A 72,089-nucleotide genomic window follows, 5' to 3' on the forward strand; every position below is an offset into this window, starting at 1 on the left:
TCCCTCTACGATTTTTACCCTCCACGCTGCCCTCCAATGCTAAATTTGTGATCCATTGATGCCTCAGAACATGTCCTACCAACCGGTCCCTTCTTCTTGTCAAGTTGTGCCACAAACTACTCTTCTCCCCAATTCTATTCAATACCTCATTAGTTATGTGATCTACCCATCTAATCTTCAGCATTCATCTGTAGCACCACATTTCGAAAGCTTCTATTGTCTTCTTGTCCAAACTATTTATCGTCCATGTTTCACTTCCATACATGGCTACACTCCATACAAATACTTTCAGATACGACTTCCTGACACTTAAATCTATACTCGATGTTAACAAATTTCTCTTCTTCAGAAACGCTTTCCTTGCCATTGCCAGTCTACATTTTATATCCTCTCTACTTCGACCATCATCAGTTATTTTGCTCCCCAAATAGCAAAACTCCTTTACTCCTTAATTGGACTACATTGCATGATCCTCCTTTCAAGACACTGTCCATTCCGTTCAACTGCTTTTCCAAGTCCTCTGCTGTCTCTGACAGAATTACAATGTCATCGGCGAACCTCAAAGTTTTTATTTCTTCTCCGTGGATTTTAATTCCTACTCCGATTTTTTTTTTGTTTCCTTTACTGCTTGCTCAATATACAGATTGAATAACATCGCGGAGAGGCTACAACCCTGTCTGACTCCCTTCCCAACCACTGCTTCCCTTTCATGCCCCTCGACTCTTATAACTGCCAGCTGATTTCTGTACAAATTGTAAATAGCCGTTCGTTCCCTGTATTTTACCCCTGCCACCTTTAGAATTTGAAAGAGAGTATTCCAGTCAACATTGTCAAAAGCTTTCTCTAAGTCCACAAATGCTAGAAACGTAGGTTTGCCTTTCCTTAAACTTTCTTCTAAGATAAGGCGTAAGGTCAGTATTGCCTCACGTGTTCCAACATTTCTACGGATCACACAATTATTTAGGAGTTACGAATGGTCACTGCTAAGGTGGAAGGAAGGAAACTGAGGTTGGCGAACTCTATTTTTCATCTTAATTTGGGCGCTTTCAAGCGCTACAAGCCGATGAAGGCGTGTTATGTAGACGAAGGCAGCAGATCAGATACTTTCTAGTTTTATTGTATACTGTGAATGAATTGTTATGTTTTTAATTTATTACTGTTATCATAATTTCTTTCCTCTTTTATTATTTCAAGAAAGGGCATACAAATCTTTATAATCTTTTAAAGCAAATTAAGCACGTAAAACTTAACAGTTCACTCATAGTTTACAATAAAAACAGAGACCAGCTAACCTGCTGACTGTGTCTACATAATGTGCCTTTATCCCTTCTGGTCCTTTAAAACCGAAAAATTAACACTAAAAACAGAGTTCGTCAACCTCACTTTTCACCATTTAGCACTGACTATTTGTAATGTCCAAATAGTGGTATGAAGCCATGATTTTTGGGCAAAGTTTCAAATCAGTGGGAGAACACAGGTGACTTTTTTGTAGTGGTCAGCCACGTATCAGTCAACTTATCAGTTTCCGAAAAAAGTAGCGAACGGTGGACGTACTAAGTTTTCTTTTATTTGCTTATTTAATTTAATATATCGATTTTATGTATAACATATAACACATCAGCCTCAGTTGCAAATAGAAACCAATCTCTACTTAGGTTTCAGCCAAAATAATTTGGCCTTCTTCAGAAGCTATTAATACTAAACTATTGCATGCCAACTATGTCAACTATAAAACCGTAGCACTGTAGTACCCAGTCATAAATCTACATTACTTAGCTGAAGAGACACAGCAGAGTCCACTGCGCGGACGAGGTCGGTAGGCCGCGAGAGCTGCGCCGGAACTAATCGCAGGGAGCAGCTATGTACCGAGCATCGCTGATGATCATGCGCATGCGCGCGTGGAAATATAGGTACTTAACAGTAGCTACCTTTACATTAGGAATTGGATTAATTTAAGCATTAAAACTGTTAATGGCGTAATATGCAACCGAACTTTCTTCTGAGAACGAGAACCCTATAACCGTATTCGGAGCCCACAAGAAAGACTACTTATTACTCGGCAAAATTATTCCTCAATTTTGAATACATTGGTATTCGACTAAAGAAAGTGGAGTCAGGAATGGGTGACTGCAAAGGCAACATAACACAGGACCGGGGAAGCAAAGGTTGAAGACCTTCAAAAGAGTTCTTATTTCTCAGTTGTACGTGGTCATTAAGTAGGTTTTCGTTATCAAGCAACAGGTGTTTAAAGATTTTCAACTCCTCAACGATGTCAAGTCTAGTGCCTTTAACCTCGCAATTTAATAGCTCTGTGTTATTTGGTGGGTTGGGAGCATGAGCCTACTGAACAAGGTGCTCGGCAAAAGTCGAGCCACGCGTGCCATCACCACTTTTCGTGGGTATATGTTCTTTATATCTAGGTGAGAGGGCTCTCCCTGTCTGGCCGATGTAATAACTCGAGCAATCACTACAGGTGATGTTGTACACCCCAGAACGAGTGAACCAAATTCTTTCTGAGGCTGTTATTCGTAGAATATGCAATCTTAAAGCCGTGGCTCTTTAAGAGTTGCCCTATTTTATAAGATGCTTTGCCTATGAAAGGAATAGAAATTAAGCTAGTGGAGTTATCCTCTGTTGCGACACCTAGTGTAGATGAGGTCGAAGTTTTGTTACTTGTTTTCTTGTATTTGTCTCACAAAAAAATGGTTCAAATGGGACTCAACTGCTGTGGTCATCAGTCCCCTAGAACTTACAACTACTTAAACCTAACTAACCTAAGGACATCACACACGTCCATGCCCGAGGCAGGATTCGAACCTGCGACCGTAGCAATCGCACGGTTCCGGACTGCGCGCCTAGAACCGCGAGACCACCGCGGCCGGCATTTGTCTCACAATTTCTGCTTTATATCCGTTATTATGGGCGATACGTTCTATGGTTTGTAACTCGTTCTCCGTTGCGTTTGCTGAAAGAGGAATGGCGAGCGCTCGGTGTATGCAAGAATGGAAGAAGTCCATTTTGTGGGCTTGGGGGTGTGTAGAGTCGGCTGCGATGATATTATCGGAAAAGGTATTTTTCTGAAAAATGTTAAACCTAATACGGTTGTCCTCTGTCGCCAAACTTAGGTCTAGATAATTCAAAGATCTATTTGGAGATTCATTTTCCAGCGTAAAGCTTATTTTCTCGTGGAGTTTATTAAAAGATGTGAAAATTTGATCATGCCAAACTTTGGCATGCAATAGTTCAGTGTTAAAAGCTTCTGAAGAAGGCCAAATTATTTTGACTGAAACCTAGGTAAAGACTGGTTTCTATTTGCAACTGAGGCTGACGTGTTATATGTTTAATTATCACAGTTGCTGACGGGGCTGCATGATGTTAAAAATTCTTAGATTCTATGTATCTTGACCTGAGGGAGTCAAATTTTGTTTAGTCTTTGTTTGATTTGTACTTGTAGTAATAGGAATACAAAAACTGAAACTCGGTTATTTCAGAAACGGGTTATTTCGAGCGGTTTTAATACTCCGGTTAAGCCGGAGTTGAAGAAAACAGATATAACCGGAAATCCGTTGATTCAGCGATGACCGCCGTTACCAGCTTGCATATTGCACGCACACGTGCATCTAAAGTGAGGATACATGGCGATAGGGACATTATTGTCTCAGGAATGCTGTACCTTTTCTTATGACATGTGTCAAATTTTACAAACAAAAACTACTCCTTTTAAAAAAAAATGCCTTATTTAAAACGAGAAATTGTAGCACTACTGCTGTGGGTAATTGACAATTTTTTTTTATTCGATTACTAGTAAAAAAAAAACATCTTTTATAACCGAGACCAAAGAAACAGCGAAAAATACCGGTTACTCGGAACTAAAATACCGGTATCGGTTGAATCGATCGGTTTTTTCATCCGTTTTTTCCATCCCTAGTTATTCGTCGCTGTGAGTGGAGTTTTTCCCCGCGATCGTCTCGTAGATTACGAGCACTTGTTTGATCCCGGGACACGTAAACAGCGAGACGGGGACAGCAGTGCCTGTTGCGGCCCGTGGCAGATAGCGGGCGCCGGGATCGGCCAAGGCCGCGCGGTGCCCGCTTAGCTTCCTGGGCAGGCGGGGCGGTGTCGCCGCGAGCGCGGCAGCGGCAGTAGCGGCCGCAATAAATATTTCCCCCGGCGGCCGTGTCCCCCGTCCAGCCGCTATTTGCGTCCGGCGTTAGTCAGCCTTGGCGCGGCTCCGCGTGGGATATCTGCTGCTGCTTCTGCTTCTGCACCCGCCTCACGGCGCGACTCCGCTCCCGACTGACCGAATGCACTGCCCCTGTCCGCGCGAGTTCATCATTTTTCTACTGTGGGAATGTAAACACTGACACGTAGATCACCGTTATTCTGATTGGGGAGGAAAGATTTCTCACTACAGTTCATATATTAAGCAGGCACGTTGGAGTAAAATCTAACATTAGTGTGTGCCTCAAACATATTTATTATGTGGCTATGAGGAACCATGGAATCTACATTTACACCTATCCACACCCTTTACTCAAGAAAGGAAATAGAAGTGGACGCAGATAACAGCCAATGAATTAGCACGATAGTAAATAAAGACCACATTTTATTTACTCTTAAAGATCACTTATCTTTTGTACCTCCCCAATATGCTGTGGCTGGAATACAGGCCGATTCAGCTGCCCCTACGTATGGGTTTTATGTAATCCGCAATACCTGCAAATACCACAGTCGAAATTTTCATATTCTCTCGCTCGCTGCGTGCAGACTATTAGTTCTACAGAAAAACATGAGCAGCACATTTTTGTAGGAAATTTATTGTAATTAAATTTTGCACTTGGGTACGTTTTTCCTGGATGCCACGGTTTTCGAGGTATTCGAGAGAAGCGCGTTTGAAAGGCACTTTTTGTACATTTTCATTGAAAAATTCATGAATTACAGCTTCTATCGAGAACTTATCCCAGTACAAAATTCAACTACGTTACTTTCCCTACAAAAAGGTTCTGTTTATTTTTTTCTATAGGTCTAATAGTTTGCCCGTAGCGAGTAAGAGAATATGAAAATTTGCGGTTGGTATTTGAATGCGGTTCGGGTTGCATAAAACCCACAGGCAGAAGCAGCTGAATCACCCTATATATGAGCATTATGGGATTAGACAACTCTTATGCTGTCATAATTACACAAAGAAGCACCCGAAATACTGCGCTGTGTGATTTTCAAAACCTGAACTACTTGAACTCTGAATTCTATGCACTAGTACTACAAGGGGTGTTCAGTAAGTAATGCAACACGTTTTTTCAACGTAATCTCCGTTCAATACGACGGTCTTATGCCACCTTACTGGGAGGGACTGTATGCCCTCATGATACCACTCTACTGGTCGACGTCGAAGGCAACATCTTGCTGCATCAATAACTTCCCTGTCGTCCACATACTGCTTCCTGGACAGTGCATAATTCATTGGGCCAGACAGATGGAAGTCATAACATGGGACATTGGGGCTGTGCGATTGATGAAGTTTTGTAAGTTCCTTTCAGGTTCGCAGACTTGTGTTTGGCTATGCGTTGTCATGTAGAAGTTCGTTTCTTCAATTTCCTATAACACACTTCACACTTGATCGTGCCGGCCGGGGTGGCCGAGCGGTTATAGGCGCTACAGTCTGGAAGCGCGAGACCGCTACGGTCGCAGGTTCGAATCCTGCCTCGGGCATGGATGTGTGTGATGTCTTTAGGTTAGTTAGGTTTAAGTAGTTCTAAGTTCTAGGGGACTGAGGACCTCAGAAGTTAAGTCCCATAGTGCTCAGAGCCATTTGAACACTTGATCGTTGCACCATGACACAATACTTCAAGCAAAATAAGCTCTTCAGAGTCCCAGAAGGCCGTCGCCGCGACTCTAACGGCTTAGATCGCGGGTTTGAACTCTCTTCGGAGGAAAGGTGGTGTGACACCGCTCCTGGTTTGCCGTTTTGTTTCGTGTGGTGGACGAGAATATCAGCACTACCCACAGAGACTTCCAGTTAAACAACGAGGAGTTTGATCGTGATCCATCAGTCACCTCGAATGACAGTGTCCGCACGTTCCAGTATTGCTGGAGTTCCAGTTGTGTGTGGACTGCCGACACTTGGGAGATTGGACAGGTTCGCACGAGCTTGTTGCGGAGATGACAGACGCCTCACCCAACGACTCACCTTGCTTTTGTTCACTGCGAGGCTTTTGTAGACGCTCTGCAAGCATCTATGAATACCTTCGATGCTCTGGTTTCCCGCCAAAAGAGATTCAGCGACATCTCTCTGCTTGGAAGTTGGAACACCATTAAAGACGCCATTTTGAAGGCTACGTATAGCGCCGCTATCTCTCGGAACGTCACGAAACTGTACGGGCTGAAGCAGGAATATTCCACGATGAACCACAACTAATTCCTCATTTTTTCAACCTAAATTTGCGAAAAAAGTGTTCGTTACTTACTGAACACTCGTACTTGGCACTAGTCCGTAGGACAAATCAGTACTCAGAAAAGCGAAGGCAGTTCGGCAGTATGAGGACTTGACGGCTCAAGACACAAGCAACTAGAAGCAGAATAGAATCAGAACTGAACCGTGAGTGTGTGTGTGTGTGTGTGTGTGTGTGTGTGTGTGTGTCTATTGTTGACAACGGCCTTAATGGTCGAAAGCTTTAATTGTGAGAATCTTTTTGTTGTGCCTATCTGCGACTCAGCATCTCCGCTATATGGTGAGTAGCAACTTTCCTTCTCATAATAGCGTTCTGTCTATGCTTACAAATTATCACTCCCTTTCTTATATTTTCACGCAAACGCAACTCATACATACGGCTGCTGTCTCTGAAACCACACTGTGTGTGTGTGTGTGTGTGTGTGTGTGTGTGTGTGTGTGTCTATTGTTTCTATTGTTAACGAAGACCTTAATGGTCGAAAGCTTTAATTGTGAGAATCTTTCTGTTGTGCCTATCTGCGACTCAGCATCTCCGCTATATGGTAAGTAGCAACTTTCCTTCCCATAATATTGTTACATTCCATCCTGGATTTTCCATTGTTTGATAGAAAGAACACTGAATGGCTAAAATAAAACTTTGTATGAAATTATGTTCGTACTGGAGCAGAACGGATTGCAAGACTGCAGGAATCGTGATTTACAGAGTTTTCACACTCGTAGGCCGACTACCGACGGGTGTCTTGTGCTTACGACGTCCAAACTGCCGTCAGCCTTCGCAGGGACGTCTTCGGCAACAAATAGTATTTGGCTGGCGATCCCAGTGTTAACTGAGCGGAACGTGAGCTCAAATGATGCAAGGTTACTGCTGCCAGTATCAATGTCCGTAACTAATCATAGCGCTGGGAACCATTAATAAACATTTCAGCGGCGGACGTGACCGGAGAGACATCGCGAAAGCATTCGACGCCCGGGCTGACAGCCGCAGATACGGCACAACAAACACGGCCGTATTGCGACAGCAGGCCACTTCACCCATATGACCTCATTTTGTAACCGCGGATCGGTAATACACTGTGTGGCAATCTGAGGAATTTTTAAAGTGCACATTCATGAGTGACTAATAACGAGAGTTGCTGATAATCTGGGATCACCTCGCCATTTCCCTCTTCAAGGTACATCTTGGCTTCAGCTAGTAATGACGGCAAAAATTTTCAACACCGTTCAGTCCTGATTAGCGTTAATTGTTTATTACTTCCATTACATCAGAGATGTAATGGAAGACAGATTCCGAACATAAAGAAATATGAGCGACACGTAGGCTGAAATTTTCATCGAAAATTGGCCTTCATAAAGGAACTTTCAAATCACCTAGTTCACTTCATTCTGGCAAATTTTGGTTGCGAACAGAGGAGGTGATGTTCGTAATCAGTAGCCTTCTTAATGGTTTATTTGCCTCCCCTGTTTCCTGAATGGGGTCGAAAGCAAGACACCAGCTAATACCCAAACTCTCTGAGTACTAGAGGTATACTGGATAGTTTAATACACAAAGTGTTTTAGGGAGTGGTACGGTGAAGCAAGGAGAATACGCAAAACATAAAATGTGTACGTACATGGACCAACATGACAGGAAAAAAAATGGAAGGCAAAGAGAAAAGTCCTCGCGTTGAAAAGGAAGTAAAACAGGGATATGCTGTCTTCTTCCTCTATTGTTCAGCCTGTACATCTAAGAAACAATGAAGAAGGGGGGGTGAAATGGTATCAATGACAAGATACGCTGATAAAATTACTTTCTTCCGTAAAAGTGAGAAAGAATCACAGCCACTGTTGAATGGAATGATCGGTCTACTAAGCACAGAATACGGATTGGCAATTAACAAAAGGAAGATGAAAGTATTCAGGAGCAACAGAAAAGGGATAAACGACAAACTGAATTTAAAAGACGAAATCTTCTATGTCTGAATGAAAATAATAATTGCAGGAGCTGCTGAATGGCATGAATGGTCTGTTGAGCATAAAATGAGGATTAAGAGTTAACCAAAGTAAGACAAAAGTAGTGAAGAGTAGCAGAAATGAATTTGGCGACAAGGTTAACATAAAAATTGAGAATTACATATTAGAAGAATTGAAGGAATTTTGCTACCTTTGAAGCAAAAAGCACATTATGGACGATGCCAAGAAGATACAAGAAGCAGAGTAGCACAGAAAAAGACAGCATTTCCCGGCAAACGCATCGTCTGCTAGCAAACATAAGTCTTAATTAGAGAAAAATGCGCTGTAGAATGTACGTCTGGAACACACCATTGTGAATAACTACCAAGGTATAAGATGAACTTGTTGCAGGTATAAATTAAGTGGAAAGACAGAGATTGGAATGTATCTCATGAGTCAGGAGGAAGATATATGCTTTGAACGGTAGTATTATTGCTCATTCTGAACAAAAAGGCTTAATATTGACGTATGCCCTAATCCGAATGGTTTCCGGGGTAGAAGACGTTTAGTGTATATTTTTACTTATTTTCTACATTGTTTAGTACAGTGTCATTCTTTACAACGTGCGACAGTAGTATAGAGGAATTTGAGACGAACAGTTTGCTATAGGACAGTTGTCTATCAAGACGGGTAACTACCTCAATTTGGCCTATGAAGAATACCCAAGCTACAGTAAATGGGCGTCGCGCTATGTTTTCAATATACTCCCGCTCTCTTGGCGCAAACAGTTAGCGCTAGAGAGCAAATTAATGGGATCTTTTTTGTGGGAAATTTAATGTAGTTTAATTTTGTCCTGTGACACGTTTTCGCTGTAGGCCACTGTTTCCAGTTATTGAAGGAAAACATATAAAACTGACATTAAATGTGCTCCATCTCGGAAACCATTGAGAATAGAGTATTTGTCCGTATGAAGTTTTTTCTTCAAAATCACTAATAGTGTCACCCCTCAAAGCATGTTCCTTTCCTCCGGACTGCACATCATAAATATCTGAGGACTTTGAGTGTAAGTGCTACTCTGATGTGAAGAGGTTGGTACAGGAGACGAAATCCTGACGATAGCATCAAACCCGTCAGAAAACTGATGACAAAGAATAAAAAATTGTATGAACTACTCCGTGAATTGAAACAGGTGTATATTTATGAATTTCGAGTTGCATCTCATTGAAGCCCAAGGCATTTGGCGTGTTTAACATTGGAACGTGTAATCACTTACGCAGAGATAAGTACATCTCTCAGGCAGAGGGACGGAGTAATATGCTTTGCCGCTATCTCTCGCCTGAACGAGAGAGGTTGATCAGTTTAGCGGCGGATTTCGATTTTCTGCGTTGTAAAGCCACGCGTACACATGTGGCGTGAGACGAAATGATGTATGACTACGGTCGTAAAAATGGAAAGACGAGGAGAGCTTATCGTCGAAAATAGCAATGTTAGTTTCTTCAACGAGTAATTCTCCGCGGAGCAGCGTTTACGATTGGTCTTCGACATACTGCGTGAATACGGTTATCTCCCCACTTGTATCTGAACAGCAGAGCCAACTAGGTATGAAGGAGGCGGAGAACAGCTTGTTGGTGAGATTGAAGACAACAGACGGAAGTCGAAATAATACTCATGCTATACATTCAAAAAAAGGCCTAGTGCGTCTTTCGTATTCAAAGGACATTACATCAGTATGTTCTGCAGAAAAGATTAGCATTTGAATCATTCAGCCCACGGGTTCAAGGTCAACACAATACCGCGACCCAACAACACCTACCGGTAAAATGTGCCTGTGGCTCTTGTTGACGCTATAAACCGATCGTGAGGAACGAAGTGTTTCGGCAGTGCAACGGTGTGTGCAGAATGGTTCACGGAAGGCCGTAGAACACGGCGAGATGGGTCAGGTCACGCCAACCAGGCCAACCACCGTGAAGATCGACGTCTCATCAGAATGGGATTGCAGGACAGATCTGCGTTCTCCTCAGCTCTGGCGCAACAGTGGAACAGTGGAACACATATACACTCTCAGGGGTTACGTGCGCGTCGTCCACTACTCGGCCTACCTTTAACGAACATGCGGCCGAGCGGTTCTAGGCGCTCAGTCCGGAACCGCGCGACTACTGCGGTTGCAGGTTCGAATCCTGCCTCGGGCATGGATGTGTGTGATGTCCTTAGGTTAGTTAGGTTTAAGTAGTTCTAAGTTCTAGGGGACTGATGACCACAGATGTTAAGTCCCATAGTGTTCAGAGCCATTTGAACCATTTTTTAACGAACATGCGAAAATATGCTAGATGGAAATTGGGTGCAGAACGACGTTATTGGGGACAGGAATGGCATCAGATAGTGTTTTCGGACGAATCCAGGTTCTGTTTGTTTGAAAATGATGGCTGCATTTTGGTTCGCTGCCGACAGGGGGAGCGACATCACAGTATTCACACAAGACATACAGTGCCAGCTGAAGGCTTTCTACATCTACATCGTTAGTCTGCAATTCACATTTAAGTGCCTGGCAGAGGGTTCATCGAACCAGTTTCATACAACTTCTCTACCATTCCACTCTCGAATGGCGCGTGGGAAAAAGAAACATCTAAATCTTTCCGTTCGAGATCTGATTTCCCTTATTTTATTATGATGATCATTTCTCCCTACGTAGGTGGGTGTCAACAAAATATTTTCGCATTCTTAAGAGAAAGTTGGTGATTGAAATTTCGTAAATAGTTCTCGCCGCAAAGAAAACCGCCTTTGTTTCAGTGAATGACACCCCAACTCGCTTATCATATCAGTGACACTCTCACCCCTATTGCGCGATAACACTAAACGAGCTGTCCTTTTTTACACTTTTTCGATGTCCTCCGTCAATCTTACCTTGTAAGGATCCCACACCGGGCAGCAGTATTCCAGCAGAAGACGGACAAGTGTAATGTAGGCTGTCTCTTTAGTGCGTTTGTCGCATCTTCTAAGTGTTCTGCCAACAAAGCGCAGTCTTTGTTCGCTTTCCCCACAATATTATCTATGTGGTCTTTCCAATTTAAGTTGCTCGTAATTGTAATTCCTATGTATTTAGTAGAGTTGACAGCCCTTAGAATAGTGCAATTTATCGTATACCCAAAGTATATCGGATTTCTTTTAGTACCCACGTCGATGACCTCGCATTTTTCTTTGTTTTGTGCCAATTGTCACTTTTCGCACCATGCAGAAATTCTCTCTAGATCATTTAGTAATTGGAATTGATCGTATGATCATTTTACTAGACGGTAAATTACAGCGTCATCTGCTAACAATCTAAGAGGGCTGCGCAGATTATTACCTAGATCATTAACCTAAATCAGGAACAGCAGAGGGCCTATGACACTACCTTGCGGAACGCCAGATACCACTTCTGTTCTACTCGATGATTTACCGTCTATCGCTACGAACTGTGACCTCTCTGAGAGGAAATCACGAATCCAGTCACACATCTGAGACGATACTCCATATGCACGCAATTTGATTAATAGTCGCTTGTGAGGAACGGTATCAAAGGCTTTATGGTGTGGGGTGCTATTGGGTACAACCAAAAATCACAGTTGCTAAGTGTCCAGGGCTCTGTGACCGGTGTGACCGACGTGAATGACATCCTGCAACCCGTAGCCATAACCTTTCTGCACAACGCGCCAGACGCCATTTTTCAGCAAGGCAATGCACGGCCCCACGTGCCTCCTTGGTGCCACAGGATGATGCTCTGGCCCACCAGGTCACCAGACTTGTCACCAATCGAAAATGTGTGGGGCACGGTGAAACGACGGGTGCAGCACTGTGATCTAATCCCAGCCACCACAGATGGACTTTGGAACCAGGTGAATGCAAGATGGATGGCTACACCACAGGACTCCATTCGCGCCTTGTGTACACGTCACTGTCATCACGCATGGAACATGTTACAGAGCCCATGGCGGACCCTGTACCTACTAGGCGACATGATACATGCTGAACCGGGGTGACTGAAATGCTAATCATTTCTGCAGAATATACTAGTGAACGTCCTATATGTAGTCATTCATCGTGTTCTTTTTGCCTTGAACATGAGTATTAAATTACGCATTTTATAATGCATTTATACACGACAACGCAGAGACCAAAAAACTTCAGTAGCGGATGCAAGTCCAAAAAAGCCGACAACGGCCAGGGGAATGCCTTGCTGACTCCACGACCCTCCATACCGCACAAGTGTTGCCATTGTACCTACAGTGGATGACAAGGCGGCTGGTCAGTCCCATCTAGGTAAGAACGCGGAGCTTTGCTTTAGTTTGCACATACACAAAAATAAGATGTACTGATTTCAAATTTCGTATTAGATTGACCACTGAACCTTCGTTTTCTCCTCTTCTTTTTCTTGAGCGTTAGTCCAGCGTCGGCGAAGGCTCGGCACGGTTATCAACGTATTTGGCGTGCGTAGTTTAAGAGGTGGCCGGATGCTCTTCCTGTTGCCACTCCGGTTACCCCTTGGGACGAGATATGTGCACCCCACTGTCTGCGCACAGTTTTATTCGTGTGAAAGTGGGCAAAAATTATGTAAATGTTTTCGAATTGTGTAACTAAGGCGAAACTTGTGTACCAATTCGGCATTCATCGAGTAGGATGTGGGAAACCGCCCGAAAAACACATCCAGGCTGGCCGACATAACGACCCTTGTCGTTAATGTTTCGGGCGGATTCCATCTGGGTCTGGCGCACCTCCCCGTCCCAAAAGCGACGCCTCAACACGCACGGCTATCCGGGCAGGTATGTTTAATATTGAATGAGTTCGAATTAGCCCCTTTCCTAGCTTATTTTCATCAAGAATCTCTCATTTATAAAATAGTCGTCCTTGACTGTTTTAAGGCTAAAAATTATTTTGCATATATTTAAAAAATAAAAAATTATACACTTCCACTATCAAAAAATTTTAACCTGACCCATTTTCAAAATCGATGAAGTGGGACACATGCGTCCCACGAATCTAACTAGATACATGTTTTCATGTTTCATGTGAACTTGTAATTTTCAGGGTTAAATTTTTAATTTTAGAATGATTTTATCAGGATGTCAGTTACGGAAAAAAGTACAACAAATAAGTGCCAAAACACCTTTATTCTCCTGACGATGAAAAACATGAATTATCGTACCCAAGTTTTCAACATAATATTTAATGTTTTCTACATTGTAAGAAGTTTTCTGGGGCATATACATCTAAGGGCCACTATATATATAACAGTTAGTTGCTTCAGACATTCTTGGAATGAAAATGTGGTGATTCGATCTGATTTTCGTGAAACAGACGCACTGTGCCACCTTTAAACACACGTCGCCCCGTTTGATCGCTCGCAGCCTTCTACGTATCCATCCTGTGGTCCGCAGTATCTTTCTCCAAGTTCCGAAAGCACCTCGCCACATGCTGCATTAGACGGGTTTGAGAAATAGAAACCCATCGCTCAAAATCCGGCCGCTGTGGCCGAGCCGTTCTAGCCGCTTCAGTCTGGAACAGCGCGACCACTACGGTAGCAGGTTACAATCCTGCCTCGGGCATGGATGTGTGTCATGTCCTTAGGTAACTTAGGTTTAAGTAGTTCTAAGTTCTAGAGGACTGTTGACCTCACATGTTATGTCCCATAGTGCTCAGAGCCATTTGGACCATCGCTCAAAACTACGCATTGCTTTAGTGACACTCATGTACCATCAACAACGAAAGGATTAAATGAAAAAGAGAAGATGTTTACAAAAAATCATCAATAAATAAATAAAGACGGAAGAGCGGACGTACAGAACTACTAGCATCGCTGTATCCATCTCTTTCAGAAATCTGGAACTCATTTTAAATTCCACTTTTATGAGATTCTTGTAGGAACGGAATATTCTATCCAAGGATAAGCAAATAGTATCTGCAAAGGAAGAGGTAGACTGCATCTTCCTAGAATTCTGTGAGCTGACACTGCACAATGATTAATGAAAGCCACCTCAACTGTATTATTACTCATTGTCTGTGTTACTAGCGGTTTCGTTCGTTGAAAATCTTCAGGTTGTTGAACGAACGAATCCGGTCGGAACGCAACAAATGTGTAATAATATGGCTGAGGTGGTTTTCATTATTCCTTGACATTAGTGTCAGCTGCGGTGCTCAATGTGATTAAGATAATTTCCTGTACAATACCGTCGACTAGTAATCAGGACACAATTTTACGGACTATCTTATCAAGCGCAATCAGCTCGAAAATTTTTTATTAATAGACCCCGCTGTCTTGTACTGGATGGCGAATGTTCTACATGAACGAAAGTAAGACTGCGGCTTCTGCTCCAGGAAGCATAGTAGGACCTTACAGTTGTCAGTACTTCTCGACATTTTGTAGCTCTCTGGTTTGTTTGGTGCTCTTTTGAAAAATTGACATACTAAATCGATGCCCAGTGTCCAAACAAGTAACCACAATCTACATCTACATCTACGTGATTACTCTGCTATTCACAATAAAGTGCCTGGCAGAGGGCCCAGTGAACCACCTTCAAGTTGTCTCTCTACTGTTCCGCTCTCGAACGGCACGCGGGAAAAACGAGCACTTAAATTTTTCTGTGCGAGCCCTGATTTCTCTTATTTTATCATGATGATTATTACCCCCTATGTAGGTGTGTGCCAACAGAATGTTTTCACAATCGAAAGAGAAAACTCGTGATTGAAATTTCGTGAGAAGGTCCCGTCGCAACGAAAAACGCCTTTGTTTTAATGATTACCACTCCAATTCGCGTATCATGTCTGTGACACTATCTCCCCTATTTCGCGATAATACAAAACGAGCTGCTCTTCTTTGTACTTTTTCGATGTCATCCGTCAGTCCCACCTGAAGCGGATCCCTCACCGTACAGCAATCCTCCAGAATAAGGCGGACAAGTGTGGTGTAAGCAGTCTCTTCAGTAGATTTGTTGCACCTTCTAAGTGTTCTGCCAATGAATCGCAGTCTTTGGTTTGCTCTACCCACAATATTGTCTATGTGATCGTTCCAGTTTAGATTATTTGTAATTGTAATACCTAAGTATTTAGTTGAATTTACAGCCTTCAGATTTGTGTGACTTATCGCGTAATCGAATTTTAGCGGATTTCTTTTAGTACTCATCTGAATAACTTCACACTTTTCCTTATTCAGGATCAATTGCCACTTTTCGCACCCTACAGATATCTTATCTAAATCATTTTGCAAGTCGTTTTGATCATCTGATGACTTTACAAGACGGTAAATGACAGAGCATCATCTGCAAACAATCTAAGACGGCTACTCAGATTGTCTCCTATGTCGTTAATATAGATCAGGAACAATAGAGGGCCTATAACACTTCCTTGGGGAACGCCGGATATTACTTCTGTTTTACTCGATGACTTTCCGTCTATTACTACGAACTGTGACCTTTCTGACAGGAAATCACGAATCCAGTCGCACAACTGAGGCGATACTCCGTAGGCACGCAGTTTGGTTAGAAGACACTTGTGAGGAACGGTTTCGTAAGCCTTCTGCAAATCTAAAAATATGGAATCAATTTGGCATCCCCTGTCGATAGCACTTATTACTTCATGAGTATAAAAAGCTAGTTGTGTTTCGCAGGAACGATATTTTCTGAAACTGTGCTGACTACGCGTCAATAAATCGTTTCCTTCGAGGTACTTCATAATGTTCGAATACAGTATATGTTCCAAAACCCTACTGCAAATCAACGTTAGTGATGTAGGCATGTAACTCAGCGTATTACTCCTACTTCCCTCTTTGGGTACTGGTGTGACTTGAGCAATTTTCCAGTCTTTCGGTAAGGATCTTTCTGTGAGTGAGTGGTTGTATATAATTGCTAAATATGGAGCTATATACACACACACACACACACACTCCTCCTCCTCCCTCCCTCCCTATCGTAACTCTCTCATGGTCTCTCTGCCGGCCGGAGTGGCCGAGTGGTTCTAGGCGCTACAGTCTGGAACCGCGCGACCGCTACGGTCGCAGGTTCGAATCCTGCCTCGGGAATGGATGTGTGTGATGTCCTTAGGTTAGTTAGGTTTAAGTAGTTCTAAGTTCTAGGTTAAGTTAAGTCCCATACTGGTCAGAGCCATTTTGAACCATGGTCCCTCTCGCTCCCTCCCTACCCCCCCTCTCTCCTTCCTCAGTCTGTCCAGTAGTCTAGTAACCCATACGTCGAAGCGCTAATGCTTATCAGTCCTATCACTTGTCAGCTAATCTTGTTTCATACGCCTGCTGCAAATTCTATTGGCATATTTTAAACCATCTCCGTAAGCGCAGGAGCGGACCTTGCTCCTCACTCCTTGGGGCAGGACACAGAACTCTCCCAACGTGCGTCCAGGTACGCGAACAAAAACGTAACTGGCGGGGGTGGGGAGGGTTCTGGTCTGTTAGTGGGGCTGCTACGCTGACAGATCAATCAGACCTCTTCTGCGGGGGCCGCCGCCGAGGCGTTCCAAAACAAAACAGACGCCGTGCGGTTGGCGGCCGTCAACCAGCAAGGGGGACAGTGCCATTAGCAGTGCGTCCTCTAGGGGCGAGTTATCGTCGTTTTTATCTACGTGTTTTTTATGCTCGCCACCACCGAAAGGTCTTAATAACCCATTTATCTGATAGACGTGATTATAATACAAGGTGAATAATTTATTAATTACTTTACTAACAAATTTGTTGGTTTTGAACACACACCGCTGCTCCACTTAAAATGCAGGGCGGTCAGAAAAAAATCATCCAATCCCGCAAGACTGTAGCTTCAGCATGAAAGAAGATAGTAACTTGGAGTGAATTTTCAATTACACGTGCGACTACAGAGTTTTTATTTTCAAAATAACCATCCAATTTTTCAAGGGTATATTTTTGTTTTACATGTATGTGCAATGAACCCTGGCGTACTTGTTACAACTACGTTCAGGATAAAAATCTTCTATTTATCTTTCACAAATGATCAACGTCTCCTCTACTGGACTCACGACTCCAGAAGATAATCAAATTTGTACCTTACTTCCGCGAGCATCTCTGGAATTACTGCATTTATTGCTGTTGATACTCTTCGTTCAGTTCACTCTGATTTGTTGGAAGGAAAAGCACATAAACGGTGTCTTGCACAGCGCCCCGTAAAACAAAAACACAAAAATTAAAATGCACATACAGTGAGACCAAGCGACCTTGTAAGACAATGGTATGCCTCGTTTGACCAACCCATCATTCGAACAGCTCGTTGTTGAGAATTGATCTTACATGAAACTTCCAGTGCGGAGGCGCTCCATTCTTTTGTAAAAGGAAGTTTCCGCGTCTGTGGAAAAATCCAGATCTCCAGCATGTCCAGGCGCGCGAAACGGCGGGGGAGCTAACGGGCTGCTCCTGGCACAACCCTATTTGCAACTGCATGAACTGACACCTCACTTAGTTCCTCCAATACTGGGCAGAATATCGGGCAACAACACAACAGTGTTGATTTTGGCATTTTTCTCTTGCGTAGAATATACCCTGCCTAGAATATTCCTTCACCAACGATTTTATGCAGGCTGACTACTTCTTCTCAACACTTCTTCATTTCCAACAGAATTCGCCTCAAGCATCGTTGGTGAATAGCAATGAACTTGTATGTTGATTTTGCTGACTTCTTCTGGTGTCACGTGCATATATGGCCATCAGTAGGATGATAGAGGAGTACAGCCAAATCTTTGTGGGCGCACAGTACTTAAAGTGTAAGTGCCATTGGATAGCTTTCATTGAAAGAGTGTAGATGCCTTCCCAGTTCTGCTGCTGATGTCGGCATCAGCGTCCCAGTTATGGCAGATAATGCTACCAAGATATGAAAATCGGCCAGTAGCTTGCAAAAAAATGGTTCAAATGGCTCTGAGCACTATGGGACATAACTTCTGAGGTCATCAGTCCCCTAGAACTTAGAACTACTTCAACCTAACTAACCTAATGACATCACACACATCCATGCCCGAGGCAGGATTCGAACCTGCGACCGTAGCGGTCTCGCGGTTCCATACTGTAGCGCCTAGAACCGCTCGGCCACTCTGGTCGGCTTCAGTAGCTTGCAGTATCTTCTGTTGCACTAATATGAGAAGATGAATTTCCACTTTTTAAGTGCCAATCCTAATTGACTACAGGTTTGTGTCTTCATTTATCTAGAAATTGACATCTTGTGGAATCAGATGAAACTTTAGAAACACGCTGTGTGTACAAAGTCTCTATAATTGTAAACATACACAAACTTCTCGTCTCTGTCTTCTGAAAAACACAGTGTATTTCCTTTTTCTGTTCACCCAATCGTCATTCGAAACCTATGTGTCATTTCCTGTGATTCTCAATTTTTTCTGTAAAAATATTATACAAATTTTATAATGGTTTTCTATTTTAGGCAGAAAAATTATAACGCGCAATTTTTAAAATTTTATTTTGATTGCCCAGCTGAAACTACATTAATCGAGAAAGTAGTTTTACACAAGTCGGTTTACCGTTAGTCCTTTCTATGGCTTCACAGCATGTCATCTACAGAGAAGTAGGATTAATTTGCCTCAGGAGTAAACACAGAATTTCTGATTTCCATTTAGCTACTTATGCTCCACATGACCTGCTGCTTACAGTGACTTTTACAAAACCAGAAATTATATTATTATATATAAAGAATACTTGTTTTGTAAATAAAACTGCCTTTTCCTGCTGCTAGTTACTTTATTTATCCCACACGCGTTTCGCCTTCTCCTGTTCTCAAAAAATATTGCATTTTTGAATTTATAGTAGAACTTCGTGCAAAATGCTTCCTATGGGGTTGAGATAGTCGAATTGCTAGAGATGAAGTTTGAGAAACACAAATTTAATCCTTAAACATGGAAGAAACGTCGAATGAAGTTTGCAAATCCAGCAGGTTGATTACAAAATATTCATAAATAAAAATTTAAATGTTCGTAAGTTCATTTGTTCAAAATCCTATATCTCCGAAAGCTCTCCACCGATTACTTTGAAATTCTGACATAACATTGCATTCGAATACAAGCGTGTTTTTATATACCTACTGGAGTGCCATATGGTATAAAAATACGCATATTAAATTTTGTATATATAAAATACATATACCATATATAAATACATACCATATACAAAAACTCGGATGTATTCGAGTGCAATGTTGTGTCAAAAATCCAAAGGAATTGTAGAGCTTTCGGAGATTTAAGCTTTTGAACAAAGAACGTGAAGTTTTTGCTAGCAACAAACGAACATTTACATGTGTATAAGTAATCCGTATATGTTTGTGTGTTCAAAGTCTTAAATTTCCGTAAGCTCTTCACAGTCTACTTAGAAATATTGGCACAACGTTGCATTCGAATAAGCAACTGTTTTCTATACCTGTTTCTAATTTTTTATGTGATATATAGATATGTAATATCTAAAGGAGAAACGTTATTACCAAAAGTCTCGAAAAGTTCTTGATCGATGTATTTTAAATTTTTGCACTATAAAGAGCATAAACGGACATAAAAGTTGTTAATAAACAGGGAAGTTTTATTTATGACTTATCGGTTTATGATAAGAATATTACTATAGATTCAAAATATGCAACAACAGCAAGCAAGGCTCATGGTCAGAGAGAAGGCGAGACCAGATGGACGGAGGGGTGGAAGGAAAATGGAGGTAGAAAGCGGGAAGGAAGAGATGGAAACAGAGAAGTGACAGGAGAAGATGGAGGGAGAGGGGAGGAGAAGATGGATATAGAAAGGGGGAGGACGTGATAGTCAGAGAGGGGCGGCAGGAGGAAATAGAGAAAGAGATTAACAGAGACAGGGGGATATTGTGATGAATAGAGAGGAGGGAGCGTGAGGGGGCATGAGAGGAGCAGGAGGGAGATGATGGAGAGAGATGGGTAAGGAGAAGAAGGACGAAGAGAGATGGAGAAGGAGAAGATGGATGGACAGAGGGGGAGGTAGTGCTGGCTAGGACGAGGAGGGACTGGGAGGAGGTGAACAGAGGCTGGTGGAGATGGACATAGAAAGGAGGGAGGAGATGATGGGCAGAGAGAAGAGGGGAGAGAGGAGCAGAAGGAGATGGAGAGAGACGGGGAAGAAGATGGACGAAGAGGGGGAGGAGGATATGATGGACAGAGAAGGGGGAGGAGTAGGAAATGGGCGAAGCGACGTGTATACATCTTCCTTCCACATTAGAAACGGGTGCTTTCTCTTTTCTTTCTTTTCCATTGAACCAAACTGAGCCACAGCAACACTTTTCCGGAAACAGCTAGTATTTAATACGTAGGTAAATAAGACGAACTATCTACTGCCCCCTTTTATCTACGATAATTTAACGAGTATTTCGTTACGTTGAACAGCATGGGTATTGTCTGCGAGACCATACCTCGGTCGTAGTGTGGCGCAGAGCTGCTGGTGTTCAGCTGCTAGCAGACTCGCTCCTCTTGTTTCCGAACGGCGGTCGCTGTCTGGCTGCAGGGGAGGCGACGAGTCCACCAGTGTCCGCAAGGACGGCGAGCGAAAGCCTGCGACAGGACGGAGGCCGCATTAACGGCTAATTTGTTCTGTCCGCGCTGGGGATTTACGGCCGTGGAAATAACGACATTCGCTGCTGGTAATTTCAGCGCATTTGCATGCCGGTCTTTTCGGAGAAATGGCGGGAGCAGTTGCGCCTCCGTTGTTCCCGTACTTCATGTAGGTGGCCGCTGAAATATGCGGATTTTTTTCTCAAGGATTGAGGCTGCTATTTTCCATTTCACGATCCGTCAACAATGCTTGGGGTACAGACGGCTTGTGTTATGTCATTTTCAGTTACTATTGCCAAGATTCGTATGTAATGTAGTACCTAAAATTCCACCTCCCTTACAGTGTCCTTTATTAGTTTTCGGAGGATTAACCCTACATTTTCAGGCATTTTAAAGAGTGGCTGGCTCATCTTTCATCGCTTCTTTCCTTATTTAATGGACTGTTTTCCAATTGACTATTGCTCAATTGAAGACATATAGTTTATTGACGATTGAATTGTTATTAATGTGTGTGTGTGTGTAAAACTTTTATGGAATTGCTTTAACCACACTTGGATCAAAGACCGTGATATTGTACTGCCAACAACGTGTATCATCATCATCGAGCATTTGAGGAGGATAATTACAGCGTCATGGCAAAGCATAATCTTCCATCCGCCAGTTCTACTAGCGTCTTGGATTCAGGGAGCTCAGCATAAACAGTTCATTTCCCGAAAAGCAAACACAGCATGCCGCATCTCCTGTTTCAGTAAGGCTACGCGGTGGGATATAATAAAGCTTCTGGTGCGTTGTCTCATGTGATAGAGAGATTGGTAGCTCATCCTTTGCCTATACGAAGTAAGTAACGACGTTAAAATACCTATATGAAGATGGGTGATTAATCCTCCATTAACACAGAGGTGTGGGTGAATCTTGATGCCGGCCGGAGTGGCCGAGCGGTTCTAGGCGCTACAGTCTGGAACCGCGTGACCGCTACGGTCGCAGGTTCGAATCCTGCCTCGGTCATGGATGTATGTGCTGTCCCTAGGTTAGTTAGGTTTAAGTAGTTCTAGGGGACTGATTACCTCAGAAGTTAAGTCCCATGGTGCTCAGAGCCATTTTGAAACTTTATTTACTACACAAACAAACTTGTTCATTGTCCGCAAGAATCTCCAAAAAATTTTAACAGATTTACTTCGGATTTTTACGTGACATTCAAGTAAACATTCGGACGGACATAGAGTACATATGCTTTTTAGTGTATGCGATATATAAATGTATACTTAAAATCTATACTATTACACAAAAACAAGTCAGCGTTTAACATTGTTGCCAAAAATCTCGGTGGGTTGTTGACCGGTTTACTTCAAATTTTTATATGATACTCTCATAAATCTTCAGACGGCCATAGGTGGGAGGAGAGGATGGAGAGAGATAAGGGAAAGAACAAAAGGAAAAAAAATGGTTCAAATGGCTCTGAGCACTATGGGACTTAACGTCTCAGGTCATCAGTCCCCTAGAACTTAGAACTACTTAAACCTAACTAACCTAAGGACATCACACACATCCATGCCCGAGGCAGGATTCGAACCTGCGACCGTAGCAGTCGTGCGGCTCCGGACTGCGCGCCTAGAACCGCGAGACCACCGCGGCCGGCGGGAGGGAACAGATCTATAAAGATATGGAGAGGAGGAGGAAGAGGTGGAAGTGAACAGAGGGTTGGGGGAGAAGGAGATTAGGAAATATATCGCAGTACAAAATTGTTAAGGCTTTCGAGACCACTTGTTGACAAATTGCCTCTTGGCTTCTGTCTCGGGTTCTTCGGCCGACGTTCGTCTGATGATTTTTCTGACGTTTCGCCAGCACGAGTGGCTATCATTGTCAAAGTTTCACCCTCCATTGCTGGTCCACTCCACCACCAGCCATGGAGGGTGAAACTTTGACAATGCCAGCCAGTCTGCCGGTGTGGCCGTGTGGTTCTAGGCGCTTCAGTCTGGAACCGCGTGACCGTTACGGTCGCAGGTTCGAATCCTGCCTCGGACATGGATGTGTGTGATGTCCTTAGGTTAGTTAGGTTTAAGTAGTTCTAAGTTCTAGGGGACTGATGACCACAGATGTTAAGTCCCATAGTGCTCAGAGCCATTTGAACCATTTGAATGCCAGCCACTCGTGCTGGCGAAACGTCAGAAAAATCATCAGACGAACGTCGGCCGAAGTACCCGAGACAGATGCCAACAGGCAATTTGTCATATATCGAATTGCCATGTATACGAGTGTTTAGTAAGTGCAAAGCATTGCCAGCTTCGCTAGTCTAATATAAATTTAAGTATTAGGAAGTCTTATCTGAAACTATTTGTATGGAGTGAAGCGTTGTACAGAAGTAAACCATGTACGTTAAGCAGTTGAGACAGGCAGAGAATAGAAGATTTTGAAATGCGGTGCTTCAGACGAAGGATAAAGATTAGATGGGAGAGCGAGTAACTAATGAGGACGTACTGAATAGAATTGGTGGAAAGAAAAAGTCACAACTTCCTTAAAACAAGGGATCGGTTCACAGAAAACATCCTCAGTCATGAAGCAATCCTCAATTTGGTAATGGAGGGAAGTGTGGGGGTAAAAATTGTAGAGGGAAGCAACGGCTGAATACAGTAAGGTTCAAATGGATGTGGGTTGCAGCAGTTATTCGGAAATGAAGAGGTTTGCACAGGATAGAGTAGCAGGGAGAGCTGCATGAAACCAGTCTTCGGACTGAAGACCACAACAATACAGACACATCACAACAGGGTCACTCGTAGGTAACGCATTCCTTCCGGATTCAAGTAAGAAAGACCTTTAAGAACTGCGAAAGTGAATGGTTAGTCTGCTCAGCAGAGTTCGGTTTCAGTACAACAGAATACATGCACAGAAGCAGAACGGAGGGCCACAACGTAATGAATTAAAAACTAAAAGATCACCCAGGCTCTCTGGAAACAGAAAGCCATCAAGAGCAGATCACTGTATGGAGAAAAAAGATTTGGCGATCATTTACCATTTACTTCAACAAAAAGATGTGTCTGGTACAATACGGTGCCCACGAATTAAGGAACCTATTGTTCTATGGCATCATAAAAGTCAAATGTGGCCCGGGAGAATACTACGGTGTGAAAAATGGAAACCTCTGGTAGGTGATGGGTTGTTTATAACTAACTTTGTGCTAGCAGTCACGATTTTCTTTCATTTATATTTCACACGACGCGTTTCGAGAAATGATGCCAATTTTCAAGTGTGTATTTATTTGTACTACTCCATTTTTTCGTAATGTTCTCGATGTGTGAGGTCCTGCGTTGTTTTGTTGACTTTACTGCAGTATATATATATATATATATATATATATATATATATATATATATAAAAAACGCGCAATTTTTGCTAGTTATCGAGTTTTATGTGTAGTCAGCGGCGAAATTTGGAAGAACTTGTACTTGCAGTTTTCTTGTGGTCCTTTTGTCCAGAGTCTCAGACATGTTAAACATCACTCACAACTTTCGGTGCACAGTACACACGCTGTGAGTGATGCTTGACATGTGTGAGACTCCGGACAAATGGGCCATAAGAGAACCTTAGGTATAATTTCTTCCAAATTTCGCCACTAAGTACATATAACAGTCGATAAATAAATAAAAATTGCGCGTTTTTTATGTATTGCAGTAAAGTCAACAATACAAAGCAGAACCTCATACATCGAAAACATTACGAAGAAATGGAATTGTGCAAAGAAATACACACTTGAAAATGAGAATCATTTTCCTAAACTAGTCATGTAAAAGATAAACAAAAGAAAATCGTGACTGGTAACAGGAAGTTACTTATAAACAAACCCATTGTTTTCACAGTCGCAGAGTTTCAAGAAAATCATCTATAATGGACATGGTCAGATTTGGTAAGTGGTGTTACAAAAGGATATGTGTACCTAGGATTTACGCAAATAACGTACGAAATTAAGAGAGATTAGAAAAACTTGGCGAGTAAAGAATCTATTGGCGACGCTAAAGTGAGGCCGGGGAATCGCATGGATGGCAGCTTCCGGGATTTGGAGAAGCGGGTCGACTGAGGGTCGAATCCACTCAGCGGTGTACCAGCCACCCTGGGTAGGCTTTTTAGGAGAGAAGGGGTTGGGATGGAGTGGCAACAAGATGGGCATCCGGCTACACTTTACCACTAACATTCCAATTTGTGTTGATGAAAATTTTGAATCGGTGAACATACTACTGAACATCTCAAATAGCTGAAGTTGGTAACTTTTAGTTTACACATAAAATTACTTCATAAATAAACAAATGTGCAACGTATTACACATATTTGCAGTTGTTGACGACTCTCGGTATAATTCTTCTTGGTATGTCATCATTTGTAAACAGATGTTTTACTTCACAAAAGTGAGCAATGAGAGAAATTCACACAATTAATTTACTTACTAATCCGACTCACTAATGGAAATCGTCAAAAATTTCAGAGATTTTGCTGTTCAATAACCCTTAGTCATAACATGTATAAAGACTACCTTCTTTAATTTTTTTTTTTGCTCAAAATAGCGTAAATGATCAACCGAACATGAGTTGTATTCATTCGTTCCTACGAAATGTAAATCGGGTGAACCACAAAAGGTCGTTTCGATGGAAGTAACTATTCGTGGCAAGAATTTATTAGGAGTTTTCATTGTCCCATCAAGGAAGAGCAAGAAAATTATCTCTCTCTTGATCATCAAGAAGTATGTAGGATATCGAAGGGCGTTAAAGTCATCGATCATAGCAGCATAAACACCAGGACAGTGGTAAGTTCTGCCAGTTCATTTTAGCTGCATATTGGGGTGTTACGATAGTCAACCTGACGCTATATGGTTTTCGGAGCAAATAATTTCTCGTTTTCTAAATATATGTTTGCCAATTAAAATAGAAACTAATCATAAATATTTGTCCCATCATATCCTTACCAGATATTTCTGTAGATGCTGACAATGTTACCATGAGAATTAATTCTCACAGAAGTACATTTTGAAGAAAGCTATATTTGGTGCCGACAAAGTGCAGCAGTAATTCTTCCCCTCTAAAGACCATTCAACACCATATTCATCCCCGGTGCTGGCAGGCATGTCGTAGTTAACATAAATGTTATACTGTTACCGACGGGACTTCATTCATATGTTCCAAGTCTTTGTGGAGGAAACAGATATGTAGATGTCTGTTTCTACTTTTAAAATTTCATAACATAATTTATTCTTTTGTTTTGCAGAACTTTCTTATTTCTGGTTATCAAAGCATATGAACTTTTAATTTCTTTTGTTAGGAAACGCTTTTGGGGGGAAAGTATGTAATATTACTTTTCATGATAGTTTGTCGTAATATGAGTTACACTAGTGACAGTCTTCAAAGAAACAGATCGTACTTGCTTTATGCGTTTTCTACTTAAAACTGAAGTGACGGATGGACAGTGTCGCATACAGACAGCTTTTGTCTGCTTATGAAGCAACGTGGGGCCTGGCAGAGGCGAGTGAGATAATTACTTGCCTCACAGACGCTGGTGATGTCATGGGTGTCACTTTCCTAGCAAAATACCAAGGTAAGCGACGAAAGTGGTGCACCAAATGTCGTGCTAATGTCGTGGGTGCCGCAATCTGGACAAGCCTGTTGGAAAGAAAGCGAATTCTTTGAGGACGGCAGCGTGCCGTTCTGCATTTCGTAGAGTTCGATAAACATCATCTTCATGCGGGATTGTATACCTGTTACTCACAAAATTTGGTTTAACGTTGTGTCACTGCATTTTACTATCGAAGTCATCGTAATGCACTAGTATCGTTCTTATACTTTAACTGAAGACGTCAAAATATCTCTAAAAAGACGCATAAAATTAAAAAAAGTTATAATTTCACTTCGTTTGTCTCGGAGAGAGACATCCAACGATGACACACTCGACATGCCACCCCAACACCCCACACCGGTCGTGGGTGGCGGGGTGCAAGTTCCAAATCCTGAATGGGAACCCCCTTTTTATTGCAGATTACGATTCTACGGCAAAATCTACATACGTTTCCTCTCAAACATTTTCTTCGTTTTACGACAGATGGCGCTTTAATTTATCTCAGAAGCTAGATTAAGGAAAGGCAAACCTACGTTTCTAGCATTTGTAGACTTACAGAAAGCTTTTGACAATGTGGAGTGGAATACTCTCTTTCAAATTCTGAAGGTAGCAGGGGTAAAATACAGGGAGCGAAAGGCTATTTACAATTTGTACAGAAACCAGATGGCAGTTATAAGAGTAGAGGGGCATGAAAGCGAAGCACTCGTTGAGAGGGGAGTGAGACAGGGTTGTAGGCTCTCCCCGATGTTATTCAATCTGCATATTGAGCAAGCAGTGAAGGAAAAAAAAGAAAAGTTCGGAGTAGGTATTAAAATCCATGGAGATGAAATAAAAACTTTGAGGTTCACCGATGTCATTGTAATTCTTTCAGAGACAGCAAAGGACTTGGAAGAGCAGCTGAACGGAATGGATAGTGTCTTGAAAGGAGGATATAAGATGAACATCAACAAAAGCAAAACGAGGATAATGGAATGTAGTCGAATTAAGTCGGGTGATGCTGAGGGAATTAGATAATGAAATGAGACACTTAAAGTAGTATAGGAGTTTTGCTATTTAGGGAGCAAAATAACAGATGATGTTCGAAGTAGAGAGGATATAAAATGTAGTCTGGCAATGGCAAGGAAAGCGTTTCTGAAGAAGAGAAATTAGTTAACATCAAGTATAGATTTAAGTGTCAGGAAGTCAGTTCTGAAAGCATTTGTATGGAGTGTAGCCATGTATGGAAGTGAAACGTGGGCAATAAATACTTTGGACAAGAAGAGAATAGAAGCTTTCGAAATGTGGTGCTACAGAAGAATGCTGAAGATTAGATGGGTAGATCACATAACTAATGAGGAGGTATTGAATAGGACTGGGGAGAAGTTTGTGGCACAACTTGACTAGAAGAAGGGATCGGTTGGTAGGACATATTCTGAGGCATCAAGGGATCACCAATTTAGTATTGGAGAACAGCGTGGAGGTAAAAATCGTAGAGGGAGACCAAGAGATGAATACACTAGGCAGATTCAAATGGATGTAGGTTGTAGGGGTCGCGTCTTTGCTTCATAATCAAAACGTCTTCGGTCCCGGGTTCGATCGCCGCCACTGCCTAAATTTTTATAAATAATCAACATTGGCGGCCGAAGACTTCCGGCATAAGAAGTCAGCCTCATTCTGCCAACGGCCTTGTCAAAGAGGGCGGAGGAGCGGATAGAGGTTCAGGGCACTCTCTTGTCCTAGGGGTGGGAAATTGCCCCTAAAGGCGGAAGAATCAGCAATGATCAACGACATGAGGCTGCAGAAGGCAATGGAAACCACTGCATTCAAGACACGTAACGTGTATCCACAGGACATGTGGCCTGTAATTGTAGAAGTGTCATGATGATCTCACCATTGGCAAAAGATTCCGGAATAGTCCCCCATTCGGATCTCCGGGAGGGGACTGCCAAGGGGGAGGTTACCATGAGAAAAAGATTGAATAATCAACGAAAGGATAACATTCTACGAGTCGGGGCGTGGAATGTCAGAAGCTTGAACGTGGTAGGGAAACTAGAAAATCTGAAAAGGGAAATGCAAAGTCTCAATCTAGATATAGTAGGGGTCAGTGAAGTGAAGTGGAAGGAAGACAAGGATTTCTGGTCAGATGAGTATGGGGTAATATCAACAGCAGCAGAAAATGGTATAACAGGTGTAGGATTCGTTATGAATAGGAAGGTAGGGCAGAGGGTGTGTTACTGTGAGCAGTTCAGTGACCGGGTTGTTCTAATCAGAATCGACAGCAGACCAACACCGACAACGATAGTTCAGGTATATATGCCGACGTCGCAAGCTGAAGATGAACAGATAGAGAAATTGTATGAGGATATTGAAAGGGTAATGCAGTATGTAAAGGGGGACGAAAATCTAATAGTCATGGGCGACTGGAATGCAGTTGTAGGGGAAGGAGTAGAAGAAAAAGTTACAGGAGAATATGGGCTTGGGACAAGGAATGAAAGAGGAGAAGGACTAATTGAGTTCTGTAACAAGTTTCAGCTAGTAATAGCGAATACCCTGTTCAAAAATCACAAGAGGTGGAGGTATGCTTGGAAAAGGCCGGGAGATACGGGAAGATTTCAATTAGATTACATCATGGTCAGACACAGATTCCGAAATCAGATAGTGGATTGTAAGGCGTACCCAGGAGCATATATAGACTCACATCACAATATAGTAGTGATGAAGAGTAGGCTGAAGTTCAAGACATTAGTCAGGAAGAATCAACACGCAAAGAAGTGGGATACGGAAGTACAAGGAATAACGAGATACGTTTGAAGTTCTCTAACGCTATAGATACAGCAATAAGGAATAGCGCAGTAGGCACTACATTTGAAGAGGAATGGACATCTCTAAAAAGGGCCATCACAGAAGTTGGGAAGGAAAACATAGGTACAAAGAAGGTAGCTGCTAAGAAACCATGGGTAACAGAAGAAATACTTCAGTTGATTGATGAAAGGAGGAAGTACAAGCATGTCCCGGGAAAATCAGGAATACAGAAATACAAGTCGCTGAGGAATGAAATAAATAGGAAGTGCAGGGAAGCTAAGACGAAATGGCTGCAGGAAAAATGTAAAGACATCGAAAAAGATATGATTGTCGCTAGGACAGAGTCAGCATACAGGAAAGTCAAAACAACCTTTGGTGACACTAGAAGCAACGGTGGTAACATTAAGAGTGCAGAAGAGAGAGCAGATAGGTGGAAAGAATACATTGAAAGCCTCTATGAGGGTGAAGATTTGTCTGATGTGATAGAAGAAGACACAGGAGTCGATTTAGAAGAGACAGGGGATCCAGTATTAGAATCGGAAGTTAATTGAGCTTCGGAGGACTTACGGTCAAATAAGGCAGAAGGGATAGATAACATTGCATCAGAATTTCTAAAATCATTGGGGGAAGTGGCAACAAAACGACTATTACGTTGGTGTGTAGAATATATGAGTCTGGCGACATACCATCTGACTTTCGCAAAAGCATCATCCACACAATTCCGAAGACGGCAAGAGCTGACAAGTGCGAGAATTATCGCACAATCAGCTTAACAGCTCATGCATCGAAGCTGCTTACAAGAATAATATATAGAAGAGTGGAAAAGAAAATTGAGAATGCGCTAGGTGACGATCAGTTTGGCTTTAGGAAAAATAAAGGGACGAGAGAGGCAATTCTGACGTTACGGCTAATAATGGAAGCAAGGCTAAAGAAAAGTCAGGACACTTTCATAGGATTTGTCGACCTGGAAAAAGCGTTCGACAATATAAAATGGTGCAAGCTGTACGAGATTCTGAAAAAAGTAGGGGTAAGCTATAGGGAGAGACGCGTCGTATACAATATGTACAACAACCAAGAGGGAATAATAAGAGTGGACGATCAAGAACGAAGTGCTCGTTTTAAGAAGGGTGTAAGACAAGGCTGTAGCCTTTCGCCCCTACTCTTCAATCTGTACATCGAGGAAGCAATGATGGAAATAAAAGAAAGGTTCAGGAGTGGAATTAAAATACAAGGTGAAAGGATATCAATGATACGATTCGCTGATGACATTGCTATCCTGAGTGAAAGTGAAGAAGAATTAAATGATCTGCTGAACGGAATGAACAGTCTAATGAGTACACAGTATGGTTTGAGAGTAAATCGGAGAAAGACGAAGGTAATGAGAAGTAGTAGAAATGAGAACAGCGAGAAACTTAACATCAGGATTGATGGTCACGAAGTCAATGAAGTTAAGGAATTCTGCTACCTAGGCAGTAAAATAACCAATGACGGGCGGAGCAAGGAGGACATCAAAAGCAGACTCGCTATGGCAAAAAAAGGCATTTCTGGCCTAGAGAAGTCTACTAATATCAAATACCGGCCTTAATTTGAGGAAGAAATTTCTGAGGATGTACGTCTAGAGTACAGCATTGTATGGTAGTGAAACATGGACTGTGGGAAAACCGGAACAGAAGAGAATCGAAGCATTTGAGATGTTGTGCTATAGACGAATGTTGAAAATTAGGTGGACTGATAAGGTAAGGAATGAGGAGGTTCTACGCAGAATCGGAGAGGAAAGGAACATGTGGAAAACACTGATTAGGAGAAGGGACAGGATGATAGGACATCTGCTAAGACATGAGGGAATGACTTCCATGGTACTAGAGGGAGCTGTAGAGGGCAAAAACTGTAGAGGAAGACAGAGATTGGAATACGTCAAGCAAATAATTGAGGACGTAGGTTGCAAGTGCTACTCTGAGATGAAGAGGTTAGCACAGGAACGCAATTCGTGGCGGGCCGCATCAAACCAGTCAGTAGACTGATGACCAAAAAAAAGGAAAGGTTGCAGTAGGTACTGGGAGATGGAGAAGCTTGCACAGGATAGAGTAGCATGGAGAGCTGCATCAAACCAGTCTCAGGACTGAAGACCACAACAACAACGGCGCTTTAATCGGAGGAAGAGAAATGGGTACACAATCGTAAGCTACAACATGCTACTCAATGGCCCTTGAATATTCAGTGGCACGTGTGACGCTACCTCCATGCTGCGAGGATAGGACATGCCAGTATTTCATAACTTCTAATTGCAAACCCCTTTTGCGAGGTTGTATTCCTCCGACATATCGAACAGGGGACTGCTCGACGCACGACTGTGGCCGCTTAGTGAACTACGATGTATTATAAGAGGCATTACACTGCGACCGGAGTTCACATATCGTGCAGACGTAGAACAGGCAGCGGCTCTAAACATTACAGTCCTTGAGCAGTGTTTATTGCCTGCACATCTACCTCTCATCTGGAAAACAGGCGTACCAGTGGACGATGAATGTTGCAATCACAGAAGAAAAAATTGAAATGAGCCTGATTTATGAGGAATGTAGGAGAAATGCTGAGGTGTATGGCGAGCGTTTTCCAGAGAAAGCTCCCTCTTTTTCTTTTAAAAGGTTGTGAACGCCTTTGTGTCTAATAGCGGAGTACAGACCGGCAAAAGAAAACGGAGCAAAAGTGTTATAGGAGAAGCGGCAGTGCACCACAATCCACGGTAAGCGGGCGGCAATTACACCGCGATTCTGGTATGTCGGTAGGTAATGTTGCCACAATACTGCACCGTCATATGTAACGTCCACACCACGTGTCATTGAATGAAGAACTCCTTGGCACCGATTTCCATAGCCGGGTTTTCTTTTACTATTTGCGTAATAGCTCATTTTAATATCACACCTTTTCAAATTATTGGAAACAAACATTAAAACCACAAAATATTTCAGTATTCCATTCTTTGGAAGAGCTTCTTGTAAAATTGCTTATCAACTGAAAAAGTACGACATTTATTATGTTGAATATTGTATGAACGTAACATTCTCCACAACATGGAACGGCAGAAATAGTCACGTTTCTAGGTCATCTTTTTAGACGTTTGCTTCTGAGTTTGGTTGAAACGCGAAGTCTACAAAGAAATGAATAGTGCTGTCCCCATGAGAGGAGTGAAGGCAACACCAAAAGAACAGCTCAGGACTGTTCGAAAGAGCACTGAACTCTGAGGAAGACTTTATGAAGATCAGCTTTGAACTTTTATAATTTGCCAATGCTTAGCACATTCTGTGAGTCTTCGGTTGGACTGCATTCTAAAAGCCGTATCGCAGTGACCAATAAAAACTGGACACATGTTATACGGAATGTTTTATTCTAATTATTCTGCTTTACCATACTCTAAAATATTTGCTATTGCTCCGCAATCACCCTGTATGAACATACGGCAGAATAATGTGATGCGTTGTGCGGGAATTAGTATTGACTCGGACCCTTAGGGACCTGAAGCGATCAGCCAGAGTGGGCTTGAATAGCAGATTCCATCTAGAAGGCCAGCAAGGTCAATCGCGGAGTGCCGGGCCGTAGAGCGGTTGGGAGGGGGGGGGGGGGGGGGGTGCCTGGTTCCAGGCTAAGCTTCCAGTAGATAAGGCGGAGGCGCTCTGCTCTGCCCGCTTTGATGCCGACCAGATGGACCAAGAGGCGCGGCACTGACCAGCCGAGGAAGCGGGGACCAACGATATTCTTTGCTCTCTATACCTAAGGGGCTGATCGTACTGGACGGGTCTAATGTGCAAGAATTGGATCGATTACGCAGAGGAGGAATTTTTAATGTGAAATAGTTTAACTTCACGCTTCACTTGAAAATGTTAATGTACTCTGTAATATGGATCCAGCTTCATAACAGTGATATGCTAAGTAAATATATGTTGTTTCTGAACAAACGCATATCTGAGAAATCCATATACATGGGTGCACAAAAATATACACATATCAAAAAAAGTTTCGCATCACCTCGGTTCCCAGAACTTCTGAAGATAGACGTTGAGTGTGGATATTGTATCACAGACACAGTCCCTTTGACTTTTCAGAGATATCCCTAAACCTGCTCAAAGATGTAGGTAACCATGCATGAGCAGCGCCTATTACTCGGAGGGGATCCGACAGCCGATCAGTTCCAGTCATTGCACCAGGAAGCAGGTACACGGCTCGTGTTGTCTGTAGTTCAACCATGCATAGACGGTCAATACTGCCGTTCCATCGCGTCCGCATTGTTACTTTGGGCCAGGAAGGGCTCTCAACAAGGGAAGTGTCCAGGTGTCTCGGAGTGAAGCGATGTTCTCCGTATTTGGAGGAGTTACAGAGAGAGAGAGGAACTGTCGATGACAAGCCTCGCTCGGGCCACCCAAGGGCTACCACTGCAGTTGATGACCGCTACCTACTGAATATGGCTCGGAGGTACCCTGACAGCAACGCCTCCATGTTGATTAATGCTTTCCGTGCAGCCACAGGACGTCGTGTTACGACTCAAACTGTGCGCAACAGGCTGTATGATGCGCAACTTCACTCCCGACGCCCATGACGAGGTCCATCTTTGGAACCACGACACCATGCAGCGCCGGACAGATGGGCCCAACAACATGCCGAATGGACCGCTCAGGATTGGCTTCACGTTCTCTTCACCGGTGAATGTCACATATGCCTTCAACCAGACAATCATCGAAGACGTGTTTGAAGGCAACCCAGTCAGGCTGAACACCTTAGACACACTGTCCAGCGAGTGCAGCAAGGTGGAGGTCCCTTGCTGTTTTTGTGTTGTATTATGTGGGGCCGACGTACGCCGCTGGTGGTCATGGAAGGCGCTGTAATGGCTGTACAGTGCGTGAATGCCATTCTCCGACCGATAGTGCAACCATATCGGCAGCATAGTGGCGAGGCATTCGTCTTCATCGTCGACAATTCGCGCACCCATCGTGCACATCTTGTGAATGACTTCCTTCAGGATAACGACATCGCTCGACTAGAGTGGCCAGCATATTCTCCAGACATGCACCCTGTCTAATATTCCTGGGATAGATTGAAAATGGCTGTTTATGGATGACGTGACCCACCAACCACTCTCAACGATCTCCGCCGAATCGCCGTTGAGGAGTGGGACAATCTGGACCAACAGTGTTTTTATGAAATTGTGGATAGTACACCACGACGAATACAGGCATGTATCAATGAGAGAGGACGTGCTACTGGGTATTAGAGGTACCAGAGGTACCACTGTGTACAACAGTCTGGACCACCACCTCTGAAGGTCTCGCTGTATGGTGGTACAACATGCAATGTGTGTTTTTCATGAGCAATAAAAAGGGCGGAAATGATGTTTATGCTGGTCTATATTCCAATTTTGTTTACAGGTTCCGCAACTCTCGGAACCGAGGCGAGGCAAAACTTTTTTTTATGTGTGTAGAAACACCAGAAAGACAGTGGTGTAAATGTACAGTCTCAAGAAACCGTTGGCATTCAAAACAGTTTACAGTCGTGTCGGAACGGGAGCTTCAGGGAAATCTTGTACGCTTATTGTTGCAAAACAGTGACAAGTTCAAATAACGGTGGCGGAGGTAGGTAGCGACCAGGCACCCTTCTCTGCCAATTAGACCACAAAGGCTCAGTAATATTGAGATCTGGTGACTGGACAGGGGATATGCGACAGTTCATCGTCGTGCTCACAAAACCAGTCTTGGACGGCACGAGCTGCGTGAACAGCGGCCCTGTCGTCTCGGAACACAGCATCAGCATTGGGGAACGAAAAGTGTACCTTCTGATGAATCTGGTCAGCCCAAATGGTGACATAATCAATAATGCGACCTTGGAGAGTAACACTGGCCCCAAGGAATACCCCTATATGGCTCCCAAAATCCTCACCGAATCCCCGCCATGTTTCACTCTTTGGAAATAAAATCGGCTGGATGTTGGAAACAGTGTGAAACAGGGCTCATCCGACCAGATGACTTTCCTCGCTTGCTCCAGGGTCCTATTAGGGAAATACTGGCATGTCCTATCCTCGAAGCATGGAGGTAGCGTCACACGTGCCACTGAATATTCAAGGGCCATTGAGTAGCATGTTGTAGCTTACGATTGTGTACCCATTTCTCTTCCTCCGATTAAAGCGCCGTTGTTGTTGTGGTCTTCAGTCCTGAGACTGGTTTGATGCAGCTCTCCATGCAACTCTATCCTGTGCAAGCTTCTCCATCTCCCAGTACCTACTGCAACCTTTCTTCTATTTTTTTTTTTTTTTTTTTTTTTTTTTGTCATCAGTCTACTGACTGGTTTGATGCGGCCCGCCACGAATTCCGTTCCTGTGCTAACCTCTTCATCTCAGAGTAGCACTTGCAACCTACGTCCTCAATTATTTGCTTGACGTATTCCAATCTCTGTCTTCCTCTACAGTTTTTGCCCTCTACAGCTCCCTCTAGTACCATGGAACTCATTCCCTCATGTCTTAGCAGATGTCCTATCATCCTGTCCCTTCTCCTTATCAGTGTTTTCCACATATTCCTTTCCTCTCCGATTCTGCGTAGAACCTCCTCACTCCTTACCTTATCAGTCCACCTAATTTTCAACATTCGTCTATAGCACCACATCTCAAATGCTTCGATTCTCTTCTGTTCCGGTTTTCCCACAGTCCATGTTTCACTACCATACAATGCTGTACTCCAGACGTACATCCTCAGAAATTTCTTCCTCAAATTAAGGCCGGTATTTGATATTAGTAGACTTCTGTTGGCCAGAAATGCCTTTTTTGCCATAGCGAGTCTGCTTTTGATGACCTCCTTACTCCGTCCGTCATTGGTTATTTTACTGCCTAGGTAGCAGAATTCCTTAACATCATTGACTTCGTGACCATCAATCCTGATGTCAAGTTTCTCGCTGTTCTCATTTCTACTACTTCTCATTACCTTCGTCTTTCTCCGATTTACTCTCAAACCATACTGTGTACTCATTAGACTGTTCATTCCGTTCAGCAGATCATTTAATTCTTCTTCACTTTAACTCAGGATAGCAATGTCATCAGCGAATCGTATCATTGATATCCTTTCACCTTGTATTTTAATTCCACTCCTGAACCTTTCTTTTATTTCCATCATTGCTTCCACGATGTACAGATTGAAGAGTAGGTGCGAAAGGCTGCAGCCTTGTCTTACACCCTTCTTAATACGAGCACTTCGTTCTTGATCGTCCACTCTTATTATTCCCTCTTGGATGTTGTACATATTGTATATTACCCGTCTCTCCCTATAGCTTACCCTACTTTTTTCAGAATCTCGAACAGCTTGCACCATTTTATATTGTCGAACGCTTTTTCCAGGTCGACAAGTCCTATGAAAGTGTCCTGACTTTTCTTTAGCCTTGCTTCCATTATTAGCCGTAACGTCAGAATTGCCTCTCTCGTCCCTTTACGTTTTCTAAAGCCAAACTGATCGTCACCTGGCGCATTCTCAATTTTCTTTTCCATTCTTTGGTATATTATTCTTGTAAGCAGCTTCGATGCATGAGTTGTTGAGCTGATTGTGCGATAATTCTCGCACTTGTCAGTTCTTGCCGTCTTCGGAATTGCGTGGATGATGCTTTTCCGAAAGTCTGATGGTATATCGCCAGACTCATATATTCTACACACCAACGTGAACAGTCGTTTTGTTGCCACTTCCCCAATGATTTTAGAAATTCTGAGGGAATGTTATCTATCCCTTCTACCTTATTCGACCGTAAGTCCTCCAAAGCTCTTTTAAATTTCGATTCTAATACTGGATCCCCTGTCTCTTCTAAATCGACTCCTGTTTCTTCTTGTATAACATCAGACAAATCTTCACCCTCATAGAGGCTTTCAATGTATTCCTTCCACCTATCTGCTCTCTCCTCTGCATTTAACAATGGAATTCCCGTTGCACTCTTAATGTTACCACCGTTGCTTTTAATGTCACCAAAGGTTGGTTCAAATGGCTCTGAGCACTATGGGACTCAACTGCTGAGGGCCATAAGTCCCCGAGAACTTAGAACTACTTAAACCTAACTGACCTAAGGACAACACACACATCCATGCCCGAGGCAGGATTCGAACCTGCGACCGTAGCGGTCGCGCGGTTCCAGACTGTAGCGCCAGAGCCGCTCGGCCTCACCAAAGGTTGTTTTGATTTTCCTGTATGCTGAGTCTGTCCTTCCAACAATCATATCTTTTTCGATGTCTTCACATTTTTCCTGCAGCTATTTCGTCTTAGCTTCCCTGCACTTCCTATTTATTTCGTTCCTCAGCGACTTGTATTTCTGTATTCCTGATTTTCCCGGAACATGTTTGTACTTCCTCCTTTCATCGATCAACTGAAGCATTTCTTCTGTTACCCATGGTTTCCTCGCAGCTACCTTCTTTGTACCTATGTTTTCCTTCCCAACTTCTGTGATGGCCCTTTTTAGAGATGTCCATTCCTCTTCAACTGTACTGCCTACTGCGCTGTTCCTTATTGCTGTATCTATAGCGTTAGAGAACTTCAAACGTATCTCGTCATTCCTTAGTACTTCCGTATCCCACTTCTTTGCGTATTGATTCTTCCTGACTAATGTCTTGAACTTCAGCCTACTCTTGATCACTGCTATATTGTGATCTGAGTCTATATCTGCTCCTGGGTATGCCTTACAATCCAGTATTTGATTTCGGAATCTCTGTCTGACCATGATGTAATCTAATTGAAATCTTCTCGTAACTCCCGGCCTTTTCCAAGTATACCACCTCCTCTTGTGATTCTTGAACAGGGTATTCGCTATTACTAGCTGAAACTTGTTAGTCTTTCTCCTCTTTCATTCCTTGTCCCAAGCCCATATTCTCCTGCAACCGTTTCTTCTACTCCTTCCCCTACAACTGCATTGCAGTCGCGCATGACTATTAGATTTTCGTCCCCCTTTACATACTGCATTACCCTTTCAATACCCTCATACACTTCCTCTATCTGTTCATCTTCAGCTTGCGACGTCAGCATGTATACCAGAACTATCGTTGTCGGTGTTGGTCTGCTGTCGATTATGATTAGAACAACCCGGTCACTGAACTGTTCACAGTAACACACCCTCTGCCCTACCTTCCTATTCATAACGAATCCTACACTTGTTATACCATTTTCTGCTGCTGTTGATAGTACCCGATACTCATCTGACCAGAAATCCTTGTCTTCCTTCCACTGACCCCTACTATGTCTAGATTGAGCCTTTGCATTTCCCTTTTCAGATTTTCTAGTTTCCCTACCACGTTCAAGCTTCTGACATTCTACGCCCCGACTCGTAGAACGTTATCCTTTCGTTGATTATTCAATCTGTTTCTCATGGTGACCTCCCCCTTGGCAATCCCCTCCCGGAGATCCGAATGGGGGACTATTCCGGAATCTTTTTCCAATGGGGGAGAGATCATCATGACACTTCTTCAATTACAGGTCACATGTCCTGTGGATACACGTTACGTGTCTTTAATGCAGTGGTTTCCATTGCCTTCTACATCCTCATGTCGCTGATCATTGCTGATTCTTCCGCCTTTAGGGGCAATTTCCTACCCCTAGGACAAGAGAGTGCCCTGAACCTCTATCCGCTCCTCCGCCCTCTTTGACAAGGCCGTTGGCAGAATGAGGCTGACTTCTTATGCCGGAAGTCTTCGGCCGCCAATGCTGATTATTCATCAAAATTTAGGCAGTGGCGGGGATCGAACCCGGGACCGAAGACGTTTTGATTATGAATCAAAGACGCTACCCCTAGACCACGGGTATTCATTGATAAACTGATTAAATAACATACAATTTTATTCGACAGTTAGGTGTCTCGCGTGGATTGGAGTTGTTCTTTGTATGCTCTGCCAGAGTGGGAAGAAACCTCTGTATCCCTGTTCAAAGCCGTAAGCCTAAAACACGCCAATGGATTTAGTAGAACAGGGAGAATGAAGACAGTGGTACGTGTGTCCGGTGTAGTCCGTTGTCGTGGGGAGACTCCACAGTAGGGCAGCCTGCAAAATCTAGAGGCGATTTCATAGAGAAAACTGATACTTGCCGCTTTTCTGCATCTGCATCTACATGACTACTCTGCAATTAACACTTCAGTGCCTGGCAGAGGGTTCATAGAACCATTTGTACACTGTTCCTCTGCCGTTCCACACTAATAGCATTCGGGAAAGACGAACACATAAATCTTTCCGTGCGAGCTCTGATTTCTCTTATTTTATTACAATGAGCATTTCTCCAAATGTAGGCGAATGTCAAAAAAATATTTTCGCTTTCGGAGGTTAGAGTCGGTGATTTCGCTGCAAGGAAAAATGTCTTCCTTATAATTATTGCCACCACAACTCGCGCTACATATCCATGACGCTCTCTCCCCTATCTTGAATGTGCTGCCGCTTTAGAACTGCAGATTTTCGTATGACGCAAGTTATAATACGAAAATAGCTAAATATGAAATTTCTTTAACCATCAGTATGACGTTTCTTGTCGTTTAGTTAAAACAAATCGCACCAGTAACGACCCGTTCTCGAGAGATCGTCAGGTTGCTGCGCGTAGAAACGACGTATATTCACAGGTTGTAAGTTATAATATACACTACTGGCCATTAAAATTGCTACACCACGAAGATGACTTGCTACAGACGCGAAATTTAACCGACAGGAAGAAGATGCTGTGATGTGCAAATGATTACCTTTTCAGAGCATTCACACAAGGTTGGCGCCAGTGGCGACAACTACAACGTGGTGACATGAGGAAAGTTTCCAACCGATTTCTCATACACAAACAGCAGTTGACCAGCGTTGCCTGGTGAAACGTTGTTGTGATGCCTCGTGTAAGGAGGAGAAATGCGTACCATCACGTTTCCGACTTTAATAAAGGTCGGATTGTAGCCTATCGCGATTGCGGTTTATCGTATCGCGACATTGCTGCTCACGTTGATCGAGATCCAATGACTTAGCAGAATATGGAATCGGTGGGTTCAGGAGGATAATACCGAACGCCGTGCTGGATACCAACGGCCTCGTATCACTAGCAGTCGAGATGACAGGCATCTTATCCGCATGGCTGTAACGGATCGTGCAGCCACGTCTCGATCCCTGAGTCAACAGATGGGGACGACAACCATCTGCACGAACAGTTCGACGACGTTAGCAGCAGCATGGACTATCAGCTCGGTGACCATGGCTGCGGTTACTCTTGACGCTGCATCACAGACAGGAGCGCTTGCGACGGTGTATTCAACGACGAACCTGGGTACACGAATGGCAAAACGTCATTTTTTTCGGATGAATCCAGGTTCTGTTTACAACATCATGATGGTCGCATCTGTGTTTGGCGACATCGCGGTGAACGCACATTGGAAGCGTGTATTCGTCATCACCATACTGGCGTATCACCCGGCTTGTTGGTATGGGGTGCCACTGGTTAGACGTCTCGGTTACCTCTTGTTCGCATTGACGGCACTTTGAACAGTGGACGTTACATTTCACATGTGTTACGACCCGTAACTCGACCCTTCATTCGATCCCTGCGAAATCCTATATTTCAGCAGGATAATTCACGAACGCATTTCTGGATACAGGAAATGTTCGACTGCTGCCCTGGCCAGCACATTCTCCAGATCTCTCACCAACTGAAAACGTCTGGTCAACGGTGGCCGAGCAACTGGCTCGTCACAATACGCGAGTCACTACTCTTGATGAACTGTGATATCGTGTTGAAGCTGCATGGGCAGCTGTACCTGTACACGCCATCCAAGCTCTGTTTGACTCATTGCCCAGGCGTATGAAGGCCGTTATTACGGCCAGAGGTGGTTGTTCTGGGTACTGATTTCTCAGGATCTACGCACCCAAATTGCGTGAAAATGTAATCACATGTCAGTTCTAGTATAATATATTTGTCCAATGAATACCCGTACATCATCTGCATTTCTTCTTGGTGTAGCAATTTTAATGGCCAGTAGTGTGAAATCCACCAAATATGGGCTTCAACTGAAAACGATGAAATCATTATGGTGACTCCTAATTTCTGCTTTTAATGTAGAGACAGTTTTTGCCTCTTATTGGTTAAACGTTTCGTAACACGATGCAGAAATATTTTGTATTTCAGTCACGACAGTGTCTCAGTCCGAAACAACAGGAAGTGGCGCCGTAATACTCGTACAAGTCCGAGTCAACGTCAACTAACTTGTCCCATGTCAGTATGGCTTAAGGCCTAACGCCGCTGAGTGCCGATAACCGCCGCGGCAGTGTCGCCTCTGCAGCTGTCTGTGTGTGTGTTTGCGCGCCCCTCTGGCATCGGCGCGACCCGCGGATGGCCGGCCGCCAGCGCCGGCGCCGCCGCCAGCGCCGGCGCCGCCGCCTCGCCACGCGCCGCTGGTTTTCCCACAGGCCGCATAAGGCGCTGCGACGCCGAGGCGCCGGGACCGCCGCTGCCACCGCCAGTGCTGGTGCACTGTGCGCACACTGCAGATGGCACAGCGCCGAAGCGACACTCATTTCCTGCGCCATTTGTCAGACAGGCTCAGCAGAACCATAAAGCCCGACCAGAGCGCCGACCCGTTCGCTGACCCGGCCGACTGTCTGTGGGCAACGGCGACTGCTCGGCGGACCCTACCTGCCTGCTTTCAAAGACTGTGGGTTGGCAGGTAGGGTCGGGACTAGCAGGTAGAGGGCCGGTCGAACTGAGGCATCTGGACCATGTGTCCAGCTGCGAGCCCATCACTCACACCCAGGCGAACGGATCGGGGCAGACTCACTCGGCAGGGATGGGGTGTTGGCCGACTGATCCGCCTGCAGTTGTCCACAGAAAAGTATCTTCGTTGGACGATCGCAATGAAATGCGGAAAGACTCTAATGGATATGCTCCACGTGGGAAAAGGCCCCATTCCCCTCCCCACTCTGTCCCCCATCCCAAAGTGAAAAAATGTTCAAATGTGTGTGAAATCTTATGGGACTTAACTGGTTCAAATGGCTCTGAGCACTATGGGAATAACTTCTGAGATCATCAGTCCCCTAGAACTTAGAACTACTTAAACCTAACTAACTTAAGGACATCACACACACCCATGCCCGAGGCAGCATTCGAACCTGCGACCGTAGCGGTCCTGCGGTTCCAGACTGTAGCGCCTAGAACCGCACGGCCACCCCGGCCGGCTGGGACTTAACTGCTAAGGCCATCAGTCCCTAAGCTTACACACTACTTAACCTAAATTATCCTAAGGGCAAACACATTCGCACATGCCCAAGGGAGGACTCGAACCTCCGCCGGGACCAGGCGCACAGTCCACGACTGCAGCGCCTGAGACCGCTCGGCTAATCCTGCGCACCGAGCGAGGTGGCGCAGTGGTTAAACACTGGAATCGCATTCGGGAGGACGATGGTTCAATCCCGCGTCCGGCCATCCTGATTTAGGTTTTCCGTGATTTCCCTAAATCGCTCCAGGCAAATGCCGGTATGGTTCCTTTGAAAGGGCACGGCCGACTTCCTTCCCTAATCCGATGAGACCGATGACCTCGCTGTCTGGCCTCCTTCCCCAAAACAACCCAACCCAATCCTGCGCGGCCCCAAAGTGAATCCTGCCCCACTACAGAGATAGCTGTATAAATTCAGTATTAGTTTGACCGAATGCGGAACATCCACTGACGAGCCACATTATTATGTGTAACGTCCCCTTAGAAAAATTTATAAATGACAGTGCTGTAAAACCTCTTACGTTATTTGATTTTCAAACAGCTGAGCAAAACTGAACGTACTCAGACATTTCTCTCTCTACTTATTCTGATCATCACTAAACTGGCACACAATGTTTTTAGCGCAACGCAATCTGACTTTCAATAATCCCCACAAAAGAATGGCCCTGACTAACAATAACCTATACCTTTCATGAATCTTCTTCACTCAAACTACTGCAATACAGTGAGCGCCAATACTCCCAGCTAAATAAAAAATTCTAGCTATTGAAGGCACTAACTACTGATAGGCATAGTTAGCAAATGAAAGATTTTGATAGAGAACAAACCATGCATTTATCTTAATAATCTTCTAAAGTCACCATATATAAATCTATCAATTCGTGACATCCATCATGACGTCCAGGTCGTCCGCTTACAACAACCTCTCAAAGCTCTGGCATCTATCTCCCCACATCCACCACTGCTGGCGGCTCACCTCCAACTGCACAACGTTACGCGCTGTTCACATCCAACTGCCCAACACTAGAATGGCGAATATTGCAACAATGCCAACCAGCCACAGGCTGCACACAGCACAGTCCGTGATTTTCATACAGAGCGCTACGTGGCGTTACCAACATAGAAACCTAAACAGCCCACCTGTTTAGTAGCGCGTTTGTCCAATTATGGAATGCAGTGTAGCACCGATTGTGTGTAGCACGGATTCGATTAGACCTTGGTAGATTTCAGAATTTGTGAGGTTCAAAATGTCAAAAACTTCCCGTAAAATACCGGCTGGTGCTTTGCGGCAGTAGAGCTGGTGCCAGATAGTGTCCTAAATGTTTCCCTCATGTTCAGATGAGGCGATTTTGGTGACCACGACACGAAGATGAGTTCTCTCTCATGTTTCTCAAACTACTACGGCATGCCTGTGGCCTTATGACATGGATAGTTATTCTGTTGGAAGATGCCACTGCCGTTGGGGAACACATCAAGCAATCAGGTTGTCTGCGAAATGTTCGTGTGATCCACAACTATCGTGGAGCCTCCAGTTACTACCACAAGACCAACTGAACGCCAGGTGAATTTTAGTTAGCATAATCCTGAACCCACAGTCTTCATCTGTGGCACGGTGCCTGTTTCAGCCTGTCATTCGCCTGAATGACGTCGTATCTCGACACGTTCATCGAACTGTTGTAACAAGAAAACGTTATTCATCCGACCAGGTAATACTTTTCTGTTGATTCCTGGTCCATTCTAAAAGAGCCCATGCTCACTGCAATTGTAATTGACAATTTTGTTGAGGCAACATGGTAACACATAGGGGTCTCCTGCTGCGGAACTCCGTATTCAGAGGTGTGTGCTGCATGGTGTGTGCCACAATACTTTAGCCCGCACCAACATTGTACTCTGTCGTCAGATCTGCCACAGTTTCCTGCAAATCCTGCATTACAGACTAGGCAAGCCTCCGAGCTGCACGTTTTGTGATGAGGCGTAGATTCATGTACTTTCCTTACCGCCAGGAACACCACTAGGTGGCATTCAATTCCATGGTCGCAGTGCTCAGAATGTATTGGACCATCATTGTATAATGGATATTGACAAGTGGCAAGTGTACCCAGAACCACTTGTTGTGAAATCTCAAAACTGTGTCGCTGTTCACTGTAATGCTACCGTGAGTTGCACACTGCACTACTCCCTCTAGTTCCTGGGTATGCTCTTGGAAACTTTGACAGAATTTCCGCTTGGTGCAACGGTTGGGAGCTCTCTTTTAATGTTAATAAATGGAAGATACTGCTTGTAACGAAAAGACAGAATATATTAGCATCCATCTTAAGCACGTCACATCACATACTTCGGGTTAACGTTGAGAAGCGATATGAAATGCCACGACCACGTAAATAAGTATTACAGATGGCGGATCGAAGAATTCAGTTTCTAGCAAGGGTTCTGATAAAGCGCAGTCCATCTGTAGAGAAAACTGCATAGAAGACGCTAGTCTTTGGACTGGACTCGGACTGCTTGTGACGACAGACGTCAAAAAATTGACAGATCTACTGCTAGGATCGTCGGTATAGCCCGTACAAAACCGTCACGTAAATAGATGGGAAATATACATCGGAAACCTGAGAAGAAAGACGATTTAATACTCCGCAAATAAGAACAACATTAATGAGTCATGATTGGAATAAGTCGAATCTATAGTACCCTCTAGCAATAATTTGTAGGGACAGTAAACGGAACGATCATAAGGCTCGTAGATAAGGCAAATGCCCGCATCTCGTGGTCGTGCGGTGGCGTTCTCGCTTCCCACGCCCGGGTTCCCGGGTTCGATTCCCAGCGGGGTCGCCGGCCGCGGTGGTCTAGTGGTTCTAGGCGCGCAGTCCGGAACCGCGGGACTGCTACGGTCGCAGGTTCGAATCCTGCCTCGGGCATGGATGTGTGTGATGTCCTTAGGTTAGTTAGGTTTAAGTAGTCCTAAGTTCTAGGGGACTGATGACCACAGAAGTTAAGTCCCATAGTGCTCAGAGCCATTTTTTGAACCCAGCGGGGTCAGGGATTTTCTCTGCCTCGTGATGGCTGGGTGTTGTGTGATGTCCTTAGGTTAGTTAGGATTAAGTAGGTCTAAGTTCTAGGGGACTGATGACCATAGATGTTAAGTCCTATAGTGCTCAGAGCCATTTGAACCATTTTAAGGCAAATGGCAGACTTCGTTCCATAGGTAGGATACTGAGAAAACGCAGTGAGTCTGTAAAGAAAACTCCTTGTAAATCAGTTATGAGTCCGATCTTCGAATATTGCTCTTGTAAACTAGCAGGGGACATCAAACGCATACAAATAAGGACGGTATGAATGGTCACAGGTGTGGCTGAATTACAGGGCGCGTCAAGGGTTGCTGAAAAACGTGAAACTACAGATGCTTGAATATAGATGCCAGTTAAATACAAAAGCCTACTTACAAAGTTTCAAGAACCAGCACGAAGTAAAGAACCTAGAGATAGTTTTCACCCCTCTAAATAATGTATCGCTAGGCATCATAGGAATGAGATATGAGAGATTAGAGCACCTGTAGAGGCGCATGCTTATTTCACTTTCGCTTAATGCCCGATTGAAATTGGTTAGGGAAACCACTGCCAAGCACTGTAAAGTGGTTTGCAGTGTATATGTAGGTATAAGTGCTGCCATCCTAGGCAATTTGTCACACCTGTGATCCGACATGAAATCATCTTGAATACTGTTTCCTTTACTATAAAATATCACATACCTCCTTCGTGCAGTAAGTGATGATTATTCATGCGATTGTTTTTTTGTCTCTAAACGTTTCGAGTAGCATCTGTAGTTCGTCTCTTATAAGCAAATATCCTTGCCAGCAGCAGGATCATCGCTAGCATGTGGCTGAAAGAGAGCGCTTCACAAGTGGTGATAGAGCTCACATACCTTGTACTGTAGTGACGACATTACAGATATACAGACCACTGGCAGAGCACTGGATCACGGCAATTCATCAAGGGTAGAGGCGTGTGCAATTTCTGCGTTGTCGTCCAAATATTGGGCCAATAAAAAAATTCTAGTGAAATAGTATCCGCTCTGACATGGGCAACAAAGTGTAAACAAGGGCAGTCGGTTTGAGTTGGCTTCTTTGTGAACACAGCATGGGCCGACTACATGCAGTACAGGAAATCATTCGGATTTCAGTGCTGGATAATAATATGTGAGCAGCCTCACCATCCGAAGTAGCCTCCCTGCTATACGGTGCCGATAACCAAGAGGAAGTGGCGCAGCGGCTGAGACACTGGATTTGCATTTGCGAGGAGTGGGATTAAACCACGATCCGGCCATCCTGATTTATTGTTTCCCCCGCGATTGTTTCTCCGATTTTGTTGATAACCATTGTCGTACGTGAGCCAGAACTCCATTTAAAGACCTTCGACGGAATGTTAAGTCATGGCCGCCTTTCCTTGACATTTGGGAGCAATGGGTTTCACATCACCATCGCAAGGCCATGTTGAGGTTTTCGGTGGTTTTGCTATATCAGTTCAAGCGAATTTAGGAAGTGTTCTTCTGAAAAGGCCATGATTCATTTCATGCCGTATCCTTATCCAATCCGAGAGTGTTTCATAGGATAGTGATGTCACCGGGTCATTAATTCTTAAGCACAACCTAGGTCGCAGAAGCCCACCTTTAAGAATCTCGCATCCTTGCAATCACTATCACGGATTGATGCTAAAAATCCGTGAAAAACCAACGATTTCACCCACTAAAGTCTAAGAAGAATTGAAATTATACTCTGACAGAAAAAAAAGACAACACGTTCAAAGACTGGGTTTACTTTGAGCGGGTTAAAACACGTGCTTGGGGACAGGTTGTGGAGTTAGTGGTTCATTTGTCATGGACATCGAGCATTTACAGCGGTCAGAGGGCATGTTTGCGTTTCCCCTATTTAGACTTTATGGGCAATAACAGCTGTGATGAGTTTAGAGCGAACAGTGTTCGCAACATTTATTCTGCGCGCTGAAGAGGCAAAGAAACTGGTACACCTGCCTAATATCGTGTGCGGCCCCCCCGCAACACAAGGTGGCATGGACTCGACTAATGTCTGAAGTAGTTCTGGTACCAATTGACACCATAAATATTCCAGGGCTATCTATAAATCCGTAAGAGTACAAGGGGTGGAAATCACTTCTGAACAGCACGTTGCAAGGCATCCCAGATATGCTCAATAATGTTCGCGTCTGGGATTTGGTGGCCAGCGGAAGTGTTTAAACTCAGAAGAGTGTTGCTGGATCTACTCCGTAGCAATTCTGGACGTCTGGAGTGTCCCATTGTCCTGCTGGAATTGTCCAAGTCCGTCGGAATGCACAATGGATATAAATGGATGTCGGTGGCCAGACAGGATGCTAACGTACGTGTCACCTATCAGAGTTGTACCTAGACGTATCAGGGGTCCCATAGCTGTGTCCCATCGCTCGCGCGTGACTGCAACACCACGTTCGAACTCACTTCAATCTTGATATCCTGCCATTGTAGCAGCAGTAACCGATCTAACAACTGCTCCAGACACTTGTTGTCTTATATAGGCGTTGCCGTCCGCAGAGCCGGGATTGTGCCTGTTTACGTATCTCTATTTGAATACACATGCCTGTACCAGTTTCTTTGGCGCTTCAGTGTAGGGTAAAAATGCTGAATAACTGCAGCCACATGAACAGGGTCGCGTTGTGGGCCTGCGGAAAGCTGATTGGAGATATCGACGGATTTTTGCACGTGGTGGGCACAACGTAGTAGTTTGTATAATAGTGTCACACCTGCAAGTGAAGTTCTGGTTGTCTGCCGAGTACAGAGGCACGTTATGACCGACGCACTGTGCGGGGAGTGGTGACCGACCGAGCATCATCCAGTGACGAAATCCACGCACATGTTGCACCTTCTGTGGCATAAGTGACCATCTGCTTGAAGGAGAATGAAGATCACGTGACCCTCTGGCCACGCTACCGCTGACACCACGACATGGCAAACATGACCACCCTGCTGTCGTGAAAGACCTGACTGGAGAGTGGAAAAGCGTGCTGTTGCTGTCAGAAATGAGTCTGTATGCGAGCGGTGGACATAACACATGTATGACGTAGTTATGATGAGCCATCTGATCCAGAGTTCTTTCACCCATGACACACAGTTCGTACCAGAGACTTTGTGGTGTTCGTGGCAATCAGTTACAACTCGTCGTCACACCTATTGTATTTGCAGGGTGAAGTAACCCGTGCCTTCAACATTGCGCAGGCTGATACATTGTGCTAACATCGTTTCTTCGAAAGGAAAGTGATGTGCTTTTTCAGCGCAACAGTGCACGTCCACATACGGTTGGTGCGACTCAACGTGCTCTTCGTCGTGTGCGAATACTACCCTGGCAGAAGATCACAAGATCTCTGGCCAGTTGAACGTGACGAAGAGGGTACTTGCTCGTTCTCCAGGGCCTCTAAAAACCACTGTCAAATTGCATCAAAATGCACAAGATGCTTGAGACGATCTATCGCAGTACCCCATTTGGCATCTTTGTGATCGTTTAGATATGAGAATACACGCTTGCGTTATGGCTTGGAGGGGGAGGGGGGATACATTATCTACTATTGCGAATGTTTCGGCAACCTTTACTCGAACACTTGACAATAGAGTGACCTTGTTCATGAGGATGTCACTTATTTTTCACGGAATTTATACAACAGCGGAAAATCCTACTATCGGAACACAAAAAAGGGAAATATGATCCTGTCTGAAAGACTCTGACTGAAAAGTGGCCTGTCTAAAAGACTCCAACTGAAAAGTAAGGTACCAGGTGCCTCATTCTACGTTCCTCAACACCTTTAAAATATTTCCAAAAATTTTGGCATGCGAACATATTCGCGCTTTTTTTAACATGCTGCTCCTTCTTACTCCTACAAGCTCCACTAACTCACTCACACCAAGTAGTCCATCACTGTAAGTCACTCATACCCACCCACTCCCACTTGCCCACTCTCACTCACTCATTCAGCCTGAACCATCGTCATTACCTCTTTGTGTGTCTCTGTCATGGTCTCCTATGTCACAGCCACACCCTCTCTCTTTTTGTCCTACTACTACTGTCTCCTCTCACCCCTACTGCCTCCCTCTTTCTCTCTCTCTCTTACTCCTGCCATTTCACTCAGTTCTTCCCACTACCACTGTCACTTCTTACTGTTACTATCTCTCTCTACCTTGTTGTCACTGTCATAGACTCTGTCTCTTATCACTGGCTGTCACTCACTTCTACTTTCTCCTCTCTTCCGTCGGCTTTATTTCCTTCACTCTTTTCCTGGCACTGTTCTGTTGCTATCATCTATGTTCCACTGGCACTGTGTCCCTCTCTTTCTCTCACACTGTTAATGTCTCCTTCGGTCTTTCTGTACCACAGGCACTGTTTTACTGTGTTGAAATGTCCAATACTTTTCCGTCTCTTTCCCACTGCCACTACTATCGTTCTCTATCACCAAAAAAAGTATTGACATGTTGGCGTGTCAAAATTCTTGGGAGGTGCTGAGGAAGGTAGAATGTGGAGCTGGTACCCCACTTTTCAGTCAGAGTCTTTTAAAACTGGGGCATATTAGGCCTTTTTGGCTCCGACAGAAGTATTTTTCCGCTGGTTCCCTCACTCATGCCACTCATATGAAAAGTACTTTATGGGCCAGTAAAGATATGAAGGTTTTCTTATGTCAAACTGAAGTAATGCAAACTAATTTTACATCTCTTCCCGGATTTTACGAGCATAAAAAAATTATATGTGCTTGATGCTAACGGAGACACTTTACGGCATATTGCTCCGTGCTACGTCATTCCATAAACAGCGTTTTCGCGTCACGCCGGATATTTGTGCGTATTTTACATGTACAAGTAGGGTAACTTTGAATCTCTGTATCTGGGAAACGGATAAAGATATTAATAATATTTTCAGGGTTCTGTGAAGGGTTAGTTTGTCTTTGACGTAGAGAAACGGAGAGATACAGTTGCACCTAATACACTGTAGAGCCAAGGGAAACGAGAAGCTTGAAGACCTCAGCTATATGTACGACCTTGCTCGTGAGCAGTAATGGTGAAGATATTCAAACAGAAAATTACATGATGAGATATACTTAAAATAGCAGAATTTGTCAGTAAATGGCAATCTGAGAGAAAGAGAGGGGCACAGTGCCAGTGGAACGTAGTTGATATGATAGAACAGTGCCAGGAAAAGAGTGAAGGAACTAGAGGCAATGGAAGAAGGAGAAAAAGTGGGTGACAGCCAGTGAAAATTAGGAACGGAGTCTATGACAATGACAACCAGGAAGAGAGAGATCTGGAACTTGGCGCATATCGTAAAAATTTCACACATTTGCTGTACATAGCCGTCTACATGTACGCGTCTCGATTTTTAGAATAAAAAAATATATTCATCGGGTCTTTCTACTGACTGGTAATGAACTAAATGGTGTCCACCTAAACCCCGTAAGGTACACCACAGACCACATATAATGAAAAAATGGCCAACCGATTTGCTCCTTTTGCGTAAGCTGGAGAAAGGATGTGATATTCAAACTTTGTACTGAAGGATAGTTACTAAAAGACGATCCTTCTGTTGGGCATATAAATGGTCCCTAGCCCAAGGGTTATCCAAAATACTTGACTACACCTTTCTGTCACTAACAGAACCACAGGTATGAGCTCCGGAAAAATCTCGTTTTTATGCACGGTCTTTTGGGACATATTGGTAACACAAGCTCCCGCAGAGTACCGATTTGCTGAGCAAATCTCCGCTCGTGTATTCGAATTGTTTCCACTTTGAGCAGAAACGAGTGACAGTGCGATGGTTTGGATCGTTCGATCGGGCGCTGGGCGTGCGCTGACGAGTCCGGGTGTCGGCTTCCTGCGCTGGTCCGGGTCCCCGCCACCCGACCACGGCGCACACGTCCGCCGACCGGAGCCCACGTCATCGCGCGCTGCGTTTTCATTTGCGAGCCGCTTATTACGGTGTCGGCTTTATTGTTGGCTCTGCGCTGTCGTCCCGCTTCGCGGTGTATCCCATTGTTCTAACGAAGCACTCAGCTGCGGCGTCTATTTACAGGGTGTGGGGATGGTTACTCGGCGCGGCCGAGCCTGCAGCATGCATAAATACCGCCGGCTCTTGGCAGCGGCTGTAACTCCCAACTATAAATTAGCAGTTCACTCCGCCTATTTCGCGCGTCATTGACACTGTAGTCATTACAGCGGCTGACTGTTTCCCCGTGGTAATAATACATTTGGGACCTAAATTACATTCCATAGTTACCCGTGACATACGTTAAGCAAGTATACTGGGGTCAAAATACCCTAAATTGCGCCAAGCTACTTCCCGCAGCGACGCACCATGAAAGTGTTACGATCACGTTGAGCATTTCCACGTGAGAGGCAACGCCGGTTTTACTAACAAACTGGTATGTATTAGTTGGAGAGATTCTACTGTTTTAAGTATGTCTCGTCACGTATTTTTTTGTATGAACATCTTCACTATCACTACTGACGAACAAGACCGTACACCTATTTCCCTATACGTAGCTTAGTTCGTTTCCCTTGGCTCTACAGCTGTAGTAGCTACAACTGTATCTGTAAACTTGTCTACGTCTAGGACAAAGTAACCATTCTTATTTAAATACATTGTAAGTGTGCAGGCGCCTGTCAGATATTACTAACTCTTCTTTTTTTTGGGGGGGGGGGGGATTTGAGGTCCACCAGTTAAGCAAAACACCGTTTTTCTCAGCACCCAAACATGTTTCGGCACCACTGTGCCATCATCGTTTTTATTTTTTCTTTACATTTGGTGAGCATGAATTTTCTGGGCCATTTTTGTGTTAATTATTACAGGTAGCTTGTCATGTTTTCGTGTGGCAAGCACTTCCATTCTCCGCATCATGCTGAGATGTTGTGATGGATACGTAGCTATAACAAGTATTTTCAACAAATAACGTAGTACAATGCTTTACACTACACCAGAACACAGTGTTCTGGCCAAAATTGGATTTTTTTTTTACAACGTAAACCAGCTCCGCGTTAACGCATTACAATATCTACCAAGTTTGCCATATGATAATTTCAGCCAACCGTGGGCCTCTGCAAATAGCTGCACTTTAATTATAGCCACTCGGTAGTTCTTCTGCAGACTCTACGTTTCGACCTCTCGGTAGGTGTGCCCAGCCACCTGAGGAAACCATAAGGCTTCCGGGGAACATCCCAGCAGACGCGTCGAAATATAGAGTTTGTAGAAAAGGAAACTGGCGTAAACGATTTCACTTAGATTGGAAAACTACGACGAACGTGTGGCCTTATCTAGAGAAGTTGTGTTTTGGTGCTATCTTGAGTGCGAGCGGTCACCTCTGAGACTACGGAAGATACGGTGTGCGCTGGCGCGGTAACAGGAGAGGCTGCTGCGCTAGCAGCAATGCGCAGCATGGCGTGATGCTGGGTGCTGGGTGCTGCGAGGCCCCACGGCCCGCACCTGAGAGCACACCTGGCCGGAGCTACGGCCGGTCCGCGATGTTCCATTTCGAATTTACTTTGCTTTGGTCGCAAACGCGGTATTCCAGTCGGCGGCAGAGGATGCAGCCAACTGTACCTCTGCCTTACGTTGAACCAGCCGCTGTGGCCGAGCGGTTCTAAGCGCTTCAGTCTGGAACTGCGCTGCTGCTCCGGTCGCAGGTTCGAATACTGCCTCGGGCATGGATGAGTGTGATGTCCTTAGGTTAGTTAGGTTTAAGTAGTTCTAAGTCTAGGGGACTGATGATCTCAGATGTTAAGTCCTATAGTCCTTAGAGCCATTTGAACCATTTTTTGAGCCTTACTTTGTTATGTCCTAGAGAGCGAGGGAGTTATTACAGTTTGTCCATTCAGTTTCTGAATAAAATCCCATACATTTTTTCAGATGGGTGGGAGTGGAAGGGGGGATAGGTGATTCTCCAGCATCCCCTTCCAGCTCACCCTTGCAGTTACCTGACTATGCCTTCTTCGGCTACCTTCTTTCTCATGTTGTCATTAAATAACTACATTATTATTCTTTAAAATTAATTAAAATCGCTTTTCTCCCCTTAAAACAAAACCTTACTTCTTCTTAAGCGTAAATTGTTGTTATTGTAGAGAATTGAAATATCTTGTTTCTTAAAAAAATTAATAAAGACGAATAAAATCTTCCTTTACTGGAATCTACAGAACAAACTGTACTTTTTTATTAGACAGAGACTTACTCCTTTTTCAGAGTCCATGCTCCTAAGTCAGCCTACAAAATAAGCAGTCCTTACGATTTGTGTCTGGAAAAACTAATGAAGCAATCAATGTAAATCTTTTTGTAAATTATTTCTTGATTCGAAGACGACATATTCTGATTATATATTAAGAAATTTAATCCTCATTAAGCCCCCCATCCGGGGGAGTTGATAGTGCTTTGTCTAAAACGTGGTGTGTCCATCACGGAAGTCCTGCAGTCCGAAAATTTTATCTGTAATCAAGAAATAAGAAGTTTTCTTAATCTGAAGAGTATTGAACATGGCACGCTTTTTCAAAATTTGAAAAACAAAATAGTAAAATGCCAGACATTTGAAACAAATATGTACCATTTTCGTGTGTTTTTTGTCATGTTTTTTGCAATAACTATTGAATAAATTAAAATTAAAAAAATAGTTTATTACTCTTTGCGGACATGTCCGTCTAGTAATTCAGTCAAATTCCATAAAAATGTCTTTATTAGCGTGTCGACAATCCGTCAGCTGCCTGTATAGTGAATTTCTAGCTGACGGAATTGATTGTGGGTACATTAATAACGACAGCTTTCTGAAATTTGGCTGAATTACTTCTGGGGAATCTCCTCAAGGGGTAACAGGCTAATTTTTATTTTAATTTACTCATTAGTTATTGCCTAAAACGTGACCAAAAACACACCACAAAACTGCATTTTTGTTTCAAACGTATGCCACTTTATTATTTTTTCAAATTTATTTCACCGAGATTTACAGACTACATGACTAGATTGCTCCTTCATGGACACACCTCATTTTTGACAGAATGTCCAGCGGACTTCATGATGACTGAATGTGTTTAAAAAAAGCAGAAATTTTTCCCGTGAATCAATAAATTAATTAATTGAAAAAAGATTTACATTAATTGCTCCAATTAAAACAAGAAAAAAAACAAAAAAACGTAAACAGCGCTTATTTCATAGGATGACTGAGGAGAATGGACCCTTATGCTCAAGTTGTTGCTTATTCTACATTTTCCTTCAAGTTATGAGAAGTGTATGACTGGGACAAATTTTTCAGTGTTCCACTTACTGTTCAGAAATTGTTTTCCTTTCCTGGTACAAGTACTGTTCCACTTCACGTACTGAGTCACCTCTATCGTTGATTACGTAGTTTATACAAATATATATAACCCATGTGACTGTTCTCATATTTGACACCGGGAAAGTTTTGAAATCCGTGGACATTATCTTCTTGGTATTTATTTCACCTGTTGGAAATTTTATCATTCCCATGAGGCTATAATTTTTGTACGTACCACATTCGGTGCATTACTGTCACCGTGACGCTTTCGGAAACACGTCATTTATATCTTCCTGTTGGTATCTTTTTATCTCATTTGGCTTATTGTGTACTGTCTTCTTTTTAACTTCTCCTACAATCTTTTTCGTAGTGATCTTGTCATTTGGCAATTTTTCTAGAGCTATCAGTTTTTGGATTGTGGACAAAGGAATCACCATCACATCCTCAAGAAAGTGATAGGAATCGATCAGATCTATCGAAATTTGCGAATTACCATAATTTGCCTCGGGTTCTTTGACTAGGGATATGGTCTACTTTATTAAAGAAGAGGGCGGAATATACTAACGTATAAATGAGAAGAAAAGCTGATCTATGGAACTACTGTCGTATACCATTCACGTCTAATTGTAACAAAATACAAAATCCCCACAGCGGAAACAGGATATCCTTCTATGTGAAAATCATCATAGGTTCTGAAAATATTTATCACACGACTACAGTTCACACTCTTCATGCTCGACAAAAAAAAATGGCTCTGAGGACTATGGGACTTAACTTCTGAGGTCATCAGGCCCCTAGAACTTAGAACTACTTAAACCTAACTAACCTAAGGACATCACACACATCCATGCCCGAGGCAGGATTCGAACCTGCGGCCGTAGCGGTCGCGCAGTTCCAGACTGTAGCGCCTTGAACCGCTCGGCCACTCTGGTCGGCCATGCTCGACAGCCTTAGTGCCATATGTGGAGGAAACTACGTGGATTCGGTATCACCGTATTTTCGAGCATCTGTTGGTTCAGTGGCATATCGTTGCCTCCTGAGGAAAACACGTTTTTATGGAATACATAATCAGCTATGTGACTGGATCGAAAACCTCTTATCAGGCAGTCGTTTACAGACAACTGAGTGGCATCATAAAAATAATTTTTAGGTTCGGACCATCTGTATGCAACTGACAAGGAGAATTCGTCAGGGATGGAATCGGATTTTTGGAACCATATTTATGTTGATGCAGGTTAAGGCATCACAGGCTGCAGCTGCTCACTCTGGTGGGCCCTTGTTTGCGAGTGATCGACGATAGATGAAGTCGGAATTTTGCATGGTATTCTAGTACTTACAACGATAAATGTACACAGAGCGGCGTTGTATCGTAATGGTTAAGGCACGATCCTTACAGTGCAGATGTTCAGGGATTACGAGTATAAAGCGGTAAGTCAAAGTTTGTTTTCAGGAAAAAGGTTGTGTATTCGAATCTCGTCAGATGTTTTAAATTTTTTACTGATAAATCTTTGTCGAAACTACTTTCATCATTGTTTTTATTCAGTTAAATGGTTTAAATATAATTTTTTTTAAATTTCGAATTTTTTCTCACGCCATTTTAACCAGCATATTCCCAATTTAATTTGCTCTTATTTGTCTTGAAAGAAGAAAATATAATCTTTGTGCACTTGATTTTAATTATTTTTATTTGTATAGCATAATACTCAATCGTTAGAAAATCCGATCTGTCGGATAAAAAAAAAAAAAAAAAAAAAAAAAAAAAAAAAAAAAAAAAGTAAGGCATTTAAATTGGCTGTACGATGGTGCCAAAAACGTATTTTTCGTTACAAAACACATATTTCTTTGGATGCTAATCACCAAGTGTTATACTAACATTTAAAACATTAATTCTTTTTGGACTACGGACAAAATAACGCAGGTGAAAATTTAAACTAAGCAAGACATTATAAATAAAACTAAATTCAAGCAACAGCAGGAATAGAAATAACGAATGGAGTAAAATAGACGAAAATATAAAATGATAAAACGGAGGAAGTTAAACCAAAGTTGCTACATAAAAATAAATAAAATCACATGAAAAAACGATTACTGGAAGACATAATAAGAGCAAAGGAAACAGTTTGTAAGATGATTAAAATGATTTGAGATAGGATTAGAAATTTTAAAAAATTACATTTCAACCACTAAATTTAGTAAAATTAATGACCAGAGTCACTTCGATGAAGATTTGGAAACAACAAATGTGGAACCATGTGCCATGATTCGTACCTAAACACGGCCGACTGTCAAATGGCTCTAAGGACTATGGGACTTAACATCTGAGGTCATCAATCCCCTACACTTAGAACTACTTAAATCTGACTAAGCTAAGGACATCACACACATCCATGCCCGAGGCAGGATTCGAACCTGCGACCATAGCAGCCGCGTGGTTCCGGACTGAAGCGCGTAGAACCGTTCGGCCACCGCGGCCGGCCGACCGACTGTCGGGAACGTACTTCAATCATTACACCACAATGCTGCTCTGCATGTTTTTATCATGTTTCACCTTTTCGCATTAATAGCAACACCAAAACAAATGTTGCACTTATCACGAGCCCATCGAACTCATATTAAGAAAACATGTTCTCTTTCTGGAGCAGCCCAGCAATCAATTTGCATTATTTTAGATAAAGAATGCCGCTTCTTGTGAGTAATTCATAATTAGAATAGGATTTGTTTTGATAGACTAATAGAAACTTATATTTTGTATACCACTTAACACTTCTTCCATCTCTGACAAGGTTTATTAATGTGGAAAATGCTGCGTTGCACCGTGGATTGGATTCCACGTCAGATTACAGGTCTCCCTGTGAGTGGGTGGGTACGTCAGTTCAAAGATGGAGGAGGAGGATATTACTGTTTAACGTCCCGTCGACAACGAGGTCATTAGAGACGGAGCATAAGCTCGGATTAGGGAAGGATGGGGAAGGAAATCGGCCGTGCCCTTTCTAACGAACCATCCCGGCATTTGCCTGAAGCGATTTAGGGAAATCACGGAAAACCTAAATCAGGATGGCCGGACGCGGGATTGAACCGTCGTCCTCCCGAATGCGAGTCCAGTGTGCTAACCACTACGCCACTTCGCTCGGTTCAGTTCAAAGGCTGGAGGAAGGTAACGGTATACCAGCTCCAAACGGGCTATGTTAAGCTCAGTGGTGGTGTCAAAAACACCCTTCAACTTGAGGACAGCTTCACTTATATATAGGTTGAGTCAGGAGGAAAGGTACATGCTTTCAGACGCGATAGTATTAGTGATTCTGAACAAAAAAGTTCATGTGGACATATGTCCTATTGCGAATGGTTTCCGAGGTAGAAACACGTTTAATATCACTTTTGTACGTTTTTCTTCAATAGCTAGAAAACCGCACACCCCAACGAAAACGTGTCTCAGTGCACAATTAAACTACATTAAATTTGCAACAAGAAAAAGTCCTATTTATTTTTTGTCCAGGACTAACAGTTTGCGCGAAGAGATCGCGAGAATATTGGAAATCTCGCCCGACGCGCGTGCGCCGTAGCCTTAGGTACTTTTTGTAGGCCAGTTTGAGGTGGTTTTTCGACTTGATAGACCACAAGAGTCCTGTATCAAAATGTACGTCTCAACTTCCTCTATACCACTGTGGTATGTTGTAAACAATGACAATGAATAATACAGAAAATAAATAGAAATGCACATTAAAAGTGTTCTCTTTCTGAAACCATTCGGAATAGGGCATATGTCCAGATAAAGTTTTCTGTCCAGATTCGCTAATTCTATCATCCGTGAATTCACGTACCTTTCCTCCTAATTCACTTGTTTTTTAATGCAGCTATGGATTTCTTAAGCCATCGTAGAGAAATGAATCTTAAATAATATGGTGTCCTACATAAAGAAGAACTAGTATTCTCCCACATTTTATGTTGTGCAAAACGAAGCAGAAAGCAGTAAAAGAAATTATGCTGTAAATAAGAGGTTAATTACCTAAGCTGGCGGAACAGCGTTTTCTTGAGACGGCCCCCTTCGAGGCCCCAAGCCATTTCCTTCCCCTGCAGCTGCCTTCAGGCGTCAAGCTTAATGTGGAATTGCGCAAAGTATTGCCAGAGACGCAGATCAGTCAAGGTTCCTGGAGATAGACTACCGGCTTTTAATGTAGTGAACTTGTCTGTAACTTTAACCAAGTGGAACCTCTAGCTATGCAGACGGCACAGTGTTGAATTTACATGTAATCCTAGTGTGTTAGTTCATAAGCCCTAACAGAGGAAGCATCTGTACGAAACGTATAGGTCACCACGGTTTTTGTCCGGCGACGCTCTAGCACGCGATAATTTTGTCGCAATATGTGCTGGAGCAGCTGTAAGCCGGGCATCTATATGTGGAAGAGAGATCGCAGACGGAGAAGAGCAGTGGTAGAAGAAACAGCTCGCGAGTCGCCGACGGAAGGCCAAGGGCGCGACCCAGCTGGCACTGGAAGCTGAGCGGTGCTGGCAATTATGAATATGGCGGCCTTGCCTCACTTAAACGTCAGACTATTTTAGATAGTTCTTTTGTCAACAAGAGTTCCGAGGGATAAAATGTGAAGATCTCGGAAGGAAGTAATCGTCGAAGACAGATTCATTATATAAAAATGGGAAAACAAGTTTCAGTGAAATAAAAAGCAAAGACATCATTAAGAATTCGAAATGGAGTGTACTGTTAAACGCAGAGAGGAGGAAGCATAAATGCAAAGAATACGTAGAAGGCTTCTGCGAGAAGAAGGAGACTATCTGCTAACGCCATAAAAGAAGAAGTGAGTATCGATCTGGAAGACAGACGAGATTCAGTAGTAGACTCAGAGTTTTATAGTGTTTTGGAAAACCTATGGGAAAACAAAGCAGAAAGGATATATAAAATGTTCCAAATTATCAGAAGACAGGGCTAAGCTATAAGGGAAGATAAAAAAAATGTGTATAATGTCCCCCGGCCTGTGTGGCCGAGCGGTTCTAGGCGCTTCAGTCTGGAACCGCGCGACCGCAAAGGTCCAGGCTCGAATCCTGCCTCGGGCATGAATGTGTGTGTGGTCCTTAGGTTAGTTTGGTTTAAGTAGTTCTAATTTCTAGGGGACTGATGACCTCAGATGTTAAGTCCCATAGTGCTCAGAGCCGTTGCAGAATGTGCAAAAAGCAATAATGGAGGATTAGGGAAGAAGTGATCAGAATAAAAAGGGTGCAATGCACAGATACAGTCTCTCCCCTGCTTTTCATCCTTTATATCGAATGAGAAATAAAGGAATTATAAAAGAGGTCCAGGAATGCCATTGAAATTGACGGCGTGTGGACTTAAGTAATACGACTCACCAATGACATTTGTATCCTCAGTTAAAGTGAGGAAGAGTTTACAAGACCTGTTGAAGAAAATGAGCAGCCTACTGAGCATAGAATGTGGACTGAGAGTAAACCGACGAAAGATGAATTTAATGAGCGCCAGAAATGAGATTAGCGATAAACTTAAGATGAAAACTGGGTAGGTGAAGTAAGGTAATTCTTCTGCCTTAGAAGCAAAATAATGCATGATGGATGAAGCAAGAAGCACACCAGCACAAGCAAAGAGGGCATTCCTCACTAAACAAGTCGGCCAATATCTAACGTAGTCCTTAAAATGAGAAAGAAACTTCTGAGGATGTAGGCTGCAGCATAACATTGTATGGCAGCGAGTCATGGACTGTTGGAAAGTCGGAACAGAAGAGAATCGAAGCATAGGGGATGTGTTATGGAAGGATGCTGAATATTAAATGACTTGATAAGAAAAGAAATGAAGTTCTCTGCACAGTCGTAGGGAAATAATTGTTTTGGTAAACCTCACTAGAAGAAGACACAGGAGCATAGGACACGTCTTAAAACGTTGGGGGATAACTTCCATGGTTCTAAACGGAACTGTAAATAGGAGGTGACACCCAATAAATAAATAAATAAAATATTTCTGTGCTTAGTGAAGACTTTTTCAGGAAATATAATGGCATCGTTTTAGAAACAGTTTTACCTCCGTGGCTAGAGCAACGATGTAATTCTTCAACAGGGCTGTATCCAAACACGCTTTCTTTTATTTGCATTTCGACTATGAATTACAAAATGAAAAATGTTCCTATCAAACCACAAAAAAGTCTAATATGTCCTGGGCAGAGTTAGGGATGTGTAGGAAGTAAACTAGCTTTTCAAAATATATGGCAGCTTCAAATACGTTTAAACCAAAGCGTCTTGGCATATTCAAGCTTTTTTACATACTGGTATTAGAACCTATGTCATGTAATACACTGAAGAACCAAAGAAACTGATACAACTGCCTAATATTTTGTAAGCTCCCCGCGAGCACGCAGAACTGCCACAACACGACGTGGTATGGGTTAGACTAATGTCTGAAGTAGCACTGGAGGGAAATGACACCAAGAATCCTGCAGGGCTGTCCATAAATCCGTAAGAATACGAGGGAGTGGAGATCTCTTTTGAACAGCACGTTGCAAAGAATGCCAGATATGCTCAATAATGTTCATGTCGGCGAGTTTGGTGGCCAGCGGAAGTGTTTAAACTCAGAAAATTGTTCCTGGAGCCCTTCTGTAGCAATTGTGGGGTGTCGCATTGTCCTGCTGGAATTGCCCAAGTCCGTCGGAATGCACAAGGACATGAATGGATGCAGGTGGTCAGACAGGATGCGTGTCACCTGTCAGAGTCGTACCTAGGCGTGTCAGGGATCCCATATCACTCCAACTACATGCGTCCCACAACATTACAGAGCCTCCATCAGCTTGAACAGTCCTCCTGCTGACATGCAGGGTCCACGGATGCATGAGGTGGTACAGTTTGAAACGAGACTCGTCCCACCAGGCAACATGTTTCCAGTCATCAACAGTCCAATGGGCCCAGGCGAGGCGTAAAGCTTTCTGTTGTGCTACCATCAAGGGTGTACGAGTGGGTCTTCGACTCCGAAAGTCCATATCGACGATGTTTCGTCGGATGGTTCGCATGTTGACACTTATCGGTGGCCCAGAATTGACACCTGCAGCAATTTGCAGAAGGATTTCACTTCTGTCACGTTGAACGATTTTATTCAGCCGTCGTTGGTCACTTTCTTGCAGGATCTTTCTCCGGTCGCAGAGATTCGGAGATTTGATATTTTACAGGATTCAGGATTCTCGATATTCATGGTACACTCGTGAAATGGTCGTACAGGAAAATCCCCACTTCGTCGCTACCTCGGAGATGCTGTGTCCTATCGTTCGTGCTCCGACTATAACACCACGTTCAAACTCATTTAGACCTTGATAACCTGCCATTGTAGCAACATTAACCGATCTAACATCTGCGAAAGATACTTATTGTCTTATACAGGCGATGTCGCCCGCAGCGCCGTATTCGGCCTGTTTAAGTATCTCTGTATTTGAATACGTATGCCTATGCCAGCTTCTTTTGCACTTCAGTGCATAAAGCACCGTGTCAAGTAAAGTAACATAATACATGACGTAATGTCGTTTAAAATAATACATGCTACCACGTCACGTTTACTATGGCAGGCGAATCTTCCGAATTTTGGGCACAGGGCTTTAGCTTATAAATTCCTAGATGCAGGTGTGTCAACACTTTGCAGCTAAGTGACCTCACCTCACTGGGGAAGTAGGATTAATTCGAAAAAAAGCGCTATACTGTATGTCAAGATGTTTTGATTTAAATGCCTTTGACGCTGCCAGTCAAAGAGCTAGTTCCCTTCCTCCACATCACTAACTGTGTCCAGGACATATTCACATTTTTTCGTGCTATGATAGGAACATTTTCCAGTCAAGTTCCCAACTTCCTGTATTACAGACATTAGACCACCATAGCTAGGCAACCCAAGTAGATTTCTGTTGACTCGGGAGAGCACTGATGCGGTATAGGTATTTTTTACTGTCTTTTGAACTAAGTTGCTCATGTCGTGGCAACGAATAAAGCTTTCACGAAACAACAAGACGACCATTAATTATACATATTTCTCTACCTTTTACAACAAAATCTCAACCCATTCGCACTAGTTTGGAACACAGAATTAGCACGCGTAAGGAAAGAAAAGGAAACGTTTTTTCCTCGTAAAATCCTAATGAAGCTGAATTTTTGAAATTGATTCTTAAACTTTATCTTAAGAGTGCATTTTTTTATTTATTTGATTCGCTTTAAGCTGCTTCCGTGTATTCAATTGACGTGGGAACGTGCTACGTTTAGCTCGACTGTAAACAATCGGTTCTCGGCAATGGATGAAGAATATTACTTAAAAAATTTGTTTTGACTTTATCCATTTATCTACCTTCGTGCAAAGTTTGAACCGATTCGTACAAGTTTGAAGTAGAGAAGTGGCGCTTTTCAAAAACCTCCCAGAAAAACGTGTTTTTTTTGCCTGCTTTTGCGCCTCGAATCAGAGCGCTGCACATACGAATAGTGCCATTAGCTGAGCATAAATTTCAGCCCAGTGTTCTGCAAAAGAAATCAATCAGTCTGGGCAATTTACCTGAACGCCAGCTACGGTTCATCTTTCAAACCTTGCTCAATAGTCTGTAAAATAGCTACAGTAAGATATGTTCGAATGGCTGCACATGGTGAGACTGGTCTGGGCTGAACCACGACCTTTTCAGCTCACATCCTAGCTCAAATAGGAAGCGAGCAGCAATAAACCGAGCACCAAGAACTCCTTCACCCCCCCCCCCCCCCAACAGCTTCTCTGCTCCCGGCCTTTTCATACATAAATGTTATTGCAAATTCTCACAAAGACTCAAACAGGGCCGGCCGTTGTGGCCGAGCGGTTCTAGGCACTTCAGTCCGGAACCGCTGCTGCTACGGCCGCTGATTTGAATCCTGCCTCGGGCATGGATGTGTGCGATATCGTTAGGTTTAAGTAGTTCTAAGTCTTGGGGGACTGATGACCTCAGATGTTAAGTCCCGTAGTGCTCAGAGTCATTTGGACCATTTGAACTTAAGCAGGAACCACTGTTGGTTAATCGAGTCGTTGAAGGATCAAAAAGCGACTATTGATGTAGTTCGAAAGTGTACCTTCCTAGGGATGATGTTCTGACGGTAGTTTTGTTTCAGTTGCTGCACCGTCTTTTCTTGTGGCGTTCGATTCGTATGTGCAGCGTGCTTTCAGCTGTTTTGTTGCGTGTATTATGCACCACAGCAAATTATCTAGACAGACCAGACACGTACAGAGAACGCTGACTGGGTGACTGCAGAGTCACACTATGCAACAATTGTTGCCTATGAGGCGCGGGTAAACAGCACTGTTCGAGCAACTAAGATGGTTAACGGTATTTTGTGAACGGAAAGACGTAACATACAATGATACTGGTGAAGCATAAGTTTTCGGACTACTGATGCAACTGAAAACAACTGTTGGAGCTTACCCTTCCACCAGCTTATTTTCTAATACCGTTAATCACCCTCCATAGTTGAGTGGTCAGCGGGCCTGTTTACCATGCTGAAGACCGAGATGCAATTTCCGGTCGCTACCAGGGATTTTTCCTTGGTGGGAGGAGTGTAACGGGGTGCATTCAGCATCGTGATGCCAATTAAAGAGCCACTTGAATAAGAAGTAGTGGCTCCAAGGTCTGGAAAGTCGACAGCGGCCGAGAAAGCGGTGTGCCCCTCCATACCACATCCGTGTGACGTCCCGTTGCGGAGTATGACACGGCGGTCCTCTTGGTCTGATCTCGGCTTTAATAGAATTTTTTAGTCACCCTAGATATTTCGCCTTCAATCCGACAGAAGTTGTTTTAGGTAGAAGCCCGATTGGAGACAGACTTACGTGGTTGTTCTTGTCGGCTTTGTGCACCGTTGTGGTAAGTTGATGAGGTCCGTACAGTACAACCTGTGTGTAATGATGGTGATGGTTATTATTATTTTCGTTTGAGAAACACACACACATTTACACAGTTAACAATACATCGTCTAAAATTTGACCAAAATTTGGAATTTGAGCTAAACTTGACCATTCATAGAGTATTATTTGAGGCCTGATACATACAATCTTCCGGGCGGGAGTTTGGAGACAGTCCACACTGATGTATTTGTCTAACTGTCTCACGTTCTCCACAGTCGTAGTTCTCACTGTCTTCTTTGTCGTAGTCCCATCTTGCCATATTAATCCTGGATCTACCCCCGACTGATCTTTCTATTCAAGGACCTCCATGTAAGCCGGCACTTATAAACAAGTGATAGAGTCTTAGATATTCTTTCCAACCGGGGGGGGGGGGGGGGGGGCGGAGGAGGGGGAGTAGGGGGTCCTTAACTTTCCTCAACCGTGGCCTGGTTCTTTTATATGTGGTTACGAGTACGTCTGACGTTCTGCATATGAATTGTACCCGTGTAATGGATCAGTTACCTTCTGCTCCATTGTCTTCCTTTCCTTGTTCACAGATATTTCTCCTCGAACATAAGGTGGAAGAGTTGAATCCAGGTTTTGTTCTGGAGCTGAGCTTTTGTAAATTTTGTATCGCCGTGCCGACTCCAAATTCTCTAGAGTAAACGAAGGTGAAATGGTGGAGCTGTGTGGGTAGTTGTGGGAGGCTGCAGACCCAAAGCTGCCTCATGCCCCCGCCGCACTGCTCCCGGATTCGCCTGGGTGGAGCCATTCCCATTAGGCAGCGAAACCACGTGGTAGAAGCAGATTTTAAGCAGCCTGTTATAAGTTTGCATGTATTGTTGAGGGCGACATCCAGCTGTCTTACGGGACTTGAGTTTTACCAAACAGGGCAGGCGTACCCTGCAGCAGAATAACACATTCGCATTGCAGAAGTTCGAATTGTTTCGGCTTTACTAATCACTGTGAATCAGCCAGTTTTCTAAGGAGATCGTCCCTGGTGGAAACTTTCAACTTGGTACTCGTGCAACGCTCATTGTATGTAAGACACCTGTCGGGTGTCATTCCCAGACAAATTGTATTGTATAGTTTAACCTCTGACCATACACATATAATTTCCGAGTGGCTTACTGGTTTCTCAAACGAAAAGCATGTACTTGTGTCTTAGATGGATTTGGTTTAAGCTGGTTTTCACTGTAGTATCTTTACAGTCCTTCAGAAGCATTAGTGAAATGTTTTCCACTGATTCAGGTGTGTGTTTTGCTTGACAAGAGCGAGATCATCAGCATACAAGAAAATCTAGGTATTTATGGCCATAGGCTGGTCATTTGTATATACTGGCTGATTCCGTGACGATGTTACAAACTTTCAGGGATGATGGAGAAAGCTAAATGTTGCAATTTGAGATAACCGAATCGTTTTCATACCTCTAACAGTGGAATACAGTTACCGGTACCGTTGTCTCTGAGATTGTAGGGCAGGTAACTATAACAGGTGGCAGTGCGGACCAAAGCAAGAGAAAAAATGTTTGCTAATCTAAACTGCATACCTTAAAAACTTTGATCACTAGTTCATCTTCAATATTGTGAAACTCATTTCCTCTACCGCAAAGTCTTTAGTTTCCATAGGTAGTATGGATCAAAACAAGAAAAAATGTCCCGCAAATGCATATCTGAAGAGCTATGGGCACTTGTTCAGTAGAAGAGATGGGCCTCATTATAGCGAAGATGAACCAGCGCTCATATCTCTTCAGGTAAGCGTTTTACAGACCATATTTACTAGATCTTTTTCTCTTGTTTTGCTTCCTGCTACCACCTCTGAAAGTTTCCTACCCTAGAATCTTAGCAAGAACAGTACCGGTACATATATTCTTCCGTCAGAGATATCAAAACTATTTTCGCTTAAAACTTTCGACTCAGTCGTTTCCTAACCAAGGTCCCTTGCCTCAAATTGATCCATTTACACTTCATCATCCCTTACAAGGGAACCTCCGCATCGCACCCCCCTCAGATTTAGTTATAAGTTGGCGCAGTGGAGAGGCCTTGAAAAACTGAACACAGATCAATCGAGAAAACAGGAAGAAGTTGTGTGGAACTATGAAAAAATAAGCAAAATATACAGAGTAGTCCATGCGCAAGATGGGCAACATCAAGGTTAGTGTGAGCTCAGAAGCGCCGTGGTCCCGCGGTTAGCGTGAGTAGCTGCAGAACGAGATGTCCTTGGTTGAAGTCCTCCCTCGAGTGAAAAGACTACTTTTTTTATTTTCGCGAAGTTATGATCTGTCCTTTCGTTCATTGACGACTCTGTGCACTGTAATAAGTTTAGTGTCTGTGTTTTGCGACCGCTCCGCAAAACCGTGCGATTAGTAGACGAAAGGACGTGCCTCTCCAATGGGAACCGAAAACATTTGATCGCAAGGTCATAGGTCAACCGTTTCCTCCACAGAAAACAGGTCTGATATATTCTATACGATACTGGTGACGGCATGTGCGTCACATGACAGGAATATGTTGTCGACTCACCTAACTTGTGCACTTGGCGAGTGGGTAAAAAGATTCTTCTACCTTGCCCGACTTAGGTTTTCTTGTGGATGTGATAATCACTCCCAAAAAAGTGATGAAAACATAGAAGAGTGTGTCACATAAACTGCAACAAATGAATGCAACAGTTTCACAGTCGCACAGTTCTCCCTGTGATCTTTCAAAATATATGTTTTTAACGTTTTCAAATTTTTCCGTGTGTAGACCGTCAAATCCTGCATATGTCCAAGCAAATCTGAACATGTCCTGGAATTTTGGAGAGCGAAGCTGATTATTTGTGAGTGCCTGAACTTTGATAATTGACACACGATCACGTAAACAATGCTGCTCTGTGTACCTGTGCAGCTTCGCAAAATAATTGTCTGAAAACAAAAAAATTAAACTTTTCACTCGAGGGAAGACTTCAACCAAGGACCTCTCGTCCCGCAGCTGCTCACTCTAACCACGGGACCACGGCGCTTCTGAGCTCACATTCTCCTTGATGCTGCCTATCTTGCGCATGGACTACTCAGTTTGTATATATTGCTTATTTTTTTCATAGTTCCACACAACTTTTTCCAGTTTTCTCGAGTGATCTGTGTTCAGTTTTTCTAGCCATATCCACTGTGCCAACTTATAACTAAATGTGAGGGGGGTGCGATGGAGAGGTTCCCTTGTTAGTAGTCCGCCCCCGGTAGCTGAATGGTTGCCGGCACGGTAGCTCAGCGTGTTCGGTCAGAGGGTTAGCAGACCTCTGTAATACAAAAACTGAGTTAATGGATAAACGACGAACTGAAACGGGTGTCTTGCGACGTCCGCCCCAAGCAGATGCAACGAACTAAAAAAAGCCGGCACGGTAACTCAGCGTGCTCGATCAGAGGGTTAGCTGCCCTCTGTAATACAAAAACTGAGTTAATGGATAAACGACGAACTGAAACGGGTGTCTTACGACGTCCGCCACGAACAGATGCAACGGACGAAAACGAACAAAAATGAGATTTAAAAAAAAAGCGTGACGGATTGTCAATCCTCTGGGCCCGTGTTCGATTCCCGGCTGGGTCGGGGAATTTTTTCTGCCCAGGGACTGAGTGTTGTGCTGTCTTCATCATCATTCTTTCATCCTTGATCGTCTGCAGGTCGCCGAAGTGGCGTCAACTTGAAAGGCCGGCACCCGGCGAACGGTCTGCCCGAAGGGGGGCCCTAGCCATACGATTAAATAAATAAATCCCTTCGTAACGATATAACCCTGTATTTTGAACAGGTAGTGGGCTGCAAGCGACAGTTGCCTGCGATAGGTGTCGCTGCAGATGCAGCAGCCTTCAGTATTCCGTCCTAGAGCAGTCTGCGGTGGCCGTACGGCGGGTGCTTTTTATTCCGCGCGATCATCAGGAGCGCCTACCGCCCTCGCTCAACCAGAACGACATTTATACGACCGTAACGGCGCCTCGGGGACATCCTTTGTAGTATTCGTTTTACACGTCGGGCAGTGTGCGCTGCATAAGAAGCAAGCCGGCTGTTTACGAGGCGACGTACCTTGATCCTCACCTCGTGACCATCTAGCCACCGTTCAAGACTACAGCTTCTTTTTCGTGCACCTCCGACACCGAAATGTAAATAACCTTGTAGCAGAGCCTGAAGACTAATAGCGCAGACAGAGCGGGGAAAGTGGTCTAACAATCCCTACAGATGTCCCGGTCCTAAGCCCGGTCCCAAAGCGTAACATTTAAAACATCTCGTCTTAGCCGCACCCGTAAGTAAAAAGCTGACACATCCCGAACGTTGACCTGGTCTTACGATTACCCCAGCGGCCGCGGTGCACCTTTGACACGACAACCGTTTCGTCCAGTCAGGTGAACAGGTTCAATTTATACCCCAAAAGACGGTGTTGCATGTCACATGCACAACGCATCGACGACATGACAGTCACTTAAAAAAATAGACTTAATAAGAAGTTTTATTTGCTGAGAAGCAGCCACCAAGCCATTTCAGTCAAAATTTCGCTTCCACACACGGGAATGCACTTGATATTCTTGCAAGATTTCCGTATTTTAAAAAATAGCTTCATTGATAATTGTAGATCACTAGTACCGACTTCGGGGATACGGTTTGAAACCACTTCTGCCCCAGTGGAAACAAGACTTTTCCTACACAGACGAGGGTCATCGGCCGACTCCACAAAATTATTTTTCACAACAATCAGGTTCAAGAGCCTAATGCGGGATTTTCAGGTGGCCGTTTCCTGCTCCCACTAATAGTACTAGTATGTACGGTCTGCTTCTTGGCAGGACTCCCAGAAGTTCCACTCCAAATGGTGCTAGAGAAGGCCTGCCGTCATGGAAAGTCACAAAAGGTTCAATTGGTTCAAATGGCTCTGAGCACTACGGGACTTAACATCTGAGGTCTTGAGTCCCCTAGAACGTAGAACTACTTAAACATAACTAACCTAAGGACATCACACATTTCCATGCCCGAGGCAGGATTCGAACCTGCGACCGTAGCGGTCGCGCGGTTCCAGACTGAAGCGCCTAGAACCACTCGACCACACCGGCCGTCGGAAAGTCACAAGCCGCTAAGCTAGCCTAGTCGTCTCCCATAGCAACCCATTTAAATTGACCACAAAAAGGCTGACCCATCATCACTAGGCTGGACACAGCTACCGAAAACCGGCTCTGACGCTCAGAACGGACACAGCACGCGACTGGTATATAATGCGGCACACTCTGCACTTGACCTCTTTGGCACTAGGACCACATGATCGATATGAATTATTCGCAAGTATTGTAAACACCACTGGCGTACTAAGCATGCTAAAGACGCTTCTCCGGCACACTCGTGGAGTTTCGTATGAAGGTTAAGCTAAAATTTAATGAAATCAAACTAGGATTAATTTAAAAAATCTGAATAATTCTATTGTTTTTCAAAATGTTTCCTTTTAACATAAATAATTTTTTTGCATTCTATTAAAAAAGTTCTGAAAGCAAGCATGCCACTCTTCCCAAGGCACTGCAGAAACCACGTCTTATATAGTGTTCCACTGCTTCATCTGATGACGAAAAACTCATTCTACGCATTTTATCTGTCATTTTCGGAAACAAAAAGAAATCGCATGGTGCTAGGTCAGGGCTGTATGCTGGATGGCCTATGGTTCTGACCTTTAGGGCATCCACATAGTTGTTAGTTTTGATGTATGCAATGATGCATTGTTGTGATGCAAAAATTTTTTAAGAAATTTACGATAAACAGGCACTTGCTTACCAACTGGCAGAAATGATACGGTTATCTCCTAATGCTGCAGTAACAATCTGATCCGTTTTAGAAAAAAACGCTAGCAACCATCTTCTTACCTCCACTGCACTGATCCCTTCAATGTGTATGCACAACATGTGGGACCTTTTATGGCAATCAGCTACATGCTGCGAGTAATGACAGCGAATGGGCAGGGGACCTACGTCAATAGTGGGTTGGTAACTTGGGAATCTGACTCGGTCAGGGACCGTGTCGGTAGTGCGTGGGTAAGTTGGAAATCTGACTCGGTCAGGGACTGTGTCGGTAGTGCGTGGGTAAGCTGGAAATCTGACTCGGTCAGGGACCGTGTCGGTAGTGTGTGGGTAAGCTGGAAATCTGACTCGGTCAGGGACCGTGTCGGTAGTGTGTGGGTAAGTTGGAAATCTGACTCGGTCATGGACCGTGTCGGTAGTGCGTGGGTAAGTTGGAAATCTGACTTGGTCTGGGACCATGTCCGTATGGCTGAGGCGGCCAAGGCAACCGTTCACGAGGAACAGAAAAATCTAGGTACCAGTCCCAGTCCGGCACAAATTTTCAACATTCCCCGTTGATGTGATTCAGTGCCAATGGCAGCTCATGTCTTCATTTCGTTTGCACAATGTATAGTGAATGTGAAGAGCCGTCTTGGAGATTTTACAGAGTTTTCTTGTACCAATCAATGTGTTGCTGTTTGAAATCGAAAGCCAGTTTACTTGGAATCCTTCGACAACAGAGTTTTCTCAGTCGCAATTGTTGCTGCAAAATAAAATATTTTGAGTTAGACTCATACCAATGCCCACTGTCACTCAAATAATTTAACAAAATGTCCGTCGAACTTCTTCAAACATTGCTCGATCAGTGGCAATATTTTCATTAGTAACAACTGTTCTTGGGCATCCTCCACGTAGTTCAACACTAATAAAACACTGATCTCATTTGAATTTGCTGTACCTATTATGAATTGTTACTTTTGATAGATCTTCTTTGTCAACTGCTTCTCTGCTGTTCTTCCTATTGTTTAGGTGTTAATGCTAATTTAAAATAGTAAAAAGTCGTAGCCCAGAAATAATGTTTTCTGGTCAACTTCATTTTTCGGTGCACACAGTATCTTTAATCGATGATAATTAACGAAATATAAAAGGAAATCGAACAAAGCACAAGGCGATCAACTAGTAAAACATCAGAAAGTATCTGCCAAATATAAACATATTTGATTAGTTTGTAGAACCATGGTATTCTAAAAATTTTCTGTCTCTCGTAGCATATTAGGACCAATACTGTCCCTGATACACGTCAATAAATTTAAGTGCAATGATAATCATGGGGAAAAATTCTCTTCACTGTTGATAACAATATTAAAGCCACTGAGAAAAAAAGAGAATTCCTTGCAAATAAAGCAAATGAAACCCTCAATGAAGTTTAAATTCGTCGATAAACAGTAATGTAACATTGAACATTAAGAAAACAGATGCCATCAATTTCAGTTTGAAGAAGGGAAATGAAATATTCAAGTAATGTAGATGGCTTTTGTATAGACAATGTAACATATGCAAAAGCAAAATTTCTAGGAGTGAATATTCATTATCAGTTGGAGTGGTGTGAGCACACAAAAGCACT

The sequence above is a fragment of the Schistocerca serialis genome, chromosome 7, assembly GCF_023864345.2.
Source record: "Schistocerca serialis cubense isolate TAMUIC-IGC-003099 chromosome 7, iqSchSeri2.2, whole genome shotgun sequence".
Classification (NCBI taxonomy): Eukaryota; Metazoa; Arthropoda; class Insecta; order Orthoptera; family Acrididae; genus Schistocerca; species Schistocerca serialis.